At 40.3% G+C, this 72089-nt stretch overlaps 1 long non-coding RNA gene across 1 annotated transcript; it reads right to left on the bottom strand.

Moving 5' to 3' along the window:
* Positions 1-34451: 34451 nt before the first annotated feature.
* LOC136695722 (uncharacterized) lies at positions 34452-58474 on the bottom strand. Its single transcript, XR_010802343.1, has 3 exons — positions 58339-58474; positions 54990-55091; positions 34452-35531 (listed from the first exon to the last, which is right to left on the bottom strand). It is a non-coding gene; the product is annotated as an uncharacterized lncRNA (long non-coding RNA).
* Between the last annotated feature and the right edge of the window lie 13615 nt (positions 58475-72089).

Raw genomic sequence — 72089 nt, 5'->3', positions numbered from 1 at the left:
TTTGTAGATATAGGGTGTCATACATTTACTAGGTTGTGATAATCACATTTCCCCTGTGATTCCTTGTGATCTTTGTCTGTACCTGTGGTTTTTACCTGTTTTTCTTGTCAATAGTGTTTTGTAATGCACTATTGCAATACTGCGTCTGTCTCCTCACCATCTTAGGTGATCTATGAGTCACAGTGCTAGATAGGAGCCAGTGCACTTTTTAAGGTGGAATGGAAAAATCTGATTAGTATCTGACTAAGAAAATTAGCTTCATCAACACGCAACACAGAAACCTGCAGCTTTTAAAAACAAGCGTTAACATACCACTTTTACAGGACTGCTTATATTCTGCTTAACCTGATAAGAACAGATGCTAGTCCATGTGTGTGTGTGTGTGTGTGTGTGTGTGTGTGTGTGTGTGGACTCTATTAACAGAACCTTAATTACCCAAGAAACCAAGCTTGGGATGGATCCAAGAAAATCAGTTGTCAATTTTCATCAGTCTGTAGAAAAATGGCTGCTGAACAATTAAACACACACACACACACACACACTGAATCACAGGCAACTGGAGGAAACAGAAGTGAGAAGTGACCCTCCATTTTGTAATTTCAAGTCAGAAATCATTAATAAAAAGTAATTTAATTTTTAAGGGGACATTTTGTAAAAGAGAAACCATTCTGTCCCCATTAGCTCTACATTGAAAAGCACTGATCAAGAAAATGGAACATTCTGGCCAAAGCCCACAGTCCCCATGTCCAGTGGCAAGTGTAGGCTACAGGGATAAAAGCCTGCAGCCTTGGGCAGCGGAACATTTGAACTTTGATTTCCAATCCCTTTGAGATGATGTTTCCCATCCAGAACTGGTCATACATCATTAATTCTTTGATAAGTGAATGTAATCAAATCCTCACAGCAATTTTGAAACCTCTAGCGTGAAGATATTTTAAAAGAGTAGACACAGTTACAGAAGCCCTTACAGACCATATAGCACAGAGTAGACTTACATACTGTTTAAATTGCACCACAATAAAGCATTTTAGATGACACACACACAGAGGCAGAGAGCGGGGAATTACAAACAGTGTGTGTATGTGTGACAATGTGTGTATGTGTGTGTGTGTGTGTGTGTGTTAAATTTAACTTCATATTCCCCTGAGTAGAGAGACAGTGACAGATCACCTTGCTCTGTTCAATACAGATCCATAGCTTCTCATTTAATAAACTCTCCACAGCCAATTACATCTCACCAATGTGGTCACATGACCCTGCAGTGTTATGACCTCGGAGCTACTATAAGACAAATTACATCACGTTTATGAAAAAGTAATGATTTCCGCTCGGAGAGATGCGCCTTATGAGTTCAGCAGAGACAAAAAAAAGAAGAGTGCACTCATTTGTATTTGTGGCTCTTTGTAGCTTGAAGTATCTACAAAAAAAGAAGGAAGGAAGAACAAAGAATGAGCCTATTAGCAAGAGAGATAAAGACATCACGCTGATCAATGCCATGTTTCTTTCCAGGAGAGAAAAAGGTGATCAATGCTGTTAAGGACATAGACATTTTGATAGCATCTGAAATATGAGCCAAAACATTTGTTAAATGTGAGACTGATTGCCAGAAGGAATTCTTGGAGTCCAACAGGACTTTGCTTACTTTGTTGTAGCTTTCTGTATCTCTTTTCCTTTTCTCCCTCTCTGTTTCACACTCTCTCATTTTATTTTATTTCTTTTTACTGTTTGTGTCATTACACTTTGTCTTTCTTTCACACTCATTTATCTCTTTATCACTTTGACTGCTTTTCCCTTATTCTTTGTTTTTTCTTTGCATCTCTATATCTTTCTTTTCTTCCCATGTCTGCTTCATTTGATTCTAGTTTTCTCTTTCTTTATTATTTGGTGTGCTTTTCATTTCCACTGCCCCCACACTGTTCTCTCTCTCTCTCTCTCTCTCTCTCTCTCTCTCTCTCTCTCTCTCTCGCCTGTGGTGTTGTACACAGAGTTCAGCTCTATATTTTTAATAGGGCAGCAGTGTGTGAATGTATAACACTTCCGCTGTGGGACACAATAAACTCCCTCATCTTTATGCATGATTTTCCCTCTGACGATATATCAATCATCACTCAGCTCTCTCTCACTCACACACACACAAGTGTGCAAAGTTAATATTCACTGTTGCGTTACAAGGCAAAATGAAAAGTGTGTGTGTTTTGACAGTGTATTTCTAATAATGCACAGCTCTTTCCCACTAGTCTGAGTTAACAATGGAAAGAGAGAGAGAGAGAGAGAAGGAATAAAGAAAAATAAACTATTAAATACAACATGGAGGTTACTGCAGGCTACAGCAGGTATAAATCTCCACTGTAGGTCCGCAGCTGTCTTCACCAGGGGTTGTTTCTTGAGCGCCTTCCGTTCTGGTTTGACCTCATTCCTGAGGCTAAAGCTGTGAGATCGTGGCTGACCCACAGAGACAGAGAGGGATCCTCTCTCTGCCGTGTTGTCAGTACTGAAATCCGGTCCTCAGTGGTAGTGGTCTTTGAGCTATGGCCAGTCCCGTTTTCCTCCTCTTTTTTTTCCAAACAGATTTTGGGATCTTCTCTTCTTGAGGGACTGTCTACCCCCATGGTTTGTTGGAGATATTGATTGGTTGTATGTAAGTAGAATGTTCTAGCCTCAAGATAACCTTAATTCTCATCTCGAGGAGCCTAAAAATGTTTGAATCAAGGGTGTAGATGTAGCATGGACGGAGGTGATGTCCCCACAAATATACAGCGATTATTGAATTGTCCCCATCAATAATTTAATCCCCTCCAAATAAAAAACCAGAGCTGTCAACGTCTCATTAATCTAGAAGCGCAGAAAGGGTTAAATCACGTTCTCTATTCGAGTCCTACCTCCCCGTAACACATATGGCCAGTGTGATTGGCTGTGTCTTCCCCAGCTGTCACTGAGTCTCTGTAGTTTGGTTGTTTTGGCAGCGCCAAAACTGGAGAGAAATTTTTCCAGTCATAAGCGAGTATTACTGTGCACGATGTGAACGTTCTGTCCTGAAAATGTACAAAAACAAACACAAAATCACACACAAACACATATACGTGGAAGTATTATCCAAATATATATACATACATATATAAATACACATATTAGTACACATTACACACTACACTCATATGCACACACACACACACACACACACACAAAGTTATCTTTCATTCTCTCTCCTTGGTTTTTTCATTTTCATTTCTCGCCTTTCTCATCAGTAATAAGACTGGGATTAGAGTGCCGTTTACACACACACACACACACACACACACACACACACACACACACACACACACACACACACACACACACACACACACACACACAGCTGGCCACCAAAACCACTTCCAGCTTATTAACCACGACAAGACTGTTTGCTCCTCTCTCTCTCTCTCTCTCTCTCTCTCTCACACACACACATTTATCTCTTTCATTCTCAATCTCATCCTTATCACTCCTTTTTCTTTTTAATTTCTCTCCCACTCTCTCTCTCATCTCATCTCACACTTATCTCTATCTCTCTCTTTCTCTCTCATCTCATCTCACACTTATCTCTATCTCTCTCTTTCTCTCTCATCTCATCTCACACTTATCTCTATCTCTCTCTTTCTCTCTCTCATCTCATCTCACACTTCTCTCTCTCTCTCTCTCTCTCTCTCTCTCTCTCTCTCTCTCTCACACACACACACACACTTTATCTTTTTGTGTCCCTCATTCTCCTCAGTTCTATCTCTCCCCTAGCCTCTCAGTGCATGAATATTTTATTTAAATTCTCAACAATTGTGTGGCTAACGATGCCAACAAATGAAACAGAAAAGGGGGACAAAAGCAGAGAGAATGAGAGAGAAAGACAGAAAGAAAGAAAGCAATTGGGAAAGGAAAAGATGAGCAGAGAGAGAGAGAGAGAGAGAGAGAGAGAGAGGAAAAAGAGCAGGACACTAATATCTCTGTGTAAATAGTAATTAGTTGAACCAATCATCTACAGATCAATATTGGGCTCAGCACCAGACACACACACACACACACACACACACACACACACACACACACAGAGAGAGAGAGAGACTGAGGGCAAAGATCAGATCAAAGATCACACACTTATTTGAAGCCCTTAATACTCAATATTTTACTGCTGTGTTTGTGTACGTGCATGTTTGTGTGTGTGTGTGTGTGTGTACACCCCATAAAACACTCTCCAGATTTCAAGATGCCTGTTTACAAAATGTATTTTAATACCAGTTATACATCTGTAAGAAAATAATTGTGAGTATATCAGGAAGTTAATAATTCCACTAAAAGGAAACTAAAAAATATTTTGTAAATGAAAATGAAATTAGAGCTGAGACCCATAACACCTGTACAAGACCCAATGTCACACCAAAAGTGTCCCCACTAGATAAACTGATAAACTGCACTTAAAGAGAGAGAGAGAGAGAGAGAGAGAGAGAGAGAGAGAGAGAGAGAGAACATCAAGCTCTACGCTTGCTCCGGATGTGCCAAAAATCCACAGCTGTTTGTATTCCACCTTCCACTCTGAGAAAACATGTCAGAACTTTGGGTCTGAAAGGATGTGGTACAGTACAGAAGCCCTCACTGAGAGAGGGGATTTGACACAAAAGAAGAGGGTTTGTTTCTCAGAACAATGCATTGGCCTCCCCAGAGCCCACCTGAAATGATGAGAGAAGAGAAACTGAAGCTGAGACAAAGGCTGGACATAGAATTTAGACAATGATATTATATTCCATTTTTATTGGTGCTGAGAAATGAATTATTTGGTAAATGAATGAACGGTGGTCTTTTAGACACCCATACACATACCACCACATTTGCAATTATAAACAGTGCTTATTTCCATCTAAGGAGGATCTGTGTTAATCTGATACATATTAAAATGAATTAAACAATTGTATTAAAGAACTTGAAAGCATTTACAATTGTAATCTCTTCCAATTAGTTAAGAGAAGGGCAGACAGAAAGAAAAAAACGAGAAGACTTAACATTTGAGTCACACCGAAGTGTCTAAAGAGGGGACCAGGCACCATGCTCGATGGAATTGAGCAGACTATATTAGCATGTCTAATTAGCTCCAAATCCTTGACAGTTTAATGTTTGAGATTAAGGCAAAATGAAATAGGTCTCATTTGCTACTCAAATTCAAATATATATAAATAAATAAAGTGTTAACGTGTAAATGTCACTCATTAAAAGATGGATATTAATTATTTAAAATTGTGTAGTAATAAGAAAATTATTATTAAAGTAAATTATTATACACACACACACACACACATATTCATTCATTCATTCATTGTCTGTAACTGCTTATACCACAGATGAAGGACAAGACAAAGAATGCCCAACACAAACTGTGCAGCGACAGATGACTTTGTCCATCCACAAGGTGGACCAACAAGGGAGGTGTGTCTAATAGAGTGGACAGTGATTGGACACAGTGTTTAAAAACTCAAGCAGCACTGCTGTGTCTGATCCACTCATACCAGCACAACACATGAGTGTCACTGCAGCTCTGAGAATGCTCCACTACCCAAATCATACCTGCTCTGTGGTGGTCCAGTGGGGTGAAAGTGGGAAATTATATATACAGAGCCAGTGTGAATGGAGTTAAACTACGATGAGGATCTGAACAGGGCAACATAACACAGAAGGCACAAAGACACAGTGCCAAACTGGGATCATTCTGTCACCCTGGTGAGGTTATGATTCTCATGCCAAGTGTCAGTGTCTGTCGCATAGGTCCATGCCAGCATCCAGCATGGGCCCCGTCACTCCCCAACCTCTTGTCTGATGGGTAGTGCACAACGCCCTTTCTCCGGACCCTGCAGGTGGTGGGTCACTATGGCCCCTGAAAAGCATCCACCACCAACAATGAGTGTAGAAACAAGAAGGTGGTTTTAATGACATATGCCAGGCAATAAATAGATAAATAAATAACTGGTACAGCACATCCCACAGCTGTTTAGAAATATATGGGACAGCCCCTAATGAGCATTGTCAAGATAAGTGTCAGAAGCAAGTTGTTTTTGGCTGCAATGATTCAATGTACAGTGGCACATCTGTGCACAAATGGCCCAAAGATCCCAAAATATCCAGAAAATGGACTAAATTTGTCAACTTTAAACGGGCACTTTGGAAAGGACCATCCGCTCACTCCGTTATCTGTAGCTCATTTCACTGGCGCTTTTCCAACACTATGGGCATGTAAGGACACCAACGAAAGGTGTTCAAGAGCCTCTGTAACATGGAGGTAAACAGGGTAAGGACACTCACTTCGCCTGTTTTAGTTGGTGTTAGTTAACGTTAGCTTGACTCGCTAAACTCGGTGTCTCAGATTATACTCGGCTACGTAGCTGCATTACGGAGGTTTATAGTGTCGGATGAATTCGAGTTCGACTTCGATCACATTTACAAGAATAACGGTACCTCTAAATTTGAGTTTAGCTTATTGCTAGGCTATTGTCATGAATAATGTTGGTTATTTAGCTAGATACTGTCATAACAGTCAGTCATAACGGTGTTTTACCGCAGCGTTGTTCAGCTGTTGGCCACCAGTGACACAGCTGAAAAACGGACACGTAGCGAGCTCGGGTTTTTCCATCAATTTAATAAAATTGTCAGTTTTAAAGCAAATTAAGCTGCTATTTTCATTTTAATTCATACTTCTATATGTCAGTAACTAAAATAATGTGAAATATTCATGGAGATCCATTAAGTGGTGCTTAGCCTTTAAAGGCCAGAAATATATCCCATAATCTTCTCCAGAAGGAGAGGTGAATATTTGTAATCTTTCATTTTAGAACTGTGTAAAATAAAAGAACATAATATATATATTTGAAAGGTAGCAATCAACAATTATAATAGAAGGTACAATTATGTTCCCTAAATAAAGGTACTGAATATATACTTTGGAGGGTACCACCAGTTTTTCTGCCTGTCTTTGATTCACATGAGAGGAACCAAGACTCGTAAGAGGAGACCTTTTAAGGTCATACAGAATGACCATGAAGAAGAACTAAGACTCAGAACTTGACACAAACTTAAAGCAAAGGGAAGAGTCACTGAAGGGAAACGACTGAAAATAAAAGCAAGAACATGAGATAAAACCATGTATAAGAACAAACACTTGAAAGACTGAACACTGAAGAAAAAAACAAAACTCAAAATCAAGAACTTTCTAAAAAGGATGAACTACCAAGAGGAGCCAAGACTCTAAAGGAAGAATTCCCTAAGAGCTTGAGGAAGAGCCGTTATGAGGAACTGAACTGAGATAAAGAAACATACAGCACAAGGAAGACACATCGAGAGGAAGCCTGACATCAAAAGTGTGACATTCCACTGAGTAAAATGGAGAGGAAGCAAGACTCCAGATTAAAGAACCAATTGTCAAAGGGAGAACCTCTCCAAAAGAAACAACTGCTGAGAGGAGCTCAAAACGCAACTACTCTCTAAATGCGTAAAGGTGAACTACTGCCCTTTTCCACCAAAACAAATATGGTTCTTAAACTTGTTCTGTTCTGGATTCTTGGAACCTTGGTGCTCTCCAGTGAATAGTCTCCACGGATATCAGTGGGGTACATTTCAGGTTTGCATGGTTCCATCAATGGATGAATTCAGCACCAGAGTTCCACTGAGTCAGGAAAGAGTCATGGTTTATCCACTGTTTACAGTTATGTGTTAAGGTTTCTGTATTTTCAGAGTAAGGTCCTGCTAAAATACCCCAGAAAACACACAGACAGAGCATTTTCCTGTTTTTATTCCCTACATCAAAATGAAAACTTACACACACCAATCTGGTTCTGATCTTTTACAGAGCACACCATCAAGGGACATATAACATGTTGCAAATGACCCTGCCCAGCTCTGCGCTCTTTCTGGAGCTTCTTTAACTTGTAACACCCACAGATACAGTCATGGTGGAAACACACTGTCACGGGGGACGTGAAGAGTGGATTTACGGAAGCGGACACACTCGCTAGAACACAAACCATTTAATAAAGAGAAAACACAACAAACGAACTTGACAAGAAACACGAAATAGCATGACTAATAAACATAGGGAAGAGCAGGAAACAGGGCAAGCTAGAGAAACAAACACTACAAAACACAAACGAACTAGAGGGTCATGAAAGGAGTAAGAGAGCGAACGAGGAACGAGAAACCAGAAACGAGAAACAAGAAACAAACACTATAATAACGGCACGGCTTTACAGGGAGAAAGAAGGAAACGACACGACTTGACTAGAACAGAGCAAAACAACAAATGACAAACAACAATGCAACGAAAACAAAATCTAACAACAACAAATGACCAATCACAGGAAGTGAGGGAAGAGGGCTTAAATAACGAACTTAACACGAAACACCTGACACAGATAACGAAGGTAAGGAAGGCGGAACAGAGACGGGACAAAGGTGGAGCTAGAGAGAAACGAGGGCGGAGATAGGAACAATGATAGACAGAAAGAGCCACATAGAAGGAGAAAATAAACAAGAAAGTGCCAGGATGTGACACACACCAAACGGTTCCCAATCACATTCGCAATCAGGACCTGAACCAGTTCCAGATTGGAGTGAAGGGGCTATGTGAGGAACCAAGAGGAACTTAACAGAGGAGGGGAATAAACACTGAAAATGTAATAACCAAGACTATAACCAACCTTTTTAAAAGCATGTGAGAGAACCACTAAGAGGAACCCAGACTCAAAGGGAGCTCCTCTGGGCTGAACTGGCCAACTGAACATCTGAGGCCAGTTAAAAAGCCTGGCTTTCCTTCCCATTATGTGTGTGCTTGAATGAATGTGAATGAAATCGATCCAGACACATGGTCCAAAGTGATTTAAGGTACTGCAACTGATTAATAATCTTTTGCCTGCTATTTGAGGAAGAGAAATTGGTGGCTTTTTGGGCCATACTCTAGATTTCTTTCATGAGGTTTGTGTTTGAGTGTTTGTGCTCCTTTGTCAGGTTATAGATCATTGAGAAACGATAAGTGGTTTTTGGCAGATAGAAATAATCCAAAATGACTCCGGGCAGCATGATGCCACTGCAGATAATGTCACTGCCACACAGCTCCAGAATTAGAGTGAGGGTTCAAACCCTGCCATGGGTCACTGTCTATGAGGAATGCTGTGTGTTCTCCCTGTGTCTGTGGGTTTCCTCTGGGTGGCCTCCCAGTCCAAACACATGTTTTTATGTTGAGTGATCATGCAAAAGTGTCTGACTGGGTGAGTGTGTGATGCCCTGTGAATCTACAAGAACCCTGTCCCAGTCAGTCACACCACTCCAGATGAGCTCCATTACTATTGAAGAGGTTACAGAAAATATATGAATGAATTAATAAATCAGTTTAAATCCAATTATGACAACTGCAATATTAAAGCCTTGTAAAGTTGCTACTGCAGCTATATGCAATTTATGACAATATTCATTGATGGAATTCATATCATCTTGCATATACCTTTGATTCAGAAATGCCTGTGGACGAAGAGACTCTCTCAATATATTCCACCATGATCCACCATCAAGAGAGTCCAAATCACCTGGTAACACTTTACATTGCATTGGCTTTATTTAAGCGTACTTAATTACCCACGTGTTTACAGACGGGTCCTTCTTTAATTACTTTCCATTATATTAAACTACTAAGCTAGACATTACACTAGGTTTTGGAACTTTTCTGGTCTGGGTTGCAGTGGATCCACTGCCCTGGACAGAGCACCAGCTCATCACAGAAGGTCACACATTCACCCACTCAAACCTGTGGGTAGTTTCATGCAGCCAGTCCAAATAATAACATGTGCCTTTGGAGTGTGGGAGGAAACTGGGGCACCTGGAGAAAACCCACGCGAACACTGGGAGAACACTGGAAAATCCAGCTCACTCCATACACTCCAAAAATGGGACAGAGCCACATCCAGAGATGTTCCAGAAAGTCCATGAAATACCGCTGAGCATTATGTCTTTGCAAACTACAAACGTTTTTTTAGCCCTTTATAACTCTGCCAAATAAAAGCGACTAATATAAGTCACAGTACAGCGGAGTGTCCAAAACGAGCAATGTCCCCACACACACACACACACACACACACCACACACACATCACACACACACACACTTTACTCCTTTCCAGACAGGTGTAATTACATGCCATTTGTAAATAAATTAAAGGCACTTCTCGCCCAATAGCAAAAAGAAAATCAATTCCTCAATCAATTATGTCTGCAGAGCCAGACCCTTCCTCCAAATCTAACAGGAGCCGGAGAAGAGGGAGAGAGGCGGAATGACTGACTGGAGAAAGAAAGGGTGAGAGGTTGTGAACTACAGGGTTGTATAATCTATTAGAACGGAATTGCTTATAGTGCGCCATTCATGTTTTAAAATTAAGACACACAAAGACTGACAGACCCCGCCGTTCTCTCCTAATAAGACAGTTATAAGGAGGTGTTAAAATCCTTACTGAAGTTCTCCAGCTGGAATCAATGTTGTGTATGCAGCAGTAAACTAGTCAGCAACAGACAATATTACACTCATTTTACTGGAGATAAATTACAGGAAAAAAACCATGGAAAACCAGAATGAAAGCCATCATTCATAATCAAAATTATTAGGATGTGGCAGATGAAAAATGAAGAAAAATATGAGGAGAAAATCTGCAGAAGTGAAATATTTACAGCAAATCAGTCAATTTAGGAAATGTTTTTGGGTTAATCAACAAAACAGGACGATTCACACAAAACACTGTTTTAATTGATTACAAAGTGCATATGGCAGTGGGTTTTCTGTAGACCCACAACTGCAGCTGTGGGCAGGTGTGGCCTGGTGGTTAGGGAGCCGGGCTTGTAACCAGAAGGTTGCCAGTTCCATGCCGGCAGGTCATGACTGAAGTGCCCTTGAGCAAGGCACCTAACCCCCAAATGCTCCCCAAGCGCCGTCGCTAGGGCTGCCCACCGCTCAGGGCATGTGTGCTCACTGCCCCCTAAATGTTCACTAGTGTGTGTGTAAATGTGTTTCACTGCACAAGTTAAATGTGGAGGACTAATTTAAAATGTTTTTTCTGACCAACTTGATTGTGTTTGGAAAATAAAAAGAAATGTATTATTTAATGGCTACAGCACAGTGAAATATTGGGATGAGTCTGGGTTTCTTCACTTGTTGCTTCCACATCACGGCTTACAGAGCCATGATCAATGTTGTAGTTTTATTTTTCTTGGGAAAGATTTTTAAAAAATGGTGTAGTGTCAGTTGCTTTTAGGGTCACAGAAAAAGTAAATGATGGCTTTGAAAAACACTTCAGTTTTGGTTCTTGTTCAGCACAGAATAAACAGTGCTTTATGCATAAAAATAAAGCATACCATATATGCTGTTGTTGAAATGTTATCCTTGAGTCTAACTTCATCTTTGCTCAGGACACAAAGTTAGAGCCATGTTATAAAACAGATCTCACGCTGAAATATTACCTTATCTTTTCAGTCACCATGGCAACTTCACTTTGGATCAAACTTTGAACAGCAGTTTTTAAGAAAGATGAAAAAAACCCCATGTTCTTGTCCTAGACAGAGGTGGATAAAGGGGGTGACAAACTAGTTTATGTACGTAACTAAAACATTGAAGGTTTCGTACTTTAGAGTTTTTGTTCTCATTGCAATGCATTTACGAAAATTCAAGTATATTTGACAGAAAGTAAGAGCGCATGAGCAACGCGAACCCCTTCAGCAATGAGCTGTGGAACACTGGGACTGTGATCTCTGGAGTCACAAAACTCCATCCAACAACTTTGGGATGAGTTGGAATGCTGTTTGTGATCCAGAATTAATCATCCAACATCAACACCTGACCTCAATAATGTTCTCACGGTGTATGCCTCACAACCTCCTCACAGACATCTTTAAATAACTAGGGTAAAGTTTGGCCTGCAGAGCAGTAACAGTTACTTCAACTAAATGCAGAAAAACTCCAGCATAACCCTCTTGGTTTCAGAAGAAATATTGCATGGGCAGATGTCACAAAATGTATATTGTGAGATTAGCATCTGCAATAAAAATGAGTGCAAAAATTTAAACTTAATGAATACGGGAATTTTCCAACATGCCCCGAGGACTCCTCACTGAGGAAGGCTAAACGATGTGTGCTCAAAATGACAATTCTTACATTCTTTATGGGGTATTTTCCCATATGTATGCACAGTGTGAGTGTGTGTGTAAGAAGACATTAATCAAACGCTTTTGACACACTTCCTCATTAATCATTCTGCTCAGAGAGAGAGAGAGAGAGAGAATGATTTGAGATAGTCATTCTAAAATTGTACAGCATCAAAAATGTGATGTGAACAACTCTGTGTGGGTCCTGATGGTCAGTAACGATGCTGACCAGTAGTCAGTCTCCTCCAGAGTCCTGTTTTGATTGAGTCTGTCTCTGAACATCATGTACACATCGCCCAAGGCAAAGCATGCACCTGCCAACACAGCAGCTACCTGAATGAGAACCACCTACACTTTGGCCGAGAATATACACACAGAAATAATTCACATAAAATTATTTGTGGCTGAGCAAATAGACATATCGTCCCCACAGGTACTGTTATAACCATGTCATAACATCATAATATTGAGCAATTATTCTGAATAAGATGATGGTTTGTTAAGGTAAGGCCATTCACTGAAATGTACAGGGTGGGCCATTTATATGGATACACCTTAATAAAACGGGAATGGTTGGTGATATTAACTTCCTGTTTGTGGCACATTAGTATATGGGAGGGGGGAAACTTTTAAAGCTGGGTGAAGACCGTGGTGGCCATTTTGAATTTGGCCATTTTGGATCCAACTTTTGTTTTTGTAATGGGAAGAGGGTCATGTGACACATCAAACTTAGTGGGAATTTCACAAGAAAAACAATGGTCTGCTTGGTTTTAACGTAACTATATTCTCTCATAAGTCATTTACAAGTTTCTCTTTGTTTACAGCCATTGTCATGTTGCAGAGGTTAACACTTGAGGAGTGGATAGAAATTGTGTTGATGTCTGGTGAATGCAGTAACCGGGTTGTTGCAGCAGATTTCAATGCAAGACACCCTACGAGACCACCCATCTCCCATGCTACAGTTAGCAAACTGCTTGCCATGTTTTGTGAAACTGGTTCAGTGTTGGATTTGCCAAACTGTGGACGCATGAAAACTGTCACTAATGAAGAAACATCAGTGGCTCTCCTAGCTTCATTCAGCAAAAGCCCACAGCGTAGCACTCACTGCATGTCACTGGAGAGTGGCATCAGTTGAACATCCCTTCGGCAGATATTAGCTACTCACAAATGGCACCCTTACAAACTCCAGCTGCTGCAGCATCTCAACATAGATGACCCAGATCAGCGCACTGAATTTACAGAATCAGCAAAACAAAAATTGGAACATGACCAGCAGTTTGCACAGAAAATTTAGTTCAGTGATGAGGCAAACATTTATGTGAATGGTGAAGTTAACAAACAAAACCACCGCTATTGGTCTGACACTAACCCACATTGGATAGATCCCTCCAAGACTGTTGGAACAAAAAAAATGATGGTATGGTGTGGTATATGGGGTACAAAGATAGTGGGGCCATTCTTCATCAATGTAAACCTCAAGGACTGGATATGAGAAATTGCTACATGATGATGTGTTTCTCTCTTTATGCACTGAAGCTGGCACCACATTGTGGGCGTCAGGTCAGAGCATTCCTAGATAAACAGTTTCCTGGAAAGTGGATTGGTCATCATGGGCCAGTTGAATGGCCCCCAGGGTCTCCCGATCTGACCCCCTTAGACTTTTATCTTTGGGGTCATCTGAAGGCAATTGTCTATGCTGTGAAGTTACGAGATGTGCAGCACCTAAAACTACGGATACTGGAAGCCTGTGCTAGCATTTCTCCTGTAGTGTTGCTTTCAGTGTGTGAAGAGGGAGAAGAGGGTTGCATTGACAATCCAACACAAAAAGCACTTTGAACACATTTTATAAGTGGTCAGAAACTTGTAAATAACTCATGAAAGAATTTGATGTTTCACATGACCCTCTTCCCATTGAAAAAACAAAAGTTGGATCCCAAATGGCTGACTTCAAAATGGCCGCCATGGTCACCACCCATCTTGAAAAGTTTCCCCCCTCCCATATACTTATGTGTCACAAACAGGAAGTTAATATCACCAACCATTCCCATTTTATTAAGGTGTATCCATATAAATGGCCCACCCTGTATATCAGATATAGAACTATAACTCATTTGAATAAAAACAAGGACTAATTGATTAACCTAAAGGAATACAATGTAAAACTTGACTTTCTTTCATCTCCTGAGCTCCCCCTACCTGCTGCTGAGTGCAATTCACGTTTACACTGTTATCGTAAAAACAGGTCTCACGTCCATCTCTCTCTCTCTCTCTCTCTCTCTCTCTCTCTCTCTCTCGCTCTCTCTCTCTCTCATCAGTAACTATCAAAAACTCAATTCTAACATTGTCCTCAATAAAGCTTGGGTTTCACCGACATAAAAGCCATTTCATCCACACAGCATGAAAAAAAAGGTGATGCAACACAGAGATAAACATGACCTGCAATTTTGGAGCATGTTGCATGCGTTAAATTCAAAATAGATAAATGTTGTTTGAAAACACAATAAATGTTCTCAGTTTCAATATTTTAAATGTTGTGTTTGTACTACTTTAAGGTAAACACAGGGTTTAAATTATTTGCATATCATTGCATTTTATTTTTATTTACATTTTTGCACAGCATTATAACCCTGGTTATATTTTTTCCTGTTTAAAAAAGTAAAACTGATTCGAACCCACTATTCATTTTCCGTCATTGCATGTGTGTAGACTGCGCAGCATCAACATTCATTCAACATGAACTCAACTCTTCTACAGCACTGAGTCGACAAACTCCGAAAAACTTTCTCCTCCCAATTAGATTAGGTGAGTGAAGGGGGAGAGAGAGAGAGAGGAAGAGAGAGAGAGAGAGAGAGAGAGAGAGAGAGCAGGGCAAACGCTATCTGAAAGACAGAGAGATGTTGGAGGACAGAAAAGATAGAGAAAGTGTCTTTGCAGTGTCAAGTGAATAGGAGAATAGGAGAAGAACAGGGGTATGAAGGAAGGGTAAAATAAGGGAGGGTGGGTATAAAAACTGCCACTTGATTCTTCTTGGCTGAAAAGTTAAAAATTCCACTTGTCACAGTGCAACAATGAGGCCTGCCACAGCAATCCCGAAGGAAGGATAGAGAGTGCAGAGCAGTCAAAAAACTGGAGAGGAAGAGAATTATCTTTTTTTGAAAATGGGGGAATAGAAGAGTCAGGAGGCAGCAGGGTGGGAAGGCCATTCCCCATCATTCAACCTGATACTAGTCAATGAGTGGTTGGGTTCACTGACATAACAGCAGTTAGTTAGAGATCTCCTCTGAGTGTGTTAAGCTCTGATGATGTGTTTGCAGTAGTTTGAATAGTGGTGGAGTCCCACATATCTCAGAAGAAGGTCACATTCTAAGCTTGGCATCATTGTGGGATGGGGGGTAAGGGTATAAGGGTGTGAGGGCTAAAGACATCGGAAGCATTCACAAAGGTGGCTTCAATTTAAACAGTACAGGAAACAAACAATACTAACCAAACAAGATACAAGAACTAACTAAGAACGGGCGCAAGAGCCGAACAACGACACGGGGAGAACTCGATCATGGGGAGAACTGTCATAGAATGGAGGGAAAATATATTTTAAAAATAAAAAACATGATCAATTTGTAAACTGTTAGAGAGGAGGGATGGATAAATGGGAAAAGAGGAGGATAAATATGCAATGCAACTTTTAACATAAAGTTTTTAAAAGTTAATTCCTACTGCATCATAAAACATAGTTTATCTCTTGTTTCCCATAGCAACCTGAGCTAATAATAAATGGAATGAACTGAAAACATGCATCATTTCATGACTTAATGATCATCTTTCACTTTATTGTTAGAAAATTTTCGTTTTAATATAGGATGTGGTTTTTATGTTAGTGTTATACCTTCATTTTAATAGAATAAATATAGCATTGGTGTAGGATTAGACAAAATATAACATTTTGAGACCACTGAATAACATACTGAGGCCACGAAAAAAATATGATATATATATATATATATTTTGGCCACACATTGTTAAAAACAACCAGCATGTCACTTAGGGGTTGTGTATAGGTCATGTGTTTGTCTTGTGTGTAGCCCCAACATATTATATTGTGGTCACAATACATTATTTTATGGTTCCAATATATCATTCTGGTGACACACTTTATGTCAACCACCATGTCACTTTAGGGGCTCTGTAATATACAGACTTGGGCAGCACTGTACATACACACAGCAAGTTACGTAGGACCCCAGTAATTACCCCTGTTATCAATAAGGGAATCAGTACAAATTTGATCAAAATGGAAAAAACAAACAAACACAAAAAAACACTGGTCAAAAAGCTAAATGAGACTGAACTGCGGGAACAGCAAACAGGTGTCTTCTCTGTCTCCTCTCCAAGTCTGATGTCAGCAAATAACAGTAACATTAGGCCGATGTGCTAGCTGAAGTGCACCTCTCTCCGGTCTGTCTAGCAGATGTGTGCACAAATTGATGCTCACGCTATTCCATTCAAACCAGGCCTGGATTTTCCTAACCTACAGACATGTCTGGAAGAGGTTTCTATTCAGGCTTATTATGGAGACAGCTGTCAACCGGGGAAAAGATTACCAGGAGCCGGCTTTCATACTCAGTCAAAAACAGCACTGTGTATTGGTTTTGCTGTCAGCAAAGAGAGAAACAAGATATAAAACAAAAACAAAAGCACATGGACCAGTTAGAAATATATTCATATTGATTTGAACTGATAGAGGAGTGGAGCCATGACTTTGTTGCTGATAGGCTCATGGGAGTCATGTTTGTCCTGTCAGCTTCTGTAGTTATTCTTGATGTCATTATTATACGGTTAATTACTTTCTGTACTGAGGCCCAAAATAGACCTTTTATATAGCTCTGTTGGTTCATAACGGATTATACAGGTGCCTCATTAGGCCTAATGTTTCTAACATTATAGACTGCAAAACTGCAAGACTTCACTTACAATAGGGACAAGTATCACCACTTACAGCAGGCTCTCTCTCACGCACACACACACACACATACACACACACACACACACACACAAACAAACAAGTTAATTAGTGTGTTTGAGTCAATGTGCTGAGCTTGAGAAAATAAGCCATTGACTCTTTGACAGACAGGCGGAGTATATTAGTGAAAGGGAAGAGGATGAAATAGTAATGTTGTTATTTTTTCTTTTTGTCTCCCTTTCAGTACAATCTCTTCTTAATGGTCTGTTTACAGCAGTCATTTAGATTGAAAAAGGAATAAAAATAATAAACGAGTAATAGGACAACAAAACGAAAATGCATTTCAGGACACAGACAGGCAATAGGAAATGATTTTTCTTTACTTAGTTATGCCTTTTCCTGAATCTCTCTCTCTCTCTCTCATTTTTATGCCTGTCTTTTTATTTCTTCACTTCCATCCCTTCATATATTCATTCAGTTTCTCTTTAGTTTCTGTCTCATTTTCTGTATTTATCCCATTCTTTTTTTTTCTCTCAGTCCATCTCATCACCTCTCTCTCTCTCTCTCTCTCTCTCTCTCTCTCTCTCTCTCTCTCTCAATGTTTAATAGCTGACTCTGGTGAAGCCTGTAGAGGATGAATGACTCTCCCTCTTATATACTCTGTCCTACCTTCTCTGTCTCTAGCTTCCTCTTTTTTACTCTTTCACTCCATAATCTTTCACTCCTTCTCTTTCTCTCTGTCATTAGTCTGTTTTACCCTCTCCCTGCTGCTTTCCTTCACTCCCTCTTTCCTTCTCTCTCTAGTTCTCCCTCACCCTCTCTCTCTCTCTTTCTCTTTCTCAGTGTTTAATAGCTGACTCTGGTGGAGCTTGTAGAGGATGAATGAATGCTTTTGTGCTTCTTCAAAAGAGTCTGCTGTTATTAACACACACACACACACACACACACACACACACAAAGAGGGATCTATCAGACTTTTTAACCTTTCATCTTCTGTGCTCTAAACAGAGTTGCTGTTTTCTTCTTTCCTGTTTCCTCTTCTCCTCCTCTTCCTCCATCCCTCACTTCATCCCTTGCTCCCCCTGTCCTCTCATCTCCTCCCCTCCCAGTGCAAGAAGACTCAAATTAAAGGAGAGATGAATAAAACATTCAGAGCAGCAATGTTTCAAGACATTTCTTTTAGATGAGAGTTTGGGAGCTCTTTCTCACATCTGAGTCGCTTTTTTTGGTGTTGTTTTTGTTGTTTTATTTGCTTTTTTTATTTATTTGTAGATAATGACTACTCTTTCAGGGCTAGTCATGATCTTATGACACAAAAAAACAAACAAACAAACAAAAAAAAACCCACCACATATAATGACATTATATTAAAGAGCCTGCATTATGAAAATCTGGGTTTTTCTTGTTGCTGCGGAAATTAGAGCACTACTGCTGTGATGTGTAAACTCATGTTTCAGAATCTGCCCATATATGGAAGTAGCGCTGCAAAAACAAACTTTGTTTTGACATTATTGTTTTGTGAGGTCACAAAAACCAGCATACATCAGCTAATTCAAACAGCAGTTTCACTGTGAAGGAGTGTGTCAGACTGAGCTGCAATCAGAACGGAGGTCATTTACATACGTAAGTCTCTTTTATTATAAGAGAAGGCAGATAAAGAAATAATGAATGTGCTACAGGTTCTAGGTGCTGCTCGATTTACAAACCACCAGTCACTGAACCATCGTGGTCTGCCATGATGTTAGCTTTGAGTTTGGTGTGGTGCTGAACTCATTAGTTCTGAGACTTCCCAGTGCTAAATGTGACTGGCCCTAATCACGTCATCATTCATTCTGAGACCTCCCAATAGCCTCCTCTGCTGCTGGGATGCATTACATTTATGTATCACAAGTTAAAGATTGTACATTTTCCACAAAGTCAGCCGAGACTTTCTCTGTGCAGTTCCTGGTTCTGGGGTTATGGAGGTCGTGCCGGGTGGGCAGGCTGACATCAGTGGTCTTTTCTGCTGCTCTGATAATATGCTGCAGTTTGTAAATGTCGTGTTTGGTGGCAGGGCTGCTCCAGACTGTGTTGTAGGAGGCGATGATGGATCCTGTAATGGCTGTGTCGAACTGGAACAGCGGCTGCTGAGGCAGGTTGAACTTCTTTAGCTGCTGGAGGAAGTATTTAAACTGCCTGGCCTTCTTTGTGCTGCTGTAGATGTTGGAGTCCCACTTACTTTCTTGGTGATGGTGGTTTCCATGAACTTAATTCAAAATTAATAAAGAAAAGAAAAGAAAACAGCCAAACCAAGGACAATACAAAAGCTCATATCCGCTTGTCATGGATACGGACCATAAGAAATGGTGCTGAATGGTTCATATGTGGGTGGCTAAAGTAGATGGAGCCAGAGAGGAGTCGGAGACAATCGGAGACAATCCCAGATGGGTGGGTCCACAGGGGAGACACATGTTTTACATATTTACAGCAGTGTGTTTGTTGAGTGTTTATTGTGTTGGTGAGAGTACTGCCAGCGTTGGTAAATCAAATATTAAATTCACGTACATGGTGAGAGTATATTGCGGTCGCATCAAGGCACATTTTGTTCTGCAACTTTGCTCATACATAAATCAGTCTCTCTCTCACTGTCTCGCTCTGTCTCTCTGTTATCTGGCCTGTTTTTCCTGTTCCTCTCTCCTCTGTGAGTCTCTGTGCTGTAATAAGAGTCACAGGATTGTATTAAAGACAACAACAGCAGCACTGATCCAGGAGAAAGAAAACATACTCACACATGCAATAAAGGACAGAGAGAGGTCCTGTGTACCATCACACACACACACACACACACACACAACTAATATAGAACCTATAATGCAATAGTTCAGTGAATTTTGAGTGGAACTAAATGTCAAACAAATGAATAGAATTCTTCATTAAGATTAATATAGTTCTAGTTGTGTCTCAATCATTAGAAAAAGAATTAGAACTAGAAACTGTGCTTTATAACAGGGTTTTTACAGGTTTATAATACAATGGAAGGCTGAGGGAACCTCAAAACATCAGTCTGAGAGAAAAAGATAGAAAAGGAACATTTCTGTTTTTAGAGGTGATTAATTTCATTTCTTTTAATCACGGAAAGCTAAGGACACAAATCCAAATCAGGACACAACTGTATAATGAAAATGAACATTAATTTCTGTTTAAAGTCCACAGGAGTCTTGACTACTCATTGATGCATGTACGTCCACTGATTGTATACGTATGTGTTTCTGTCACAACGATTATAATCTGTGCCATTATTGGTTTAGACAGTAACCATCAATTCAGTCTGATCATGTGAAGTATTACTTGTTTTCAAACTGTTGCTTACACAAAGTCAGTGGAGCTCAACATCCTTAGAGGAGAAGACTAATACAATTTTCATACCTTTGCTCACAGCCAACACTTTCCAGCATTACCATGGGTGCTAACTGCTAGCCATGTCACTGTCCCTGGGCTACAGCAAGCTTTTATTAAACTTCTGTTCCAATCAGTGAGGAGCTACAGCACAGAACTAATGACATAAATATACAGAAACGTATACAAAGGCTTATTCTAACAACCAATGATCTGCAGTCATTTTAATTTCAACCATTTTGGACTTTACAGTTAAGTCATGGTTAAGATTATGGCTATTGTTATATTTAAAAATAGATTTATGATTATGGCTATGATTAGAGTTACCATTAGGTTTAAGGTCAGAGTTACAGTTAGGTTTGAAGTTAAACTTTAGGTTTATGGAGAAGGTTAAGTTTAGCTAATTTAGGGCTGGGCAGGAATCTGAAATAAAATAAAATGTTCATCTACAAAGGACGAGCTATACTCGGTACACACTGTACGGATCCTGAAACAGTCTCAGGTCTACAGTTGTCGTGTTGCCTAGTAAGGTTTCATTAAATTGTTTATGAGAAAAGTCAGAATAAAAATCTATCTTCTTCTTGAAGCTTTACATGTTTAGCTTTAAAACCAGAACGACTAATAAAAAGAACCCGGCCCCTGGTTTTCTAAAAGCAGTCTCTTTATCAGCATAAAGAAGCCGTTTGACAGTGAGAAGAACCAACGTATGTTTATACGTACTTCACCATTCAGTGAAAACTCTTGTCAATATGATACGATAAGTCTTTTTTTCTTTTTTCTTTCCCCTCTACTTCATCTATTTCAAGTACAAGTAATAAACAGCAGATGCAGGTGGCACACTGCGGCGAAGAGCTTCAGATGCTGCTGTTATCTGGCAGAGGCACAGCATTGCTCTTCTAAAGGCTGCGATTGTGTATGTGTGTGTGTGTGTGTGTGTGTGTGTGGTACAGGGTGAAATGCATTATCTCTGCATTTGAGTGCTCTTCGCTAAAGCTCTCAGATGCGTCTGGTTGTGGATATTTTTTTCTTTCCTTCGTCTCGAGACGCTGCGCTTCAACCAACAAATTAATTTAATGGCCTTTCCACATCCAACTTTTCACCTTATCGTGCTCAGAGTCGACCCTAACACATCGTGCCTGTGATAAAATATAACACGCATGAGGACACTAACACACTGTCTGCCTCGTGAGAAAGTGTGTGTGTGTGTGTGTGTGCGAGCCAGCGTCTTGTCGATAGCGTGTGACATTCTGACATTTTCTGCTCCATGTTCCATGCTGCAATTTTAACTCAGCGTGAATTCAAGGCTCTCTCCGAGATTCAATATCCTCTCACAAAAAAGGAGAAAGAAAGAAAAAAGAAAGAAAGAAAGAAAGAATGAAAGAAAGTGAAAAAACTCCTTGCTTTTCACTCTCTCCTCACTTGCCTCGCTCGCCCCCTGTGTAGCCACTTACACGTATAGATCTGATTCTAGGGAAAAAGGTTGAAAGCCGGCTAGTTTTGACTCCACTAAGTGATCATGTTGGGTCCCTTAGCACTGACCTAACCAGGCTCCACCCACAGAACTGTGCTGCTAAGTGACTGTTGCTAGGCTGCTACAAGCTTTGTAGAACACTGCCACACTGCTATTCGACCTGAAGAGAAAGTGCAGCGCCAGATCACTCCCAGTCAGATAATGTTACCAAACTGGGAGGGCGAATTTCAGCAACCTCATTTTATTCAAACTGCTACCTACATGATGTCACAGGAGACCAACACACTCAGAGGAGAACGTTAACTGCCCACTTCTGCCCACACAATGTATTACTGTTGCTTAGCTACTGCAGTCTTGCTGAACCTTGGTTATTCAACATCATGAGAAGCTTTAAAGGTAAGATTCAACACTGGGCAAAATGTTCCAGTGTTTACTGTTTATTCATGTTTATCCATAATTAAAGAGAATAAAGATAAATCCCATCCCATGTTTTTCCAAAGGAGTAGACTCTCAAGGAATCAATTATTCAAGCATCTGTGTGTTGACGGTATCAACTGATACCAATGATTCATAGAGTTTAAACTCTTTGAGTCGACTCAGTCTCGGTTTGAGAGCGCCTCATTCATTCATTATCTGTAAGCGCTTATCCATTTCAGGGTCGAGGTGGGTCCAGAGCCTACCTGGAATCATTGGGCGCAAGGTGGGAATACACCCTGGAGGGAGCGCCAGTCCTTCACAGGGCAACACACACATTCACTCACACACTCACACCTACGGACACTTTTTTAAAAATATTAATGTGAAATAAAAACAAATATATGTATTTTTTAGAAGAAATGTGTGTTTAAATATAGCATAATTGCTAAGCTATTATTTGTGAAAGATAGCAATAAATAATGCCTCTAACAGTAAAATAAATACATGATTAGACTTATATATATATATATTTAATTGAATGGAATAAAACTAAACTAAAATGCTTTTCTAGCCTAAAAATATCAATGGCTAAAATGAGACTAAATATAATAGGACTAAAAACTTTGTGGGTGCTTCGGACCAAACACCAACTCCTCCCCACAGCCCTGTTTATGCCCTCCAATATTCAGGGGGGGGGGGTGTTGTCCTGTTGCTGCGCTGAACTACTGCCCAAAAGTTTTTAAGTGAACAAGTACCTAATTCGCCCTGAGTGTCACCTTCTATACACAAACCCTGAGCAGTGGGCTGTGGTTTCTCATGAGCTTAAATGAGATTTTGAATGGAATGGTTCTATGAGCCGTTTAGCATAACAATGTGAAGTGACAGGATAGTGGGCGGAGTCAGGTCAGCTCTGTCATGTACAGTATGTTTCTGTCAATCTGCATTATCAGAGTGGAGAGACTGATTTCTGAGTGGGTGACCGGGGGTCTGAAACGTTCTTAATACTTTTATTGAAACAAGGGAAATAAGGAAAAGTGCTCCAGGCTCCATGTGTGTGTCTTTTCTTTTCGTTTCTTTTTTCATTCTGTCATGTCTTAATAAGTATTACACTGCTGAAAGTCAGAAGATATAATTATGCAGGAACCTAAATGGTTCTGTGCTGTGTCACATGTACGGCGTGTGTGTGTATGTGTGAGTGTGTGTAGGTACTCAGCAGGGGAAAGGCATTTCACTGGCACACACAGCAGGTGGGGAAGGATTTCAGTAAGGAGCTCTGGGAGTAATAATTAGAAACGGGGTAGCGGTGTATGTTTGTGTGTATGGGTGTGTGTGCGGTGGGCGGGCCACAGGTGTTGAGGGGTTAGATACACATTCTGTCCTGTCGAACCCTGTGACACATTAATTAACACATATGTACACACATATGAGCCATATTTGCCACTTATAGAGACTATAGCTACCAGAGTCCAGATGGTAAACATAATTATATTTATTTAAATGAAAGTCTATTTGTTGATCATAAAATGTAAGATAAAAAAATGTAATAATAAAAACAATAACAATCATGTGCAGCACGGTGGTGCAGCAGGTAGTGTCGCAGTCACACAGCTCCAGGGACCTGGAGGTTGTGGGTTTGATTCCCACTCCGGGTGACTGTCTGTGAGGAGTTGGTGTGTTCTCCCTGTGTCTGCGTGGGTTTTCTCCGGGTGCTCTGGTTTCCTCCCACAGTCCAAAACACACGTTGGTAGGTGAATTGGTGACTCAAAAGTGACCGTAGGTGTGAGTGAATGTGTGTGTTGCCCTGTGAAGGACTGGCACCCCCTCCAGGGTGTTTTCCCGCCTTGCGCCCAATGATTGCAAGTAGGCTCTGGACCCCCCGCGACCCTAAATTGGATAAGCGGTTACAGATAATGGATGGATGGATGGATGTTTAAAAAATGGGGTAACACACTCACACAACTCCTGGCTCACGAAGTTGTGGGTTTAAACCCTGCCATGGGTGACTGTCAGGAGTTTGGTGTGTTTTCTCTGTGTCGGTATGGGTTTCCTCCGTGATCTGTGGTTCCCTCTCACATTCCAGAAACACAAGTTGGTAGGTGGATTGGCTATACCTTTGCAATTTAACAGTTTTAAATTCAGTCAGTTCTGAGTGGATAGCATAATGTTCATTTTGGATACTTTCTGTAGGTAAATTCCCACAATTCCCAAAGGAAAATGGACACTGAGTACTGCATTGGCCCTGTAATTGGCCCTGTAATCAGAGGATCACTTCTTCTATCCGCAGTGACACCCCAGTCATACAAGACTGGACTGGGAGTCAAAGTGTACACACTGGTCCTCGCTCACACTCACTGGGCAGCATGGCCAGTAGCTACTACCTGAAACACACATGAATAATAGTGTGTAAAGTCACTAGAGAGTCACAAGTGAGTTCAGGATCCAAGACACTGTGATGTACACCTCAGTTTTCATATTTCACATTCTGTTTACAGGACTGTGTGTGCATGTGTGAGCCCTCTTTTTGCCTTTTCTTCTTTGTATTTCTCTCTCTCTCTCTCTCTCTCTCTCTCTCTCTCTCTCTCACACTCTATTTCAGATGGATATCCATATGGTGCTGTAGTTCTAATCAGTCTGTAATGATCTCATATGCCCAGATTAGTGAAGGTGATTCACAGTAATGATTAGATCTCTGGAATATATTCTCACAGGTACGACACACACACCCACACACACACAGAGTGCAAGAGATAGAGACTGACATTCATTCACTTTTCAATAGGTCACAGGTAGCTGCTCACTTTTGTAAATGACCTGCAGTATTATATTCCAAAACAATCTATAAAACAGCATATAAAGACATATAATCATAACCTGTAGTTTGTATTCTAAACAGTTTTGGAGCATTTCTATTGGTTCATTCAACATGAAATGTTAACCCAATCCAGGACAGTTATTCTGTCAAATCAAACGATGAAAGATGAAGATGACGTTTTATTCCAAAGGCAACAATCTGCTCGAGTGCATGGGTCTTATAGACCTGGAGTCGTTCTGTAGCCTGTGTCATGGCCTTAGAAGGAACTCCAGGTTTTGGTTGCTGTTCTAAAAGGGAAAACACTACACACCCAAAAGGTATTTAATATAAAAAGCCCATTGTCTTCCAGAACCTAATCCAGACAATTTCACTCTCAGTGTTTATGTCTTGTATGTGAATGATGTTATAACTGTAATGAACAACTCTCATTCTCTATTCAAGACACACAGAGAGCACAAGTACTTATTCCGTTAAAGAGAGAGAGAGAGAGAGAGGAAGTGTGAGGTGTTTGACAGTGGGGATGTTTTAACACTAATGAGGAAAGGAAGAGCAGATTGTGTGACATCGATATGTGTGGGAGAACAGAGACATTCCGACATACACACATACACATCCACACACCTCTCAACATGTTGGTAACCTCACTCTGCACTGTACCACTACTTCACTAAGTGAACATTATATCATCAAACATCAAATTAAGTATGTCTTACAGAAAATATATAACATATTTTTATATAATATCTAACATGATATTATTGATCTCATCTCTGTACCTTCACATGTTTATTAAGGTTTGACAAACACACACCATGGACATTATGTTGGATTAGAACCATAAAATAAATGTAATTTCATCATAAATTAGAAACGAGGGCTCAATCCTTGCTTCAAATCACTTTCCGTGAAGTGTGCTCTCTCTGTGTCTGTATGGATTTCCTCCAGCTGCTCTGGTTTCTTCCCACAGTTCAAAAACACACACTCAAACAAAAGAAAGAAAGAAAGAAAGACACTTTGACTTTTTTTCTTTACATCAAAGGTTTGCATGGAATGAAATAATCTACATCCAGAGATATAATCTGACAAAGTACATGTTACTCAGTGTCTCTGGATGGAGTTGGTTTCATTTCATGCAACCCTTTGGCATATAAAATAAGTTCATTCAAAGTGTCATCTTCAGGGTGTACGGTGGTAGGATTGGATCTAAAGCAGTAGCAGAATAAGATTGTTTGAAGGGCAGGGGCGAACACGGGGACCCACTAGCACACCAGAACCTATGATGTAATGATATATAGCTCACTTCTTAAGACACTTTCTGGAATTTTTTTGCTCTAGAGGGCACATTATCATAATTTATTCCAACAGCACACAAAAGGGCACTCAGTTATTTATTTGCCATATATAGGGCAGCCAATAGGGCACTTTGTCTCAATTTTGCCATTCTAGAGGGCACTTTAGCGACAATTTTTCAACTATGGGGGCACCTAGCCTCCTCCCCACCGAGTCCAACAGTGATTCAAAATGTCCATAAGTGTGGGTATTGAATGAGTGAGTGTGTGAAATGGTCCAAAACTGTACGTGAGTGGGAGTGACTGGGTGTAGCTGTTATGCCCTGTGTTGGACTGGCAACAAATATAGCTGCTCATTAGATAAGGTACCATGACTAAAATGAAAAAAATAATTATAACAAATTAATAAATTGACGATAAAGCAATGGCTCCACATACACACATACAGGCTAATACATGCCTTTTGTTTTCAGAAGTTGAATCATTGCCATCACTACCGCCACACAGCTTGCTCAGAAAGAGCTCTGCTGCCCCAAGCTTGGTGGGCTTCTGCTGATTTCATGGTGGAAATGTGCACAGGCAAAACCCAGAGAAAAAAGATGACGACAAAGATGAAGAAGAAGAAAGGAGGAGGGCGTCTTTCTGTTCCTCGTTAAAAGCCGTTGCTGAGCAACGCAGACTCAAGACTAAATGTGCCATTGGCGCTCGGCACCAAACCAAACTCTAGCGAACACAGAAACTGGCTTCAGTCAAATGTAAGTATAAATTAACAGATTATTGTCATTTTTTCCTTCTTTTTTTACCATCACATGCCATCACATCAACAGGAAAAATAGGGTCAGAGTGGATGGAAAACAAACCAACGTCCATCTATATATGTATTATGGATTGTGCGTGTCTATAAAAAGCACAGTGCACATAGAAAGGTCATGTTTGAGGAGCTGGAAACTCATTTCAAAAAGCTGACATCATCTGACCTCCCCAAACATTACCTATAGGAGTAAACACCTGGGTGAAACATATAAGAATGGTGTTACATCCCAAACCATGAAACCTCAAAAAAAAAAAAAAAAGCAGATCAAATAATTCCTGAGATTATAATAAATGTCGACTCCAAGGATGTCAGCAATAAGAGCATGCTTTTATCCTTCAGGACTTCAAATCCACTCTCGGGGTGTGGTGGAGCAGAGATAATGGGCTGTGAAGAGGGGGCCTTAAGGGGAATGGGGAGATTCTGGCATTTATTTTGATCTTAAATTTGTCTCTCATTAGCCTCATGTCTAAATTGTTTCTACACTCACCATCCATTTTATCAGTCCTACAGACCATGTAAGTTCATATTCATGGGTTGCAGCCGACATCACAGTACAGAGTAGCCACCATATTGGGACCTACTCATTTCTCGAACACACAACACAATTAAAAAGTGTGATATTTAAATTGTTTTACTGTTTCTTTTGACACTTGTAGTCCGCATTTATACATTAAAAGAAATAAATATAAGTATGGATCCCTGACCCATATATTGTTAGGCGGCGGCTAATTCTCAATGCTGCCGTGCCACTGACATTGTGGTGGTGTTTTTGTGGCACTATTATGAGTAGCAGTGCTTCAGTCTGTGTCACTGCTACAGTGAGGATAGTCCACCAGCCAAGAGTTTCCAGCATCCTGTGACCACTGATGAAAGACTAGACGATGACTAACACAAACTGTGCAGAAACGGATGAGTTACTGTCTCTAAAATATGGACAAAAATATGTGAATATGTGGGTGGGAACAGTGTTTAAAAACCCCAGCAGCACTGCTGTCTTGTCCACTTGTACCAAAGCAACACACACTAACACACCACTATCAACTGTACTAAGCATGACCCACAACACAAAATATACAAATAAAGTAAAAGAAGCCAAATAAATTATACAGAGCAACATAAAGACTGCAGTCTGTAATTGTAGAAGTACAGAGTGAATCTGGTGAACCAGTGGAGCTGGTGAAATGAACAGTGAGTGTAGAAACAAGAAAGTGGCTTTAATGTTAAGGTTGATCAGTGTCACTTATGAACTGCAGCATGACACTACATTATGATATACATATTAGTACATTTCAGTTAGGAATAAGCCCTCTTATAAGATTTTGCCTATATGGTGGTTTTCTATTAGTCATTATCCCGTCTTTTAACACTTGAAGCACCATGTGCTGGTAATTTGACCTCTGATGTCTTAAAGAAGAAACATGCTTGGTAAAACTACTTATACCTAGAAGCACAAAGCCCCGGTCATTTGACTACAGTGACCACCCAGCCCCTAGTACCCAAATAAGATTGTCATTTTTATAATTTAGTATTAGGGATCAGTATCGGGGGCAATAACAGCATTATTTCAATGATCAGTTTTTTTTTTTTTCAGTCTGATCCTCGGTTTCGTCTAGGTGGCAAGTTCACACTCCCTCCACATCCTCCTCAAGCCGGTCGTTACCATTGTGAATATTCCCTCCAGCACTGGATTTTCTAAAATGTAGCATGTTCTGTAAATGTTTTGGAGTGTCAGGTTGATATGCTGAGGAATCAGAATGAAATGAAAAAATGGCAAAAGCTGCGAAAAGACATTACTGTTAACATCTGCTCTTAGAACAAGTGCAGTGAGAGAGAGACAGACACACAGACAGAATGAGAGAGAGTCTAGTATCTTACACTTCCAATTAAACAAGGCCGTCAATCAGGAAAGATCCAATTTAGAGCTGATGATAAGGTCTGAGCTCACTTCGACAGAAATCAAACTTCACCGCCAGCTCATCAGTGCGTCTATCGACAGGGAGCCAATCGCTGATGGAGAGAAAGGAAAACGAGGAAGATGAGGAAAGGAAACTGGATTAGCCACACAACAGGAGCCAACGGCAGCTTTTTAGTCCAACATTCCATCCGGCCATCACTTTCTCTGCCTTTATTACTCTTTCTCTTTCCTCCTCTCTCTCTCTAGTTTCCGGCGTTCTTTCCATGCACGTCTCAAAGCCCCTGCAGATGTTGCGCGCTCTCTCTATGAGGCTCGCTGTGGAATATGGCAGAGAGGCTTAATCCACTTTGCCTTAATCCCTGTATCCTGGACCTGTTGTGGTGACTGTTTTACAGCGCTTCAGAATGACAGACTATCACACTTCATGCTAATAATAATCAATGGCTCTGATGTGGTGTGGGGGAGGGGGGGGGGGAGTGGGCAGGTGTGTGTCGGGAGCTTGTTTCTGTGGTAAATAGATGCTGAATGGAGCGAGGGAATGGGGGAGAGCAGAAGGCCCTTCAGCCCTGGGGGTTTGAGATATGATACGACTCGTTTTCTCAGTCCCTCGCCGCGATTGAAAAGTAAGCCGACTGGATCCAGAGAGAGAGAGAGAGAGAGAGAGAGAGACAGAATGTGAATGCAAGAAAAGTACCGCCTGCACAGGGATTTGGACAGTGACACAAGCTGCTGTAAGAAAAAAGAAAAGGAACTGGAAAAAAAAAACCCGACAGGTTCTGGTGGAGTGTCAAACGGAGATGAAGAATCAGAAATAGCAGGAAGAGCTCATAGTGTCGGATACTGGTCCAAAGTGATATTTATGATACACGGCTAGTGAGAGACACTTAAAAATTAGCCTTTAAAGACCCTGGAGTACAACTTCTTGGAATAAATTGACATTGACTAGGACATAGAATATGCAGTAGTTATATACAATATGGCAGGAAGTGTGTGGATACCTGCTTTCTCTGAAATAAAGGGTAGTAGTAGGGAGTTTGCCCCCCCACTCTCCCCATTTCTACTTTCCTGGGAAGGCTTTAGACCAGATGCTGGAATATTATTGTGAGATTCCGATGCCAAATATCCATGAAGACTGAAAACTGAAGTTGGATAATTGGTTCTGGGACTATTCCAATACATCCCAAAAGTATTAAATAGAGCTCCACTGACCCACAGCTCACTGCTGGGGGGCTTTATGCCTCTCTTGCTGACACTTAAGCATAATGGCCTTAGACTGATGTGCAGCTACTCCAGAGCATTCCATTTTCATTTCCCATATTCATTTCATGCCCACAGTGGGTGCATCTTAATATAACTGAATTGTCTCATTATGAAGGTAGTCTATAAACCTTGACATACAGTGAAGTGCTGATATCAACTAGAAACCACACTTTTCTCTACTTGAGATGACTCAGCTCATGGGGGGCTTGTTCATTAACCAAGGAGATCATTTAGGTGGGCTTCAAATACAAGTAAATATGGGCCATGGTCCTTAGAACAACAATCAGAAACTACAAATTCGAAAAAGAAAATAAAAAATAAAAACATGAATTACCTTTAATCACTGGCAAAACCATCCAAAACCTCTGTGTAAATTGATATTTGGGATGCAAACAAAGTCATTAAGTGTCTGTTTTGAAATGACTATAGATACAACAGGTTGTTTGCAGATGATGTCATGTCACTGCATGAACTGTAGATGGAGGGCAGGAATTAATACGTAGGACTTAATACACAGTGAACCCTATCAAACCCTTTCATAAAGCCTGTGGTTTGCGTCGTTTATAGACACTCAGAATCATTTCAACGGATAAACCACGAGGAGCTTGTGTCAGTACGAAACCTGTTGTTCATTAGAGAGGAAAATACAAGAATTTGACTGAAAAATTACAGCAAAAATGGCTTGCAAGTCGTTGCCTGCATTCAGAACGACACAGAAAGCAGTGTCCTATTTGGATGCATCTTTTCGTAATTTAGTTGTTTTTTGTAGATGTTTGAAATCTATCACCAGCTCACAGCAACAACACAACTCTGTAAAATACAAGACCCACTTCACACAACTGCTTGAGTCTGAAATCACCTTTATATTCACCAGATTTCCCATTCCACCTTAAATAGTGCAGCAGATGTTACTATATACCTGCCGCACCATTTAAATAGAAAGCTGACTTTATTGTGTGATCTGTGAGGAACTAGTATTGTATTCTGCTGTTTTTTTTGTGCACAGGTGATGGACTTAAAACCTAATGTTACATCAAGTACACAACCGTAACATTAACGCTGAGAGGCGCTGAAGGTTTTTGTTGCCTATTTAATTCACAGGACAATAAACAGGACTAATCCATAGGACAATAGACTCGACGGTCATTGTGGAGCACCTTGGTACCTAGGTTGATCCAGCTGCTTACAGTAGTGTTCTTGAGTTAAAAGATGTTTGGAGAAAACAGTTCTTGTACTTCCCCGAAATCAGCTAATCTTAGAGTTCAGACAAATATCACTCTCTATAACATAAACATTACCTACAACATGTGATGTTATGTTTGTTCCCCTTTCTCGTAATACCTTCAAAGCTAACAGATAAAGATAACAAGTTCTACCCCTCTGTTGTTCACCTCCTGCTGGCTGCCACCACCACCACCTCCGTCTCCATGTGGATTCTGCACATTGTCCGAATCACATGACTGAAAACTTATTTGCGACTTTTTAAAGTTGGTGATAGGAATCAGACCTCTACATCACAAAAATAGTGTTTTATTTTACTATCCACAGCCATCAGTGAATCTATGTGTTTTTTAAGTTTTTGGACTGTTTTCAGTCAGGGACAGATTTATACATTTAGATATCAGCATGTGTATTAATAAACATTTCAGGTAATTTAGATAAATTAAACTAACACTGTCACCAACACACGGACCAATTCTGAATCAGATTTCTACAAAAGGCCATTTGACAGCAAGCTACACAGGATTCTTTTAAAATTCTGACTATAAACAGTGTAATATTCTGTCAACAAAGTGTCTGTACTCCATGTAATTTTAGGCTAATACTATTTATCATTTCATTCACGATATCGTCACAGATGATGTAAAAGTGAAAAAAATAAAATAAAAAAACTACAAAAAAATGGAATGTCGAGGTTTGATATGACAGCAGCAATATCCTTAGACTACCTTCCTTCCTTACTTCCACTCTGAAACAGAAATATACAAAATTCATATGCAGTTAGGTTGAGGTATGTGACAGCAGTGTCTCATAACAACTGGTGCCAAGACACTGCTTATGTGAATATGTATTATTCAGGATAGTGCCCTGACCAAGTGCCTCCAGTATATTTACCACCTTAGGCTTAGAGTGAGACAGCTGCTTTGCATTTTACAACTTTACAAAGAATGCTCAGAGACATAAAACATAAACACAGTGATCATTTTTGAGTGAGAACATACAAAAAATTGATTTTAAACATTGTATCTTTAATTCACATCTATTTGATGTTCGTGTGGTGATTTTTATTGTTTGCATTGTTTAACTAATATAAGACGTCACTTGTTCTCTAGCCTCGTAAGCCATATGTCAGCCAGAGTGTCTGGTGCAGTATATTGTATTTTGTATTTGTGGGGCATGTAGAGGCAAGATTTTCTAATAAGTGCTACAACAAAAACACACCCACAGGAAACAAATGGGTACCGTATGTTCCAGCAAATACAAGATGTCTCACGTACTCTCAATGCTTCAAAGAAACTTAAATGACTAGAGATGCGATATGAACGTTTTTAGTACAGCCACTACATCATGGTGGAAGACCCGTCATGGTGTGCAGTGTAGGGGAACTGTTTGCAAAACTGTGACCCCTTGTTTGACAGATTAAACTTGGAGAACGGAAGTGCATAAACACCAGCGTGCAGATAGCCAGTTTGAACGCAGCTGAAGAAGTCCTGATAGTTGTGGCCGGCTTAGCGTGCGAACGATATCAGACTTTCTGTACACTCTTAACATTAAAGGTAGCAAAAACTTTCCTTTCCTGATGCCAAAGAGAAAGCACTTTGTTAAGGCATTAATTATATAAGGTCCTGTTGACAAGTAATAAGAAAATGAATAAAACAAAAGTGGAGATTTATTCACAGGTGCAAATATCTCCACTTATGTTTTATTCATTTACTTATTACTTGTCACATGATGTGTTTCAAATGGGATTCTTCATGGAACACAACGTTATCGCGTTTGCATATCACCACTCGATGAACCCTGTATATCACCTTTTATTTTAAGCGCTGGTGAACATCACAGGTTAAGACTAAGTGTTAGTGTTCTTTATATCAGGTCACATATCTTTAGCTATTGTATTTAACATGTGCTAACGCCTAACTGCCTAATTAGTTGCTGTTTTTCTGGCCTTTACAAATCTCAATAAGGTAGCACCACAAGACAGATTTGTTCCACTATATTTCTAGGCTTTATTGTCCCCCCAGAGACAGACACGTCTGTGAACGTATAAACATGTGATTCACTGTGAAGGCGCTTTAGCTACTCGGCTAGGTTCAGAGAAAGCCACAAATCTGGAATAGTGGCCTGTGACTGCTGGGGTTTGCGGTAATCGCTCTCTCTCTTTTCCTCATGAGAATGAAATTACAATGCATGTATTTGTCACCTGCAGGGATGTGAGGCGCAGTTTTACTAACGTGAGAACGTCCCTGTTGATCAAAGATATCTCACGCCTATGGCAGAGTCTGCTTCACAGCGACGAGCCGTGATCCAGCTATTTATAATCATCTTACAACCAGCGGCTGACATGACTCTTCTATTCCCCATCAATAAGCGCGCCTGTGGCAGGTTCGTCTATTTTTATCGGCACAGAAATCCTCCCAGTAAAGGGGCCTTGGTGGGCTACAATTATACACCGGCATGAGGACTTTATTTATTTATTTATTTATTTATTTATCGCTGGTACTTCTGCTTCCCGAGCTGGTGAGCATTTTTAGCAGAGAAGAGAGGAAAAAAAAAAAAACAATGGCGTAGACTAGCTGACCTTGGTTCTCTTGGAATGCACAAACACCCACACACACTGCCAATGAATAAACATGTTATTTAAATAGGGGGTGGAGTAAAATATCACATACACATTTTCAGGCACTGGACAAAATGAGGACACTTTGTGTTTTCCAGCTGAATTGCCGTACTCAGTGTTTATTGTCAGAAAGAGTAAGAGAGAGAGACAGAGAGGGAGAGAGAGAAAGAGAGAGAGGCAAAATTGCAGCTGTATTTAGCTTCTGCTGTCATCAAACACTCTAAAGGCCAACGGGAACAAAACATCTGAAGCGTTCATCTGTATGAATGACCTAGAAGCATGACCTAAAAGTCGCTTGTAGAGTTTACACATGCTCATAAACATGTTTACAAAAGGAACATAAACGCATCCAAAGGTGAGGGGTCATTGTTTGTGTATTAACATCCGGATACAAGAACCACTACGGCCCTACGCTCTCATTCCACCTTAAAACTCTTTAAGTCTGCTTATTCACTTAGCAACAGAGCTTTTGTTAGACACATCTATTTAACATTTCCCTTTGTTCCTCAGTGCATCCCCTATCCTTCTCTCTCTCTCTGTTCTGTGTTTATTGCTTGTGTGTATACAATGATGGTGCCTTAGACGAGAATGAAAAATAACAAAAGATAGAAAGATAGAAACACTTCACATTAAGGTTCAAATTGGGGCTTTGACAAAGGTTTGTAGGCACCTACTCATCCAGCCTTTCAACATATGTATGCATATATGTGTGTATATATATATATATACACACACATACACATTTATATTTGATAAAATAGGCATATATCTGTAAAAGGATATTCCCAGTAAAGTGTACATCAGCAATGAAATCAGGCACAGATATACATTTCATATATTTTTACAACTCTATTATTGAGAGATGATCAAGAATTACTATGTGCCAGAGCCTCAGATCGCAGTGATGAAGTGAACTGGCGAGTAGGTAACCACTGTTCTTTAGGAGCTCAGCAGAATTCCTAGAGGAAAGGAACTGTTGTTGTTTTTCTGGCTTCTTATAGCTGACAGAATCTCTGTGAACTGTGGTGGTTTATCCAGTATGGAAGCCTTGGGGAGGTCTGGGAGCAAGTCCAGAACTGTTGGATTAGAGGGTTATTTTGATGCGGATAGTGCTGAAACGCTTGGCCCAGTTGCTCTAGGATCAGGGTTTTCTCCTCCGTCTGCTGACCGGGTGGGAGCGATCCTGGCTTTCTGAGGTCTACAGCCATAATTGTGGAGAAGAAAGCACAGGAATTGTTAGGGTCAACAAAGCTCTGAATTTCCTAAGCTGCTCTGAGCTTTCACTCATCTTTGTATGGGCCAGAATTCTCTCTGCATTTCCGTACCAACAGGTCTTGAAACTGTGGGTTTTAGAAGGTCTTTGAGTGCTTGGATTTCAAAGATGCCATCACACAACCAATTCTGTTCACTTCTTTTTGTGTAACCACTGGTATCTGAAGGTGCCTGGAATATAACTGACCTCAATTTGGGACACTCCTCCACACTGGAAGGGCAGGGAGGACAGTGATTTTCGAGAGGGCGCAGTACATTTACCACACTCTGCCAGTAAGAGCCACCTGCACCTACAAGAGCCAGGAGTTGTTTGTGATAAATTCTCTTGTGAGGTGGCTGGATCGTAAGATAAATTTGGTCAGTCTGGGGTAGTGTTGGAAGTTTGCAGAATATGGGAAAAGCTGGGCAAATCTCGTGGCCTCAATCAGTTCAGTTTCTGATCAGTTTTGTAACCAAAGCACCCTTCAATAATGAACTATTTGTGAAATACAGGGGGTCCTCGACTTACGACGTTGATCCATTCTTACATCGCGTCGTAAGCCGGAACATACGTACATGTACGTAAATAACATACTATAAACACTTATTCTATCCTAACACCTATCCTCCTCGGTCCCGAGCCGCGTAACCGTGTATTCTTCCGCCGCACACACCAAACACAAAGTTCGCATTATGATGTTTACGACGCAAACAAGGCTTTATACAGTAAATGTGAGATGTGTCGTAACCACGAAACATCGTATCTCGGGACTGACGTAACCCGTGGACCTCCTGTATAAGTACCAAAAAGGGCCAGTATGATTATTTGTATTTTAGCCATTCCCTGTTGTCTAATAATGAAATGACAGATTTACAGCTGAAGTGGTGACTTTTTCCGAAGCTACAACGTATTAACAAGTCCATTCACATCAATAAGAATAGGCTATATGTACACACAGCACTACAGCACTTTATGGGGGATAAGCATGGCTGTAACTTTGCTTTGTGGGCTAGAATGTGGACTGGGTGTTGAGTCAAGTCTCTGATTGCATACAATTCAATGTCATATTAGTTGAAGTGTTGGCTGACCGCATGAACTTAGTGGCAATTTCACAGACAGGTGTCTTGTTATCTTTTTCTGCTCCTGTTTCCTGGCTATAGTTGGGGAACAGGGGGACTTTTTCTCCTTACTTCTAGTTGCAGGGTTAGAGCTCATTAGCTCTAGAGTAATACCCATTTTTAACCTGACTGTTTCACCGCAGTGACCCACACCACTTCCAGCTGAAGTTCGCACTCAAACTAACTATTCGGTAAGATGACACAAAAATACAGAAGGGATGGGGAGAGCCATGTTGTTAGCAAGGCTAGCATTAGAGTGAGTGGCAGACAAGACCAAAAGGCAGCTTCTTAACAAAAAAAAAAAAAAAGAAAAGAAAAAAGCAGACAACTGGGTGCACATCTGCACAAAGCATATGAACCCATTTTTCTAACAAGCTGCAGAAGATATTAAATAAATTATTATTTTATCAGAGTAGACTTTCCAAAAGTGGTGGGAACATGTCCCCAGTGCAGTGTCACCAGCAGAAATTCCACCTATGTGGTTTTGTGTGAGCTCATAGAGTCTTTGTACAATAAAACTAGTCCCTATTAACAACACTTACCGTTAATGAATTCAGATACTTGATATTATATTTGGTGTACAAAACATTTTCAAGCTTTTTTGTGCAACATACTGTATATTATTGTAATTCAAAATAGAAAATGTCATTTTTTGTCATTTAGTTTCAACAAGAAAATCAAACAAACAAACAAAAAAAGTAATTTGGACATGACAAGTGATAAAAATGTGTTCATTACTGTATTCTTTATGAGATCCATCACTAAAATGCTAAAAGAACATTCACATCAGTTTATTCGGTTATTGGGGATAAAATTTTATCCAAAAATATGTATACGTTTGGATTTAGCCGATTAAAAGGTGATATAAAGGTGATTTTAGGCGGCAGGAAGTGCGCAGCAGGTAGTGTCACAGTCACGCAGCTCCAGGGACCTGGAGGTTGTGGTTCAAGTCCCACTCCGGGTGACTGTCTGTGAGGAGTTTGGTGTGTTCTCTGTGTCAGCGTGGGTTTCCTCCGGGTGCTCCGGCTTTCTCCCACAGTCCAAAAACACACGTTGGTAGGAGGATTGGTGACTCAAAAGTGTCCACAGGTGTGAGTGAGTGAATGTGTGAGTGTGTGTCGCCCTGCGAAGGAGTGGCACCTCCTCCAGGGTGAGTTCCCGCCTTGTGCCCAGGGATTCCGGGTAGGCGCCGGACCCATCGTGACCCTGATTTGGAAAAGTGGTTACAGACAATGAATGAAAAGCTTAATACAATGAAAAACTTACTATAAAATGACAGTAGAATTATAATTATGTTACACAAAAATGTTTTAAAATGATTTGTACATTTAATGGTGAAGATGGTAATAATAATAACTTTATATTATATCATGCCTTACTAATACCCTAGATCACTTTACAATATGGAAAAATAGAATACAAAAAAACACCAAAAACACAAACAAAACTATTAGCAGTCATTAGCTAGAAACAGGGTCACTTGGTCCACAGTCCCATCCGACAGAACAATGACTACAAAATAGGCTCCATTGATCTGCAGACCCAGCTATTAGCATCACTAGTTGGAAATGGGCATTAGCAGCCACTGGTGAACCCAACACACTCCCTTGGTCAACAGTTCCAGATGACAGAGCAGCAAAATCAGGCAAGCAGCTTATGATGGCCAGAAGGTCCAGCCGTTAGCATCAGTTATAGCAGTGATGAAGAAACTGGCTCAGCAAAGTAACACAAGAGGAGTGTGGATATTTTTAGATATTTACAAAATAAACTGAAGCAACTAAACAAACAACACACATTAGACACAGAGAGAAGCGGCAGTCAAACAGCAGGACCCCAGCCTACCTTTACCCAAAACTGACCTCAGACACAGGACAAATTCACTTGGGGATACAGATGTTCACTTCCCTACAAAAGTATAAAAGGCAAGAAGACAATGCTGAAACTGAGTTTAAATATAGGCCTGAAGAGAACAAAGCCCCCAACATCCAAAACCTTTGGGATTCAGATGAGCTGCAGTGGTGTTTTTGACCCAGAATGAATCTTAAACACCAGTACCTGACCTCTTTAATGCCCCTGTGGCTGAATGCTGGTAAATCTGCACAGAAATGTTTCAAACTCTTGTATAAAGCCTCTCCAGTGTACAAGCTATTACAGCAGCAGCAACCTTGCAGCAAGACTCCAGTCGTTGGTCGGTGCATGGACAACTCTATATCTTAATATCTAACAATATTAATTATTTTATATCAATTAACAGAATAGGGGTGTATCCAAGGTGTATTACCTCTGCTTTCCATTTTGAAAGATGTTGCTGATGATGCTGTTGTTGAAAAGCTGCTCTGAGAAAAGCCAGCACAAAGTTTTAAAAGATGACACTTGGTCAGCACTTGACATTTGAGCGCCCCAATCCTGCCATTAATTTCTCCCACTGTGATGACTTGCATTTGAATCTGGGATATTAATTATTATAATGTCAGTGGAATCATAAAAGCCGTATCTGGCGCTGCTGTCCACTGTAGGTCCATAAGATCTGTCCAGCTTGGCAAAGCCTGTTTCAGCTAACAGAATGTGCCTTTCATAGACCATTCATTTATTCCCCGAGATAGTTAAGGAGGAGTGTGGTGTTAAGTGCAAAGCCAAGTCCAAGTAGTCTGTGGGAGTCTTCTGGAAGCTCTGCATGAAGAAGGTGCAACTCATGCCAACCTCAATTAACAAGGCTTTGCTGGAACATTCAGTCTCCTTCAGTGCCGCTGTTCCCAGCTCTTTGCACTGAGGTCTGTTTGTTCACAGTGAAGCTTATGTTCCTGTACAGCACATCAAAGGTAGTCTAAGTGTTCTAGGTATGGGCACATTTCTATAGTTGGGGTACATTAGGTATTGCCCACCCATAGAATAATCATCCCATCCCATGAAGACTCTGAAAATATCATACTCATTATCCAGAAAGAGCATGAAGACGATGCACAAGAGGCATGATTTGTCAGAATGCAACTTGTTACTTACAAACGTTATACTGAATGTTTACTTGATGGAGGCAGATTTATGCTTCTACATCAAGTCCATGCAGAGTTTACATCACTGCCTGCACACGTGCCCTTCACCACTGAGCATTTATAATTGTGTGTTGGTTTGTTTGTGTTGCTCTGCAAATACACCATCAAAACACAGGCTGAATCACAAATATCTTCCTCCACCCTGTTGTAAATGCACCCTATAGGTTTTGCATTTAAAAGTTTGCTGTCAGTGAAGGAGAAATGGAAAATTCACAACACTGTTGCCTTTGCAATATAAACAAATCAGCCTTGCCCCTAAATCTAGGCATAAACCTATCCTTAATTTCACACTAAGCCTATACCTAAGCTGCAAAAGGTTTGAAGTAGCAGGACTTCCTTCTGTGTAACATTCTCCCAGAACAGTTTACAGCACTGTTTCTGTAATTCTTCCTCAGTTTTGTAACACTCTGTTTCTGTGGATTAAGTGAAACACTGCCACCAGTGGACAGCATAACTATGAGTCGTAATGAATCATAACATTGATGTGTTACAAATATCTCTTATGTGCTCTTTTTTGGAGATAGTGTTAGATAAATTTGGCTCCACTGATATGAAATGTGCAAAAGTTTGAAAAGACCTTTATGAACTGAAAGCTTAAAGTGAAGAAAGGGGAATGTAGATCATTTATCTTGCATCTTGGTTTTGTCTCAGATGAACACTTAAAGCGCAGGGTTTAAGGGACCTATATGTTTGATATAATGAGACTCCAGGGCTCCCCCAACACAGGTCAGAGAAGCTCTTGTCTGGAAACTGACCTTTGACCTGATTTTCCCTGTCATGGGAAAATCTTTTTGGAGCTGAAAATCCTCAGGCATTGCTCTTGACGGAAAGATACAAAGTACAGTTTTTTATTATAGTTATTTTCACTGTTACTTTTCAGTTGAAACCATTCCATACATTTTGTTTTATATGGAGAATCATGACATTCCTTATATGGGCATATTACCTACCACATATCCATGGCATCGCTTCAGAGGTCTACCAAGACTACAATGTCATTGATTTCTTTTATGTGTGTTTGAAACTCATTAAATCTTCACTGAAGTGTCCCTTTCTATATGAACAGCAGGTTGCGCCTAAAAATAAATATTGGTCGGCTTCTATTCCACACAAAAACCCAACTCTGTTTGAACCAAAGGTGATTTAAGGAGTGGAGAGGTTTCTGCTGATGAGTGGTGACACCACAACAAAGGAACCGTCAAAGCTAGGGTTTCTGTCAGATGTTTATTCAGTTTCCTAGTTGCATTGCACTGAGATGTCTTTGACGCGTTAAGTCAATAAAAGCACCTTTATAATAATCTTCCTACTTCAGCTAAGGCAAACAAGAAGGCAAAAAGCAACCGAGTTAACAATGGCATTCGCATTTATTAGAAACATTTTGAAATGGCAAGCGTGCTCAAACTTTTGACAGGTATTGTTATTTATAGCATCAATAAGTCACTTCTCCTCTTTGATTAAAAGAAGTCTAAGTGAGTCTCGACAGCATTCAGAATCACTGCTAGAGAACAGAGACATGATCCGTCTCCGCGAGTGAACTTTTGTTCGACCAGCGTCTTAAAATAGTATGTATATACAGTACTGCGTGTACTTTCTGTCGCTAAGCAACCGTGTTGTGTTGGGGAGGTGAGGCGGGCTGCTAGAGAAATCTGAAAACTGCTTGTGTGGTTTTGTGGTCCAGATTAGGTGTAAATCACATTTTTTAACAATGTGACATATGTAAATATATATGCAACGACATGTAATAAAGTGCTTATGAAAAGCAGAAAATTAAATTAAAAATGGCAAAAAGGTTCATTCACTCCTAAAAACAAAGAAACTAAAAACTACAAGGTGTGTAATGTGTGGAAGTCTTCAACCGTATGTGTTTAATCCTTGAATTCTCCCAGAGCAGTGAAGCTGGGGTGACTCCAATCGGCCTTGGCTCATTCAGAGAAGAATAAAACGTATAAAAGTTACACACTTGGGACTGTACCAAACACACGCACACACACACACACACACACACGCATCAAAGACACCATACAAAATGCTTAAGAACTCTCTCTAAGAAAGCAAAACTGAAGATGGAATGGGGACATTCAACAAGAAAGTGGAATAAGGGGATTTATAGTGTAGAGAGAGAGAGAGAGAGAGAGTATAAGATGTAAAAGTGAAAGGGCACGAGAGAATGAGAGAAAGAAAAAAATGTAGGGAGAGAATCTGTAAAGAGAGATAGAAAGAGGTAGAACTAGTAAGATTAAAAGAAAGAAAGAATGGAGAAAGAGAAAGAGGCAGAATCTGGATCTGACAGGTGGTGATGGACCACCCTTCTGGGGGTGTACAACTGTGTGTGTGTTTGTGAGGTGGGGGGGACAGATGGAGGATGGTCTTGTCTCCTGGGGAGAGAGAGGGACAGGATGTGTGTTCTGAAGAGGGTTGCCAGCTCCAGAGGGAACAGGCTTCATGTGGTTGGTGTGTGTGTGTGTGTGAGAGAGAGAGAGAGAGAGAGAGAGAGAGAGAGAGAGAGAGAGAGAGATGGCGATAGTGAATAGAAACGATACAATAACATTTTCAAAATATTAAACATATAAGGAAAGCACTTGAAATTGAACAAAATGAGAGTCGTGTATCAGTTGGCTACCTTCTTGTTCTCATTTTCTGCATTTTAATCTAGACACTAATCAGCCATAATATTAAAACCATGACTTTCTACACTCATAATGCATGAGCACTCAGCTGCACTTTGTAGTTTGCCACTAAAGTGACACTGACACTGATACTAGTGGATCAGACACAGCAGTGCTTCTGGGATTTTTAATCACTGTGTCCGCTCACTGTCTTATTACACTCACATACCTTGTTGTTTACTTTGTAGATCTAGAGTCAGAGACATCTGCTCTAGACTTTCTCACTCGGTAGGATGGGAATGATCTCCTCTGTGAGTCCAGCATTTCCAAAATAGTTGCTATAAACAGAAGCATTTGTGGATGAAGATACCATCTAACAGCTCCTTCTAAGGCCACAATAATGGACATATAATGATGTTTGTGGTTTTGTCTTTGTTCTGTGTGTGTGTGTGTGTGTGTTTGTGTGCCAACATTAAATATACATCAGTAGGCTGTGGAATCCGGAAACAATAACACTAATAAAGCAGACTCATTACAGTTATTGATTAGTGCACAGTGAGACAATATGGAGGAGTGCCACCTGCTACCACAAAGCTTAGAGAGAGAGAGAGAGAGAGAGAGAGAGAGAGAGAGAGAGAGAATTTAGAAGAAATAATAAAGTACACTGAATGTGTGTGAGAAAAAAAATAAGGAAAAAGAAAGGTGGGTTGTAAGAGTACAGAAAATAGAGGAATACGAGGAATATGATGGTAAAGAAAAAGGCATTAAGAGAAGCAAACAAGCAAAGGAAGAGGAGAAAGTATACAGATGGAAAAAACAGAGAGAGAGAGAGAGAGAGAGAGAGAGAGAGAGAGAGATTGGAACAGTAAGTTCCTCTGGTAGCCACCAGGAAATCTACCTGACAGTTGCTATGGTGACAGGGTGCAGATGGGCCAGACGCCGGCCTGTGGAGCATCATTTAATTGGAAAGCTTTTAGCCTGGTCTCTCTCTCTCTCTCATTCTCTCTCTCTCTCTCTCTCTCTCTCTCTCTCTCACACACACACATTTTTTTTCCACAGACACATTCCTTCACATACAGCAGAAGTGTAACTGGATTTGAAGGTAATTTTAATGATGAAGCAGACATAGACCTTCTGTGTCTACACAGTGTGCGTGTGTGTGTGTGTGTGTGTTTCATTTATTAAAGGCGATGTTTGTGATTTTAATGAAAAATCACTTTTTCTAATATTCTGAAGATACTTTGGTTTCCTCACCATTTTCTATCTCGCCAGTCTGTGTTTGTGGTCTAATGTGTTTATGAAGCCCCACTGTCCGCAAATGGATATGCTAGGCATCTCTCTCTCTCTCTCTCTCTCAGCATCTGGAGTTTTTAGACAAAGGAGAGAACTCCAAACATCAAAAAGCATGAACGAGGATTAGGGTGTTGCTCTAGTCCTGCGGTTAACAATGACTTATTTCTGCTGTTTCAGGTTACTTTGGGTGGAATGTCTATAAAACTGAGATGAGTAACTGCATGAAAAAACTGAAAGTGCTACAAAACTAAACAACTCGAGTTACAAGTGAGTTTCTGTGGTAATTTAAACAGTGAATCAGACATGGCACTTCATCCAATGCTCTTATTCAGTATTCAGTTCATGGGGATTCTGAAATATAGCATATGCTATAGCAGCAAGCGATAGGTTTTTGCTTATTTTATGGCCATTTTCTTGCACATAGCGCTTGCCAAAAAAGAAAACTCTGTTAGAAAAATGAACACATTTTCTTATTTATTCCAGAATCCACAAAAAAGTCATGATTTTACTGTTGGAAATACTGAAGATCTCAGCTTGAAAAACAGCAGTGTTTGCATGCAATATTTCACCTTGTCGCATTCTCCTCATTCACAAGTTCAGTGTTATGCTTCACACATTTCTTTGTTATTCACACATACATCTAAAATGGCCCCTGAATAGTGAGAACTGTGTATTTTTAGTAAGAAAATTATATAACTGAAATTATGGAGGACAAAGAGTGGCTTATTCACAGCTTCAAAAGTGTCTCCGACTAACATCCTTAGTGCAGAAAATGCACGCAGCTGGACACAGATTCTAACATTGTGTTATCGTTATCCGCCCTGTTTGAGTCCATTAGAGAAATGTGGAGTGAATGTTTTGCTCTCAGTGGGAGACTTTGAACAGAATTTTGTGTAAACCTTTATCTGTAAAGAGGAATTTAAAGGCGACGTTTTTGATCAAAAAATGCTTTCAATAAAATTCTGAAGATGTTTCCTCACCATTTGCTACCACTTTGTAAACCGGCCTAATGTGTTTACAAAGCCCGTATTTGTAAGGGATTTAAAAAAAAAACAAAGGGTCTTAGTCTGGTATGCTAGGCTTTCTCTCTTTCTGCTTATGGCAGAGAAACAGCATCTGCAACTGAGGTTTGCAGACAAATGAGTAAACCCCCAAATGTGGAAAAGCATGAACCAAGATGAGAAAATCATATGAAAGTAAACACAGACCGAAAGTGCCACAAAACTAAACCTGTGTCTGTGGGACAGTGGTGCTACAGTGAGTGTCTCTGCCAACAACTCCTGGGTCCCAGGGTCCAGGGTGCAAAGCTCAAATCAGGTCACTCTCTATAAGGAATTTGGTGTGTTCTCCCTGTGTCAGGATGGGTTTCCTCCGGGTGCTCTGGGTTTCCAAAATCTGATTGCAGAATTCCTCTACATATGGGAATTTGTGAACTAAACAGAGCGGTATCAGATTTAATAGAGTTCCAAAAAGTGGTATCTGATTGTCTGATACAGAATAAAGTGGCACCTGATTGGGTGGAATTGAACAGCACTGAATCCAATGTAGTGAAATCTGCTCAGGGAGAGCTGAATAGATTGTTATCTGATAGGAGGAATGGAATAGAGTGTTATCTGGATAAGAATCATTGAATAAATTTGTATCCAATTGGGTGGAACTGAATAGAGTAGCATCCATTTCAGTCATGGGAAATTTTAAGTTTGGAATTTAATAGATTGGAATGGTATGGGGTAGAAGTGAACAGAGTGGCGTTTGAATGGGTCTTATGGTTCACAGCTCTTGTCTCTCAGCAGAAGATCGACCACACACAGTCTGTCTCTGTAACAAACCCCTGTAGGGTGTGCCGTTAGATTTATCTGACTTGGTCATGCAGGATTCTGCTCCACGACATCCAGAGGATTTGACCCTTTCTCTCTAGGGACACAACTCATGTGCTCATTCAGCCCCTTGTCCTCCCTAGTGTAACTCCTGCAACTCATTCCAACCTGGTTCCTACCTGGTGACAATGGCCAAAGCCCAAAACCATTACTTGAGCCTTTAGAACCACAAACAATGTTTGGTTTGAATGAACATCAAAGAAACTTTTGAAGCATCTTTATTTTAAAGAGTGCAAACTTGGGGAACAGGGCAGCCTTGCCTTTAAACTAGTAGATTTCCCTCAGCTTGTGGAACTCAACACGAATCTACTCACCAGAGATGGCATATGATCCAAACTTGCTCTGGTAGAACATTGTGTAATGAGGTTCTACTGGGTGTGAGCCATTCCCTCTCTTAAGGGTAAAGCTAACCCAATTCACCAGAGGGGAGTTTAACATGGCACAGCACGTAGTGTCACAGTCACACAGCCCCAGGAACCTAGGGGTTGTGGGTGAGTGGGAGGAGTTTGGTGTGTTCTCCCTGTGTCTGCATAGGTTTCCTCCAGGTGCTCTGGTTTCCGCCCACAGTACAAAAACACTTGTTGGTAGGTGGATTGCTGACTCAAATGTGTCCATAGGTGTGAGTGTGTGAGTGAGTGAATGAGTGAGTGAGTGTGTGTTGCCCTGTGAAGGACTGGCGCCCCCTCCAGGGTGTATTCCTGCTTTGCGCCCAATGATTCCAGGTAGGCTCCGGCCCCACTGTGACCCTGAACTGGATAAGCAGTTACACTGAATGAATGAATATAGTAACGAGAGTATGTTGCTGAAAGCTGTATGTCAGTGAATATCTGTAAGACATTTAACAGTGTTAATACAGAATTTTTTTTTCTCCAGCACTTTCTGAAAGTGCAGTCTGGTGAAAAACTTTGATAGAAAAGTAGACAAAAAAGCTTTTGTAAGTGTCTTAGGGAAAGAAAAGTTATAAATTCGTCTGCGACTGTGAATGCAGCGACCGCACAAGTAAATGTACACTTTGCAAGCTACAGTTACAAAAATGGCCATTTGTTTGAATTCAGAGTTTTCTCTGAAAGGAGATTCTGATTCTGAAGCATGGATCTGTACAATCCTCGTTCCGTGAGCAATTCCATTGTTGCTGGAGTCCCTTACATGAAATAATGCAGCATATATCCTACAAACATATAGACTAAAATTACCTCAAATTACTTGATTGACAATTATCAATACAATTTAGATGCTGTAAATAACTGTATTGTGTGAAGCGAATATTAATGGCACAAATCTGTTCACGTTCAGTACAGACACAACTATGGTAGGATTAATCACATAGTAGTTACATAGTATGAACATCTGTTCAAATAAGTGAACCAAAAGAAACACTGTAAAATATTTAGTCAAATGTTTCTACATTAATATACAAGTCTGGAAAAGTCAGAAATCTTTCTACCTCATTCTCCCGTACTCCCAAACTCTCCCTCTCATTCATTCTCTCTGCGTTTCTTACTCACTTTCTTTAGACTTTTTCTTTGTGTTTTGTTTTCATTCTTTCACTCCCTCCCTCCCTCCCTCTCTCACACAGTGTCTCTGTTTGACAGTTAGTGGCTAGTGGCTGAAGTAGTGACGCAAATACTTTGCAACTTTGAGATTTGTTGCTTTAGTCTATCTCTCTCTCTGTGTTTCTCTTTGTCTCCTTTCCTATCACACACAGACAGAGTCAGGTGTCTGGTGGTATTATATATGTGTGTGTGTGTGTATGTGTGTGTGTGTAATCTGGCTGATTTGATAAGAGTTGGACAGGTCTACCTGATCCCTGAGCCATCGGGTCAATGCTATCAGCCATCTCAGCGGACTACCTGCAGGGAATAAAGTCTATCAGCTCCACACACACACACACACACACAAGATCGATCTTTATCGACAGCCCTGTAATTACATTTCATTAGCTGTAGCTGCTAATCCAACAGCTCCTGAGTGAAAGAATTTGAAAAAAGACAATAAAAGGAACAAAAAACAAAAACAAAAAAAAGATGGAAATTGCTGAAAAAAATGAAACCCAAAGGAGGAGGAGAAAAGTGATGAAAAAAAAACGGTCCTTGTTGGAAAGGATAGAAGAATGTACAATGCTATAAATAAATGCTGTATATTATTAATGCTTTGATAGTGCATTAATAGCTTCTTTAGGTTTAAATCCAATAATTAGCTGGGGGGGGGGGGGGGGGGCGGACTAAATAAACAAACGAACAAAACCTTCACATAAACAGCTAATTTTGAATAAAGTTTAAATTGGGTCTCTTTTCTGCAGCAGTCTTTTCTTGTGTTTAATATTAATGTCGTCGAACGCTTCAGTTTAAAATACACAGTCAACTATTGCAGATGGTAAAAACACTCTCTCGAATTACAGACCCACACTACCAAGACAAATAGTGCATCTTGCGAAGGAAAGACTGATTATGTCAGTGGCTGTTATTCATGACGTGATTACAGTGACTGTGTTGTATTACACTGCTTTGTTAATCACATTGCTTTACCACGTTACATCTAACACCCCAGCAGAAGTACAGTTTTGTTTTTTTAATACTCCAGTCAAAGTCAAAGTGAACTTTATTGTCATTTAGACAAACACACAGCAGTGCACAGCTAAACGAGGTTCCAGTTCTCCAAACTCCAATGTGCTAGGCAAAATAAGACAATACGTAGTTTAAATAGACATACTCACAATCAACTATAGACAATACAACTACAAAGACTAAGGCACTATGTCTATGAAATTAAATAATAGCAGCAAGGAATGGCAGTGTGTAAAAAATGGTAGATTTAACATAAAAACGGGAGCTAGAGTAGCTGCTGCTACACAGGCCGCCGCCATTTTGTTTCTGTTAAGGTGTTGAGTTGTATGTTTTTGTTGTGCCTGGTCTCAGTGTGAATTTGTACGTTCACAGTTTACAGCAGTGTGTCTGTGATGCATCTTTGGGTTCATAACAGTCAGTTTGTGTGGATTTAGGGAAACAGCTGGGGAGAGCTGGGGGACAGTCGTTCTGCTCAAGCGTGCTTTTTATTATGCCCCTAACAGGGAACAGGAACAAGGGAACAGGCCAGGGATTGGCATCATGTGCAGTGAGAGTGTGAGCAATATTTATGGCCTCATACCCCTCGAAGACGATGAAACAGGCTGTACACACCTCAAGACAAACCCACACACAAACACGATAATACTACTACACATAACCCTTCAATATATGCAAAAAAATTCCTAAAACACAACAAATACGCTGGCTTCCATGAGTCCCAAAAGGTCCCACCAAAGCTATGGTGGATGCCACAGTATTATCTTTTTTTTTTTTTTTTTTATCTTAATAAGGTAGTTGTATTTGGTTACATCCCAGTAGTAAAGTAATAAGATACTGAATTAATATGGGTACACAGTGCTTGTACATTTACAAGAGAAATTAATTTGAGTGCATATGGTATTGAGTAACATTTCAACAAGTTATTTAAGATTAATTGTAATGCTCCCAACTGAATCGACACCACTAGGATATGTTGAGTATTTTATGCCCTCCCAGTACAGTCCCATGCTTGTTTCCACAAAGCAGTGCATCTCTTTTCTTTTCTCCTCCTCTCTGCACAGTCCTTCCCCGGAGGAGAGAGGGAAGAGTGGTAATTTGGCTTAAACGACTCGTACGGTTTGTCACAGAGAGAGGGCTTTTATACTTTAAAGCAGTCAGATACTCTTTTTTTATTGCAAGCACCTCCAGCTAGTCCTTGTTTTCTCACTCAACCAGTGTCTCCCCCCCATCTCTTTTTCTCTCTCTCTTTCTCAGTTTCTCTCCTAATTATGTACTGAGTGTAACATCAAGGTCCCGATCCAATCTGGAGAAATGAGATAAATACCGGCGGGCTATTTGCCTTTACTTCCCCTCCTCTCATCTGTTCATTTCATCAAGGAATGATGTCATAGGACAAGTCCTCTGTTCCTACAGAACACAGACATTCATTAGTTCAGTTCAGAGTTTGTGATTCATTATTTAAAAAAAATGCTCTAGCTCTGTATTAAATATATTACCCCAGGCAAAAATTAAGGAACCTCCAATCTTAGAGGAAGTTCACCCAGATTTTTTTTATTACTTCATTGCAAATAAAATGATAGACATTATTTTTTTTTCCATAGCTGAATATTTTGGAACACACCATTAACAAATGAAATTGGCCACTCAAAAGTGTCCACAGGTGCGTGTGAGCACGTGTTCTTCCTTTGCGTCTTCCTGACAGCTCCAAATCTGTTCAGACCCATAGTTTTGAGTTGTTTTATCACCGTATGTTGACAAAAATATAAACCCTATGGGTTTTGTCAGATCTGAATTGAGAATGAAACATCATTTTCTTTCTCTCTCAAAAATGAAAGCTTTAAGTGCTGTTTATCTAAAGACTTCATTGGAAGTCATTACATTAGAAATTTAAACAAATAATAATAATGTGTCTGACAAAGCACTTCATAAATATGTGGAATATGTATGACCTTCCATCTGTGTTTGTTTTTGACTGTGTGTGTGTGAGTGTACGCGCATGTGTGTGTGATTCACAGAGGGTTTTGTGAGGTGACTGACACGTCCGGTCTGTGACTTGTCCTTCAATGTCACAACACATCAGAGAGAGAGAGAGGAGAGAAGAGAGAGGGAAAGAGGGAATAAAAAATAATAAAATTTGACTTTTAAAAGCTCCTTTCCACTGTTATTTAGGATAAAATACCTCCAAATGTCACTTTATTTATGAAAGCACATCATCTGACTACAGCACAGAAAATTAACATTAGCAGCACACACTTGTTCATTCTGTTTCATTTTTCAACGTCCAAAACATATTCCTAAATTTGAGCTGGACGAAAGTCAAAATTTATATCGCAATATCTTAATATTGATCAATAGAATATTATTTCGATATTGATATGAACAATAAAAAAAAATGAACACAGAAAAAACTGGCAAGAACTGAAAGCAACATGACAACACCATCAAACACGAACCCTGTGGCTTTGTCAATATTAATATTTTAAGTGTAGTGCAGTGAACTGGTGGCAGCTCCCTGTGATGTCCATCAGTCAGATGCTGTAAATAATACATACTGAAATATTAAAAATATGCATAAGAATATCATTGCTATTGAAACATTTAACATTGCAATACAGGGGGTCCTCGACTTACGACGTTGATCCGTTCTTACGTCACGTTGTAAACCGATTTTCGGTGTAAGTCGGAACATATGTACATACTGTAAGCACTTATCCTCTCCTAACACCTATCCTCCTCGGTCCCGAGCCGCGTAACCGTGTATTCTTCCGCTGCACACACCAAACACGAAGTTCACGTTACGATGTTTACGACACAAAACCACTTAAGTCGAAACAAGGCTTTATACAGTAAATGGGAGATGTGTCGTAACCACGAAACATCGTAACTCGGGACTGACGTAACCCGAGGACCTCCTGTACATTGATATTGAATTATTGTCCAGTCCTATCCTAAATCCAGCTAAAACCATTATAAATGAGCTGTAAAGTCATTGGCATGTTTTATCTCGTTACTAGAGCTAAGCGCTCATTCACACTGAACTCACCAAAGACTTCTCTCACCTTGTCACAGTACATTTGAAATTCATATCTAATGCAACACGTACACGTTTCATAATTATTCATTAATACCATGTACGTGTTAACAGTGAAATAATGCATGCCCTGGTCTTGCTGGTTTCTTTTCTGTGTGCTCTTGTTTAGGTTTTGACGTTTCATTACATTACCCGCCTGGACCTGTGAGTTGTCTGTGGTCATGTGGCTGACCTCACAGGTGCTCTCTGTTGTCTGTATTGTTAAAAGCCCTTTGTCTTCACTTCAGTCTTGTCAGTCATGGTCAGTGTAGCAGTGGTGGTGTGCCCGGGTATTCCTGCATTTATGCTCTGTAATTTAATGTTTATTTAATGTTCACCTCTGTGTTAAACAAACCACATTTGCCCCTGCATCCTTCCACCTGGTCCTAGATAACATTACAAGTGTCCAGTAACTATTGCTTATACACGTCATTACATTTTCCCGTAGATAGATGTGGGATTGTGCAGCTTAGTCCATTAATATTTTGTATTACGTTTAAACTGTGTGGAGGCAGTGAATCAGTAAGTTGTTGTGGGTGGAGCTATAGCTGCAGTACAGCATCAGATGGTACAGAGTGAAGCAGATGAATGTGCACTTGTGACTTGTGGTTTTAATAGTACAGAGTGTAAATTAACAGTGTATGACATCTAGTAACTCACTGCAGACTGACAGTAATTTGCTGTAAAGTTCACAGGATTGCAGTTTTATGAGTGAAGTCTGTCTCTTTCATTTCAGGCAAGTTTGTTTTTATTTGTCCTTTGGTCTTGTAGTTTATCCTGGAACAATCTGACACAATCTCTTATGACTCAGTTCAGTTTGATCTCATCTTCTTGGTCCTGAGGGGTGACTCAGACTTTACCACAAGTCTCAGGAGATCTATAAAGCTTATACAAGTCACTTACTTGCTGATTGACACCATATCAGACAGCCTTCCCACACACAAACACGTTTGTTTCTATGCATTGTGGGGAATCTACATTGACTTACATTTATTTCATGGACACATGCTTTGGAAATTAACCACAACATACATAATCACCTTAAAATGCATGATGATGTTGTCCGCACGAAAAACCAGACCTGACAGACAGAGACAGACAGTCTGTCCTCGATACAATAAGCCACCACCAAGCTTCCAAGAAAAATACAAAAACTAGTAGACAATTGTTTTCAATATATTAAGACATCGAAATAAAGCACAGCTATTTGTCCATCAAGGACGACGCTGCCAAATTTTTGAAGTGCTGCCAGTCCAAAGGAGACAAGAACAATATCTCTACAGCATTCTGAAGTCTCCTCAGCAACTCCAAATGTTTTGAAAAACCTGCTCTAAACTTTCTTTTCTGAATAGAAGGGTATTAACAGGAGGTTCGCCCCCGTTGCTGCAGCAACAGCTTCTCCTCTTATGGAAAGACTTCTGAATAGATGTTGGAACATTTCTATGAATATCTGATGGCGTCCACCACAAGAACATCAGTAAAGGCAGGTAACAATGTTTTGGAAGATTAGTTCACAAGGCAAAATTTGGCACTGCACATAGTGATTTTAAGCTCATGTGCAGCTGCTCCAGGGCATTCTATTACATTTGCAGAGAGAAAGCGAGAGAGAGAGAGAGAGAGAGAGAGGGCAACTGCAGGTGTAATAAGAGGACACCTGTATGTCTCTCGTCTGCTGTAGAAATACACAGCAAAGTGAAAAGTGACAAAGAGAGGCAGCCATGCTAAAAAAAAGGAGAGAGAGAGAGAGAGAGAGGGAGAGAGAGAGAGGTAGAGAGGTCTGACAGGTGTCTCACGCCTCTCTCACTGTGGGTGGTGATGTGTGTGTGTGTGTGTGTGTGTGTGTGTGTGTATAATTAGCTGTATCTCAGGTGAGGTAGCAGGTGTGTGACAGGCCGGGTGCAGAGGGAATAACAGTGACAGCCCCAGTGCATCTTGGGCCGCCGCTCCAACATCAGAACAGAAAATCGGCCAATCAGGGGTGAGGACAGGGGAGCGTGGGAAATTAATTACAACTTCCTGTCAGACACGCCACACATCAAACTAGGAGCAAAGAGTCACACTACAGGACACAGTACACACATTCAGAGTGCATCTGTGTGTGTGTGTGTGTGTGTGTGTGTGTGTCCATTCATATGTGTGTATTCCCTCAGTGAAATGTGTCCAGGTGAATACATGTCAGTTCATATATAATGTATTGTGTTTTTTTTTTTTTTTTCATTATTATTGTGTGTGTGTGTGTGTGTGTGTGTGTACATGTATGACTGATGTGTGTGTGTATAAAGGTTGTCACATGTCTGTTTCTCAGGCTCCGGGTGTCCAGGTTTGACTGACATTTGTTGAGTGTTTGGAATGTTCTTCCAAACAAAATATGGAGGAAAAAACTTAAAAGCTATAAAATAAATACGGTTTGTCTGTCGCACCCTAACTGCCCCCAACACATTTGATGCCACTTTACGTGTATTTGCATGTTAAGAAATTTAAAACCAATAAGACTAAGGCTGATATAGTCACTGCTGCAGATGTATTACAGTAGTGTGGCGAGTACACATACGCATATGCCTCAACTACAGTTTTAATTCATGTAATTAGACAAGTGAATCTTGATAATTACTACTCAGGTTGTACACGTGTATAGAACCTGTGCTACTAGAATCCATGTACACCAGTAAATTGAATATCAGTAATTACAGTGAAGTTACATCTGCTACTAATGTGTAAACAGAGTTATTATATATATCCATTATAAAGTGGGAAAGTCCATGAGTGTACATTATGTGTGTGTGTGCGCTAGCAAAGCTGCATACTCTTATAATCAGCTGTTTTGTCAGGGATTCTGTGCAGCAGCCGGAGTGTTTCATGGCTCTGGGAGATAAGTGTGTGTTCTGTGCTCAACCTGAGCTGTTCATTGATTTTTTCTTTCTCTCCTATTTTTTGAAGCCCTTTGAGATAACACACCTCAATACCACTCTGAATGTGCTTCTGTGTGTGTGTGTGTGTGTGTGTGTGTGTGTGTGATCATGTGTGCCTGATCGTTTTAAGTGACTGGATCAGCTCCTGGGGGGAAGTATGATGTAATTAGAGTAAATATCCGGCTGAAATAGGCCAGTCTTTTGTAAATAATCAATACCTTGTGAAATCAAGGCTAAGTCAGTTACTGACACATGCACAACTTTATTAAAGTGTTTGTTTATATATATATATATATATATATATATATATATATATATATATATATATATATATATATATATATATATATATATATATATACACACACACACAGTTTGAAACTCATTAGCATTACACCATTAGCGTGCTTTAAAAGGAACTCTAATGTTTTATTATCCATTTCTGTTTATATATCTATCCATTTCTATATCTATATATATAGTTTGCCCCTTGTAAACTAGTGTTGAATTAAAGCTGATTATTTGTGTCCACTCATTTTTCTCATTGTGTTCCTCCACAGCTCATGACTCTGCTTGCCGTGTGGATGTTTCTCTGTTGATACAGAATAAAGGAAACAATGTGCTATGCACAAACTACAGCTAGACAAACTGTGGCATACTCTTCTGATTGGCTAAACACATTATACTATATTATTACTATAATATTATTACCCACGTATAACATTATAGTAATAAAATAGTAACTGAAAGGTAACTTGTTTAAATCACTGACTTTGAGGAGTTTCCACGTGTCCTTGTAGTTTTACTCCAGGTGCTCGGGTTATCTCCTACAGTCGGAAAACACACTGGTAGGTGGATTGGCCGTGTCAAAGTTTCTGCCGGTGTGAGTGTGTGTTATTGGGTGAGTGTGTGATGACCTGTGATTGACTGGCGCTCTGTCCGGGTGGTGCTCCGGTCTTGCACCCAGTGATCCTTGGTAGGTTCTGGACACACCACAGCCCTGAACAGTAACACTGAAGCTGAAAATGAATGAATGAAGAAAAGTTGTATTTACCCATACGTTAAATATCAATTTCAAAATTATTACTAATGAACTACTGAGTTATAGTATCCTGAGTTAAAGTTGTTGGATTGTGTTGAGGAAGGCTAGAAGAATAAGTTCAGGAAAAAGTTAAAATATAAAAAATATCTTTATGCGCATTCAGTTGTTTTGTGGCTTGTACGAGACCCTGCGGTGGAATCATGCTTGGGCCGAGGAGATCAATGAGGTAAATAATAAGAGCATAATCCCAAACTCTTGTTATTTTTTTGGAACAAAATGCTCCAGTGTGACCACAAATAATTTCACATTTTCCCAGGGGCTCAGTGAATGCACATAGTTCATTAAAACAGAAAATGATGGTGGCCATTCTGAAGCTATAACACTCTGTGTGTGTGAGAGAGACAGAAAGAGTGTGTAATTGGTCCTTGGTGTTTATGCTCATAAGATGAATAAGACTGGCTGAAGTTTTACAAATGACAAATCAATAAAGCATTTACCTGAAATCTGCAAGAGACCACCTCTGTGTGTGTGTGTCTGTCTGTGTGTGTGTGGGTTTGATCAATAATTTCAATACGTGAGCATTTAAAAGAATGTACACCTAAACAGCCACTCAAACACATAAATATGCATTGAGTGCAAATAGCCACACTCTAAATTCACATGCGTTGCTCCAAACAAAAATGTGATCCAAGAATCTTCAGTCAAAGCTCTAAATCTGACACCTGAACCAAACCCAGGCCCACGCATACGTGCTAATATTAACAGAGATGGCTTATATCCAGTACATTTTTTTTTACTAAAAGCCCATTCCAGGATTTAAAAATACAATGTGTACAAAATATAGTTGGGTTTGCCATTTGTGGACGTACTCACGAATGTCTGATGTCTACCCAGCGTGAATAACAGCCTTAAATCTGCCCTTAACCCAGGCCAAGCCATAAAGCAGTGGTTCTCAATTTTTTTCTATCATTCCCCACCTCAGACGAAGGGGAATTTCCACGCCCAACCTGTACCACATCGCCCCAAAAATGGTAATAAAATACACATGCACGTTTACAACTTTCTAATTTATTGAAGTAACATCAACTTCTCTGTCTAAATCAGTAGCTTAACATTAAAACACCACAGACAACATTAACATCAATGTTCAAAAATACAGAAAATTGGCGTATTCATTAAAATATCAGTTTCTCACTTTTCAATCGGTGCAAAAATGAGCAAAGGCAGGTGCAAGGGTGTAGGAGTGAGTTTGATATTGGTGGGGGACATATTTGCTGAGTCAAAGCCCACCCCCTTCCCAAAACATCAGATAGTTATAAGCTGATTCCTGTAGATACAGCAGTAAAATACTGCATTTAAAATGATGTGGAGCATCATTTGATTAGAGAATGAGACATAACATACTACACTACAGAAACACTGCTAAAAGTGGTGTGTATATATATATATATATATATATATATATATATATATATATATATCTCAGTGGTGGATGCTGGTCTTTCAAGGAGGGGAAGCTCAATTTCGGCCTACATCATAAAACGTGTCGGTTTATTTATACGTAAATTCTACCCTCCGTTCCTTTTTAAGAAAATGATCTGTGACCCTGTCGTACCAACAAGGCGTCTTTTCCAGGGACTTGACTAGTGTCCTCTCAACGTCCAGCAGAGCTAGGCTTAAACGGCCTTGGCCCATGTGAAGTGTGTCCGCCTGTGAGTGCTTTGTGACGGTGGAGGGGCTCAGCAGCACCCGCTGGACAGAAACTACGATAGAAGTCAGAAAGAGTGATAGAAGTCAGTCTCCAAACACAAGCAGCTACAAAAAACCCCACCAGAAATAGAAGCTCGATTTGTCGCTAGTCGTTTTTAACAAAGAAAATGCCGCTAAAATGATTAAAAAAGTCTAGTTCAACGCAGAACCGAATGAAAATGTAACGCTCCCTCTGATCTTTACACCAAAGGGTCGCTGATTCGCTCATTTCGCTGTCAATCAAAAAGGGATTCAGCCTCAAACAGATCATCCAATCACCATGCAGAAGCTGAGCGTCCGGGCCAGCCGAGGCCAGCCCACTGCCCCATAGAGCCCCAGAGACCCTTAGCGTCCGATGGGCGGGACAAAGCCCAGCATTTATCCAATGACTCGTCTCGTTTCGCTGCACTTCGCTGCTTCGCTATTGAACTCTGTGGACGCTCAGTGTTCTCACTGTTTAAAGCACTGTGAAGCTGTGGGAATGATTGAGAGGAAAGCCGCGTCTTTACCAGTGATAAGAAGCTGATTCTGAACAAAAGTTGAGCGCATTGTAGTGCATATTTATTCAATGACATGTACACACAACAGTATATATTTTGTCACTTATTTTTTGACATTTTAGGGGAAGCTGAGCTTCCCTTGGAGTCTTGAAGAGCAATCGCCACTGATATATATATATATATATGTGTGTGTTTAGAGCGCTTTCTCTCAACCTGAACACAGCTAATATTAACGTTAACTAACTCTCAGATCCGCCTCTATTTCCCTAACAGTTATTACACACAAGCCACTTTTATAACTGTAATTAGCCGTCATTGTTATCTGTTGTGCTCTTGTTACTGACCTCAAGCCCAGAGCTGGTAAACACTAACTCTATAAACCAGGCGGTGAATTGGAGGCCAGTGACGCTGATGATTGGAGCAGCTTTATATTTCAACAGGCGCCTTATCGAGGGCTAAAAGAAGACCCACCCTGTGTCCGACTCGCTGCCAAATCGCGTTCATCTCTGTGGCGCATTTTCAAAATAAAAGTTTGCGAATAAAAGCATATTTTGGTTCCAGGCAAGCTAAGATTTTCTAGGGTCCCATCTAATGTTCTTTTAGTATGTTAAAGGTTATTAATGAATCCGTTGTTAGTGTTTTTGGTCGTCTTTGTTCTTTAGTGGTAGATCTAGTATTTATTTTTAAATAAAATGAACAAGAAGAACACTGATGCTGGTGTTATATATTATAAGCAAAACTCAGTGCTCCTTTATTCATTTCTGCATTTATTCGTCCTGCCCTCCATATTCTCTGTACATCACAATCAGATTATTAAAGCCACATGTAAACAAAGACATTGATGAAGCACCAAAGCTTCTCCAGACCTTCTAATGACAAGACTATGTGTTTTGGACTTTCCCGTTTTAGAAATGCCAGAAACACTTCTGTGAAAATGGCTATATGGCTAATGATGGTCCGCGAAATTAGGCTTACCTACTTTCTATTTTCTATATCACGCAGTCCTCAACACCAATGCATATTTTTCATAAGTCAACTACCGGCACACCGACTTCCCGCCGTTTACAGTCAACCGTTCTCCAGAAAATACCAAGAGAGCACAGCCTGCTCGGTACTGATTGTTTACACCTGGAGCACCATTTACCCACTTTTAAACCATAACAAACACGTAAGATCACTTAAGATTCAGCGTCAGGAGAAGAGCAGCACCAGTGAAAGCTCCTAAATCATCGGTAGAATCCCGAAATACCTTAATCATCGGGCCACCGTAGACATCCCTTTATTTCGTGCTTAATGTTAACACACTTCTGGAGCTCCTAGAGCACAATGAAATAGGACAGTTTTACGTAATTCTTCGTGAATTCGAATTTGAGGGTGTTCTTTTTAAACCCTGTGTAAATGTGGACCAATGAGCGGCTGCCGGATTTGAGCGGTGTCCAATTACCCGGGGGCAGGTTTACGCTCAGAGCTCTTAGCAGGCGGGTCAGAAGTGATTGGCAGCTCTGTAAACCAATAGCAATGACTCAGACTCAGACAATGAGAGGCGATGTGCCGAGGCTACTCATTCTTTAGGCCTGGGAGAGGGAGGAGGCGCCTGGGAACAGGAGGAGCGTCTATGGCTGAAAGGGTTATGGAACCCCACCCGACCCAAAATATTTTAGAATAAACTGAAATTTACTTGTTTTTTCAAATAAAATATAACCGTTATGTTTTTGACAAGCTGTTTTAAACCTTTCTGCGTATTTTTCCTACATTCAGAAAATGCTGTATAACTCATAATGCTTGATATATAGTGCTAAAGTGGAGTAACACAAAAAGGTCCATGCAGAATGTGTGCATTTAATTGGTGCAGTGGTTTGGGGAGAAGCCTGAAAAGGGGGACTTTTTGTTGTTGTTGTTTTAAACAGCTAGATTCAGCTAACCTCTGGTAAATATGTTTGTCTTTGAGTCTACTATAAGACTCCAGTTAAATACAAGCACAAACACATGCTTCCATCTCTCCTTTCTTTCTCTTTGTGTACATGGTTGAGGATGAAAAGAGAGAGCGGTGTTCTATCGAGCGTCCGGCCCTCGTTTCTTTGCTCTGTGGTCGATACGAGCGTTCTGCGTCTAGCTAGAGGCTTAACGCTACTTAGTCTCCAGCACACTTCCTGTTTCATTTCACAGCTCCACAACACAGGCTAATCTCCAAAGAGAGAGAGAGAGAGAGAGAGAGAGAGAGAGAGAGAGAGAGAGGTGGGTGGAGGGGTCGCAAAGAAAGTGGAAAGGGAGACGTGTATATATAAATAGGAATCTCTAACGCATTCTACAATGCCTGTACATCTGCATAATGTATGTGCATACATCTGGGAGATGGAACATTCTCTTGAAATGAAATGAAATGAAATGAAATGTAATTTAATGGGACAATCTGGAGCAGCTGTACATCAGACTAAGGTCAGCATGCCCAATGCCAAGCACCAGCTGGAGGGGTATAAAACATTCCAGCATTGGGCTCCAGAGCAGGGAAGGTAATTCTCGGGAGAGATGGCGCTTCATCCAAGACCCCTGGGATGAGATGGGTGGAGCTTAACATCCAAAACTAATCTTCCCACTTCAGCACTTGGTCTCAGGTCTCACAGCTGCCATCAAACGCTCGTGGAAATGTTTCTCAGAGAGTAGAGAGTTAGTCTTTTCAGACTAAGGATGTCACTGCTTCAAAGAGTGGCATCCACTCTGTATGGTGTGTTTGTGTGTGTGTGTGTGTGTGTGTATGCTGGTGTTTTCAGCCCCCTTACCTTTAATATCAGTGGGATCATAAGGAGAGTTAAACAGGTAGAGTGTGAGAATGGGCCGGAGCTCTCGGGATATTAGCTCAACTCCGTCATCACTCGGTCTGATGCAATACTTTCACGCCACAGGGAAACTATTGCACACACACACACACACACACACACACACACACACACATACTCTGACGCAGTGAGAAAGGCGACACAACCTGAGCCCCAAAATCCCCCTTCACTAAACCCTCACGATCACTAGCGAGCCAGTGAGAGAGAGAGAGAGAGAGAGAGCACATGAGGAAAAGAGAAGGGGGGACTTACTGAAAGCAAGAAGAAAGAAAAATGAATGAAGAGACAGAGACAGTGGGTGAAATAGAGGGATGGAGGGAGAGACATGGTGAAAGAAACCAGAGAGAGCGAGAGAGAGAGAGAGGGGGGGGGGTGTAGGCATAACATTTTGAGGTGGGAGAGAGAGGAAGGTGCAAAGAAACAGAATGGGAGGAAATAAAGAAAGAGAGATTGAAAAAGGAAAGAAAGGCAGTGAGTAAATATGATGGGAGGGGAAAAGGCAAGGGAGAGAGAGTGTAAGAAAGAGAGCGAGAGAAAGACGGGAGGGTATTTGAAAATGAGAAGAGAAAAAGATGGGGGAAAGAGGACAGAGAGAGAGAGAGAGAGAGAGAGAGAGAGAGAGAGAGAGAGAGAGAGAGAGAGAGAGAACATGAATTAACAGATGTGAAAAGCTCAGAAAGAGTCAAACAGAAAAAAAAATACATTGCCATGAGAGAAGTGAAATATTAATCAGTTGAAGTCACTCATTTCCATTCAGGCTCCAAACAGGAAACAACACTGAGCACTGCGCTGAGGTGAATTTCAGCAGCATTAAGGTTCTTATAAATCATGAGGCCTGATTGGCTAGTGGCAATAGACTGTGGAAATTAGATGAAGAAGTTCCTTCTTGGACTCTCGCGGTTCTGCAATAATGGAGAGAACTGTAGAATAAGTGCTCCTGTAATCATAGTTGCATTCAGCATCATTACTGTCTTATGTAATGGTTTAAATTACTGAGTAAGTAAGAAAAATAAACCAGAGTGATGCTGCAGTTTCTACTCAGCTCTGTGTGAAGATTCTTTTTTTTCCGGTCTCTTAGAAAACGTTCACATTCCACTCTTTTATGTGACTGTGTATTTTGTGCTTTGATGTGCCTGAGATTAAAGGCCCCATATCATGAAAAATGTCGTTTTCCTTATGTTTTAAAATGTATTATTCACACTTCTATTTAAAACCAACCATATGACAACTGAGAAAGAGCCTTAGGTCACCATACTCAATGCCAAGTGTTGGGGAGAGGGGCATCTGGAGGGATGGCATTCAGTGCCAACTGTTTTTATGGCTGAACGCCATCGGATCCTTACTAAAACTAAAACTCTAATATTTAGTGAAATATCTTCAGACAATAGATGATGCTTTTCCTGGACCTCATTGTTGTTGCTAAAAAAGCAGAAGATCCAAGTTGAGCTAGCATTTAAATATAAACTGGTTTTCATTTGATGATGTCTCCATTACCTCCACTAGGACACATTTCACACCACAGACGTACGCTGAGTACAGCACAACTCTTCAGACAAAATGAACAACAATATAAACTCCCACAGAGAGAGAGAAAAGCCTTCCAGTTCTGACTGAGTAAATGTCACGCAGTCCTCAGAACGTCACAAAAACCCGTCTCAGAGTTCAGTCTGACCCCAGAAAAGGCACGATGGAGAAAAAACTAAGACCTTCATTTAAGGAATCGAATGAGAAAAGTGAGAGCAAAAGACTGAGAAAGGACGAAGAGACAGAAGAGAAAAGGACAAATGTTTAAAGAGGACTAAGAGGCCAATGTCAAAAACCGAGGAGAGAAAACAGAAATATTCTAGAAGTGAGGGCAGTGGACGAGTGGGGGGTGGACAAGGTGATAGAAAAAGAGGGATACATCAAAGCAATCTGGGTTAAATGACATGCTGAAATGGACAGAGAGAGAGAGAGAGAGAGAGAGAGAGATAGAGAGAGAGAGAGATTGTTTGTGGTGATGAGTAAAGTGAAAGTTCTCTCATGTTGGTGTGTGCTGGATTTACAGCCCAACCAGACCCTACAGACACACACACACACACACTGACTATACGTCACATGCCTACTTTCTTTATCCTGGTTTACCAAGTCTTGCAGAAGTGATTTGCATAACACACAGCATATATTTGCATGTCGTTGCTGCCTTATCAATCCCTCTTGGGAAACACTTAATTTCCAAGTTAATGTATGTACCTATAATTTATTGGTTCCATATGTATTAAGTACTAGTCATTTTATGATAAAGAATTAGCAAACATAGCAACTTAAGCTTTAATTTAATGTTTCCTTTATTAATACGTGCTATTTATAAATAATTTTCTGTATACACTTTTCAAAAACCGTATAACCGATCTAAAATGTATTTACTAGTGTACTACAATAATTATTCAGAGTTCTGTGTGTCATGAATACTATTAAATTAGCCGATATGCTGCTCGAAATACTTAGAGAACATTCTGTGAAATAAATATTAAACATGCAGTCAATACTAGTATTTTCTGGCACATATTTTACAATTACACAGTAATAATTTATATTGTTGACTTTCAGAAGAAAGAACCTGTACCTCTAGGCTACATTTAAGTACAGTTTTTCTAAGAATGTAAGAAAATATTATTAACTTGGGAAAGAATGGACATTGTCCAAGAGCTGGTGGGAATTATCTTTTTATACAACAACAACAACAACAACAACATGGTATTCTCATCACCAGCAGTAGCTGTGCATTTTGCAGATCATCAGAAGAGAGTTATTATTATATTGTTTACACTTTTATGTAAATGTTTGTGCATTTGTTTTGTAGGAAATGGACTGGACAGGAAGCTAAAGCAGCTCCATGTTTGATCTGTCCGTTCCGCAGGATTTTAAATTAAACGTGTTTCATCCACTGCTTCATTCTGCTGTTTTTGAGATCTGGGTCTCTTTTACTGCTGTATAAATTATGTAAACTGACATCAATCATTCTGCATTTGTTGCAGGTAAAACTATGAAAAAATGTCCTCAATACGCCGGGAAGTGAAAAGTGTATCTGTCTTTTTTTTTTTTTTTGTCCCAAAAGCAATTCTGATTTTATGAGATGTTTCAAAAAGCAATCTAGGGCTGAATTAACAGAACTCTCTCTCTCTCTATGTGTGTGTGTGTGTGTGTGTGTGTGTGTGTGTGTGTGGGCATGTAAGTGTGTTTGGCGTGGGGTCTTTCACTGCTAATCCTGCTCCAGAAAAGCAAATGACACACACTCCAAAACACACTGTAGCAAAGCAACACTGGCCTAAGAAGCTTAGTGGATGGCTGAAACACACACACACACACACACACACACACACACACACACACACACCATTTCTGTAGAAGGTATGTTGAATATATTGGTGTGTAGGCTGATTAAATGTGTGCATGATTATTTTCACAAGTATTCAAGTTTGTGCTTGGCTTAATTGTTCCTGTAGGAAACTGCAATGTAATTCAAATTAGCCTATGGTCCGCAAGCGTTCACTGTAAAAACATTCCAACGCAATAATAATGGGCAAAATATCTGCTGTTACTGTTTGTTTCAGCCATTTTGTTTTGGGATGTTTCTGTACTGGGCACAGCTCTGAATTCATACTTACTTTGAACATAAAACTTTTAAAATATTGGTCTGTTGTGGGATTACTGTCACCACACTCTCAAGTCTGTTTCAGTTTTAGTCAGATGGTGTTATGATGTTGAGTGGCCATTACAGCTGAGTAAAATGAGCTCTTCAACAACTCAGTTGCATCTTCAACAATGTGGCAAAGCTGTTGACGGGAGTCAGGTTCACTACAGACTGGACTTTTACTCAGAAACTTAAAATAAAACAACAAAAAACACAGGCTTTAGCCACTTACAGTGTCATTGAACTTCATCTCTCTCTCTCTCTCTCTCTCTCTCTCTCTCTCTCTCTCTCTCTCTCTCTCTCTCTCTCCTATGTGTGGCTTTGCCAAACGTTTCTAACTGAAAGTGTGCCAACAGGTGATCAAAACCAAAGCAAGCAAGGACAGTAATGTGTCCTCAGCCCCATATCAGACCTTGTGGTTCAGGGGTAGCCTCCCAGCTGCATTACCCTGCCAGGGAGCTGGGGTGTGGCCAGCAAAATGGCTTTAGCAAGGCTACAACCATAAACATGAATCAACTTTGTGTGTACTGCACATATGCCAAGGCTTTAAAGTGAGCTCTGTTCAGTTTTGAAATGGGCGGAGTTATGCTAAATAGAGACTTTTGTTGGTATTTAATGTTTGCGTATTAATAGTGTGTAGTGTTTGTCCATCCTTCTCGGCTTGTGTGCAAAATCACTACTCAAACTTGTTCTGGAAGCAGCACTGCTTTCAGGGCAGAATTAAAGGGAAAGTCTATGACTGTGAGTAAATGCAGTTCTATTTGGTTGTTTACATTCAGAAGCTAAGCGCCTTTTAAGGTGAAATGGTGTGTTTGAGGGGAAAAATCTGACTGTGATTTGTACGCAGCTTACGGTTATCTCCTCTGTATGTATTTATTCACTGTGTGAAATACCACAGAAACTCCATCTCCTGAGTCTGGCGACATGTCCACCTGAAGGGATCAGAAACAAGACATACATGTGCAACTTACTTTCTATTATACTGTTTTCTTTTTGTTACTGTAGTTTTAGTTCTGTTTCATGATTTGTTGGGCATGTTACAGAAATCTCAGTATTTTGTTTCGCTTGAATAGAGGATAATGTAACTGCTGTAGAATGTTATATTGCTCTTCTGCCTCCGAGGCTGATTCTGAAGTCATTTCCTGCACTGGAGTCCTGTCTGTAGAATTCTGCATGGAAATGCAGAGCATAATAGTGGCTGCTGTGGTACCTGTGGTGATCAGTGGTGCTGTGACTGAAGGGTTGGGGTCTTATGGACTCTAGGAGAAAGCCGTCCTGTCTGTTTTTGCTAGCACTGAGGATGCAGCACTGTTTACCTGAAGGTGCATAATGATGCATTTAGACCCAGCTCCTTGAGCTCACTGTCCAGTTATGAAGGAACTATGGCACTGAACACTGAGCCACAGCACACAAACAGCATTCACACTAGTTCCTCTTTTCCAGACGCTGAATCCTGGATATAGTGGATACTGTATCATCTTTAAATCTGTTTACAGATTTCAAACATCCAGTTTGACCAGACTAAAGTTTTCTTTAGTTCCCTTTAAAGTGTTCTTTCAATCATACAACACGTATGCTTGTGTTTACCAAAGATACCCTTGAAAACTTTATTTCAGTGATTATTCGGGTCAAATGTCCCCACAACTACTTCCTATTGTTGTTGCTATCAGATTGGTAAACATTAGTCCTTACAAAGGGCTCAATACACACTGACATTCACACACTGACATCCATTCTGCATGCTGTGTAGTGAGGGGGAATAAATAGAAGATTGTGGTTGAGAGCCTTATCATTGGAGCTGATTTCAGATCAGCAGGAGGTCACTGAGTGGCACCCTATAAACACACACACACACACACACACACGCACACACACACACACTTAACCTTCTACTCAAGCAACAAAAACTTGTCTTTTGCCCAAAAGCGCTAAACTATGTCCATTTACCGGCCACTTTATCAGACACCACTCTCTTGTAGCTCCACTTCACCCAGTGTGTCATCAGAGGCTATAGTTCCTTTGCTAATGCTCAGTTAGTGTTAGACACTGAAGGTGCGTTTCTGACCACAGAGCCAGTCTTGTCAAGCCTGTTACACGAAATACAAGGCAGGGCTTTCAAGTGAAATGGCCAGTGAGTGAGAGTACAAGGTAAAGGTTATTAAAAAGAAGCCAGTCACAGGGAGTACAAGGTTGGTGTTTCTAAAATATGGCCATTAATTAGAATATTCTAGGCATTTAACTCCATTTTATCCAGAATGATGTACAAAAATACTTCACTGTTTACTCAGAAAATGGCCCTTATCTAGTTTGTACAGGATAAAATCCAACAGATACCTCAAGCGTAGATGCTGCACGTTGCCTGAATGTCAGTTACAAGGTAGTCTGGCATAGCCAGTCTCTCTAGGGAGAGTCTGGTACATTTCGCCACTTAATGTGGCCAACAACCACACACTACTGCAGGAAAAGATATTTGACTGAGACACAAAAGGACCAACCACATGTCTGCTTTTTTTTGGCATGACATATAGAAAGAGGCAGACAGCCAATCAGAATGCAACTGGCAGAATCCTGACAGTGAGGGCAACTAAGTGCACTGAAAGTATCAGACTTTCTCTCTAGTCATTGGCGGAGTGTCTGTGGGTGAAACTAGTTAGAAATATAAGGTAATGTTTAAATATAAAATAGTCAGAGTAAGCACAGTTAGTTTCTAATAGAATGGACAGTACTCAATGCACAAAGAAGACATTTTTAATCTATATATTCATTCATTCATTATCTGTTCACTGTTCACATTCTTGTCCAGTTCAGGGTCGCGGTGGGTCTGGAGCCTACCCGGAATCACTGGGCACAAGGCGGGAACACACCCTGGAGGGGACACCAGTCTTTCACAGGGCGACACACACTCACACATTCACTTACACATTCAGGGTCACGTCTATGGGCATTTTTGAGTCACCAATCCACCTACCAACGTGTGTTTTTGGACCATGGGAGGAAAATTCTCTAATTCTACAATTCCAACTTATAACACAGTTACTCCCCCAGTGACACAGTGTCAGCTTCCTTGGGAAGTTGAGGAAGAACACATGCTTCCCCTGTTAGCCCTTTTTCACCAATGTGGAATCGGTCTGGGTCAGGTTTGCAAACCTAATTTGGAACTGTTTGGTGTGTTTCCAACAGCATATATTGATTCCTTAACCAGGAAAGTTCATTAACAACTTGAATCAAAGAAAACCAGGAACCGTAACAGCCTCTGTGTCAAGCTAAAGAAGCTTCAGAAAGACCATAGGGTTCAAATAAAATGTTATCATGTGGAGCTGGAGTGGAGGGTAATTTACAGCATGTTACATAAGTTTAAAAAAAGAAATAAAACAGCAGGGCTGTGCACTACTTTTCTTTGCTGTTCACAAGCTCAATGGAATGACTCAGAACTCTAAAGCATTTACACAGTTGTATCTCACTGTGATCTGACCCTGTTGTAAACAGTGGATAAACCCTGACTCTGTCCTAACTGTTCATTTATCTCTGGCTCTGGCGCTGAATTGTAGCCACAGTGACTCCCACTGCTGATAACATATACTTGGCTCTCATCAAAACTGGTGGAAAGCAGGTGGGTTCACTGGAGAGCACCATGGTTCTAAGAATCCTGAACCGAACTGGGTCAAGAACCAAAGTTCTTTTGGTGGAAAATGCTATAGGACACATAAAAACAAGCCACAAATTCCTTCTGAACTAGTGCTAACACAAAGCCACTCTAGGCACTGGGGGAGAATGCAAATTGCCCAGTTCTGTCACATCAGTTGGCTTGTGCTGGCTAGCACCTTTAGCAGAAAGATGAGTGGAGAGGAAGCCATCTTATAGCCACCCAGAGAGCGAGGGCAACAGTGCTGTTGAGGATTCCTGGCCTCGGATGGGAGAGGCCTCTCTGGGAATCAATCCTGCGTTCTCCTGAAGATAGGGCCAAAGCATAGACTTCCACATAAGAGCAAAGGACTGGTGCTTTCTGGTCAATCTAGGAACGCCTTTTTCTCAGCATAAACCTGGAAGAAGCTGCTGGGAAGGAGAAAGAACAGAATCACTCTGCAGGATGGAGGGATGAGCAGGAGGAGTGGGAAAGCAAGAGACGGATGGTGTGAAAGAAAAAAAACAAACAGGCAGGAATGGAAAGTGTGTGAGTGAGTGGGAGGTGTGGGAGAACTGGGGGAGGAGAGATTCACACTGAATCTGAGTGTGTGTGAGTGAGAGAGAGAGCAGGAGATGGAGTGAGGGTAAATAGACAGATCAAGAATGAGAGAGAGAGAGAGAGAGAGAGAGAGAGAGAGAGAGAGAGAGAGAGAGAGAGAGAGAATACACCTCCCACACAACACAACAACACTTACTCACCCAACAGAAATCTTTCATCAGTGCTGCTGGACACATCCATTCATTCCAGCCTGTGTAGTGTCAGTTCTAATAAAATCAGATCAAATCCTACGTTACTCCGAAACCATCTGAAATGTCCAGTGAACTCAACTCAAATATCTCTCTCTCTCTCTCTCTCTCTCTCTCTCTCTCTCTCTCTCTCTCTCTCTCTCTCTCTCTCTCTCGCTCGCTCTCTCTCTTCTCTTGAGGGGGCGTCTATCTGAATAAAGACAAAAATAAAGCTGTCAAATCAAGAAACATTTGATTTCAAATCACTCTTTAATCAGGGGACAACCTGCACAAACCGGGTTCCACAAACACTCTGTTTGTAAATGAAATACATTTCAATTTCACAGTGCAATTTCATATGTTGCTACATGAGGACAAAAATAAATCTGGCTGTATTTCACACACTTTTCATTCATCGTGTTTACCTCATTACTGTGGCACCTGTTAAAGGGTGGGATATATTAAGCGGCAAGTGAAGAGTTAGTTCTTGGAGTTGATGCTGGAAGCAGAGAAATGAGCAAGTGTCTGAGCGACTTTGACAAGGGCCAAACTGTGATGGTGGAAGACAAGTTCATAGCATCTTTATGACAAGTCTTTTGTACTTTACCCTCATGTGAAAAGTATGCGTGTGTTCAGACGAGTGCATCTTCAAGAAGCTGGATTTGCAGACTACAGAGAGTGGGTTTTTTTCGGACATATATTAAAACATGGGCTGTGTTGGTCTTGTTTGGTTCAAAAATATAGAATTGTGTTAGAATCACTGTGCCTTGCATCAGTTATCAGTTCAGTTTTATTATTTATTTATTTACTTTTGTATCTCTTTTTATTTAATTTAAATAATGCTGAAGTCTACAAATGTCATTTTCGACTTAGACATGGGACCTGAAATCATTTCACTCTCTCTCACACACACACACACACACGCACACACACATTATCCCAAATGAGTTTCAGCTGGCTTGCAGCAGCCACTGAGCAAGATAATGTGTATTAGTTCATTAAGAGTAGCTCCATGGTTCAGGAGATGTGAAATCGCTCAGATAATGTGAGTTATTCATATCTGCACAGACCTAGTGTTAGAATTCTGGCTCAAACTCAGGACATATCAGGTCACTTCTCAGTATTAAAACACGGGATTTCTACACTGGATGTAGGCTCCTACTACCATGTAAGTTTGCTATGTTTTTATTACATATTCATAAACACAAAAGTTCATTCATTGAAATGCAAGTTCTGTTTGAAACTTGGAGATGTTTTACATATAACATTCATTCATTCATTATCTGTAACCCTTATCCAGTTCAGGGTCGCGGTGGGTCCAGAGCCTACCTGGAATCATTGGGTGCAAGGCGGGAATACACCCTGGAGGGGGCACCAGTCCTTCACAGGGCAACACAGACACACACACATTCACTCACACACTCACACCTACGGACACTTTTGAGTCACCAATCCACCTACAAACATGTGTTTTTGGACTGTGGGAGGAAACCCATGCAGACATGGGGAGAACACACCAACTCCTCACAGACAGTCACCCGGAGCGGAAATCGAACCCTGGAGCTGTGTGACTGCAACACTACCTGCTGCACCACCGTGCCGCCCTCGTTTGTGTACTATACAATGTTAGCTTTGCAATTACATATTGATTTAAAAGCAAAGTTAATATTTATTACAAGTTTCCATGTATATTGTATGTTTTGTATTGATTTTGAATCTGCAAACATCAAGGAACTTCTTATCTCCAACAACAGATGACCTTAACATTTAATAAAATTCCAGCCATGATTTATGATTAAATGTTTATCTATGTTTTAAATATTAATTCACTTGGCCTATGCTCTTTGGTTGAAAACTCTTATAGGTATTTGCCCTTTACATTATACTCTTTAGTTTCCATCACAGTTTCTTTAAAGAATCATCTCTTTATAAGAGCTCTATGAGACCCCAGGTGCTCCATGTATAGCATGGCTCCAGAGAGCTTTTTCAGGTGCCTATATTTTCCACATGATTTTTCCACACATTGTTCACATGAGAAAGCTCGAATTGAAAGCCCTTTCTTGAAACTCACACCAGAGCATCTGGACACTACCTGCATGTAAGTGACCATTCAAAGGCACTTGCACTTTTTTCTTGCTCTTTCTTCTTCTTCACATTCAAACAGCCCATGCCTCAGTTTCGTCAAAAAGTCTAAACTCCTTCTTTAAACTGTCTCTTTACCTTCAGCCACACTTCACCTCCTCCAACTGAAGTGGATTTAACAGATGGAATCAATCAGATCACACTGTGGAAGCCACCTGAATGCACCTGGCCACCTCAGTCTAGTCCTGGCTACCATAGCAACCCTAGGGCTGTACATCTCACATCTCCTTTACTTTATTTAAAAATGTGAGGCTCCATTAACATTGTGCTGTAATTTGACGATAAATGGACCAATAGAAATGAGACCGAGGTTATAAATGGCTGCCTCCACACTGTCAGAATAAAAAGGTACTGTAGAGGTACATTATTGTAAATATACCTTTAAAAGGTAGAACAGTGGTTTTAGAGTCCAGTTTGTTCCCTAAAGGTACATTACATTCTCCTCTCCAGAGATTTCATACAGTTCTATTCTTTTATTTTACACAGTTCTCTAATTAAAGATTATAGAAGAAGTTCTGGAGGTGAAATCTGGCGTATGAAATCAACACAACTTTAAAATCAATTAATCTGTTTTTATGTAATCTATGTACAATGAATATAGGATACGGTACAATAATGTCCTCTAACTAAACGTACTGAATATGTACCTTAGTTCATACCACCACAGTTACAGCTAAAGATACAACCCCAGTGCAATTTTCTTGAGTAAATATGGGGAACCTGATGATAAACTGATTCATTTAATTTTAAGAAATGTTTTGCAGAAACTGCCCAAAATCACTCTTAACATTTCTGTCACTTTTATGTGGTGAAAACTACAGCTATTTAAAGGCTACATTCACAGGTTTAATTAAAACAAAAAAAAACTTTTATAAAATGTTGAGAATGTAGCATTTGCCAGCTCTCCAGTCTGTTTAAACGCTTGAGACAAGTCTAATATGTTTACGAAGCCCCGGTGTCAGTAAATGGGGTACAAAATTATTGAATGATGTCTCAATTTGGTAAAGAAAAGGCATCATACAGTTCAAAATCATTGAAAAGCATGAACCTATTCCTGCTCCATAGGTGGGCAATGACTTATTTGGCTGTTTTGAATTACTTAAGGTGGAATGTACCGAAAAATTTTGGAGACCACTACGTATGAAAGTAAACACAGACATAAAGTGCTACAAAACCAAACAACGATTAGTTTCTGTGGTAAATCAAACAGTGAATAAAACACACAGATGAGTTAATATACAAACAGTTGTTATTCCCCTTAAACATAATTTCAACTGCGATGCTGCGTTTCTGAACACAAACAAACCAGAGAAAACAGTGTTTCCCTACAATTATAGACATTCCTATGCCTATGCCAAGTATAAAGAAAACATCTTGAAAATGTAAGTATGAAAAGATTAAAAGGTACTTGACATCAACTAGCATATTTTTTAATCATACATAGTTCTTTAAGGACATAAATGGCTCTTTTATTACACCTAAATATTTTAAAGTGTATAATTACTCTGTAATAACCCATAGGGTGTAGTCGTCCTGGGATTTGAAGAGGTAAACTCAGCAGTAATTCACTGGAGGTGCCTCTAAACACTGAGCTTAATTCCCTGGTGTCCTGGAACACAGCCAAATGTCCTTAAAGTCCCCTATCTGTGTAGTGAAGGTGTGTTTAC

The sequence above is a fragment of the Hoplias malabaricus genome, chromosome 4, assembly GCF_029633855.1.
Source record: "Hoplias malabaricus isolate fHopMal1 chromosome 4, fHopMal1.hap1, whole genome shotgun sequence".
Lineage (NCBI taxonomy): Eukaryota > Metazoa > Chordata > Actinopteri > Characiformes > Erythrinidae > Hoplias > Hoplias malabaricus.
The sequence above is the reverse complement of the archived record's forward strand: the minus strand, read 5'-3'. Positions and strand labels throughout refer to the sequence as shown.